Source organism: Pongo pygmaeus, chromosome 1 (assembly GCF_028885625.2).
Source record: "Pongo pygmaeus isolate AG05252 chromosome 1, NHGRI_mPonPyg2-v2.0_pri, whole genome shotgun sequence".
NCBI classification, from domain to species: domain Eukaryota; kingdom Metazoa; phylum Chordata; class Mammalia; order Primates; family Hominidae; genus Pongo; species Pongo pygmaeus.
The window spans coordinates 172106809-172178897 of NC_072373.2; positions in this window are offsets into that span (position 1 = coordinate 172106809).

Sequence of the window (72089 nt, forward strand, 5' to 3'; positions counted from 1 at the left end):
GAATGGCGATCATTAAAAAGTCAGGAAACAACAGATGCTGGAGAGGATGTGGAGAAATAGGAATGCTTTTACACTGTTGGTGGGAGTGTAAGTTAGTTCAACCATTGTGGAAGACAGTGTGGCGATCCCTCAAGGATCTAGAATGAAAAATACCATTTGACCCAACAATCCCAATACTGGATATATACCCAAAGGATTATAAATCATTCTACTATAAAGACACATGTGCACATATGTTTATTGCAGCGCTATTCACAATAACAAAGACTTGGAACCCACCCAAATGCCCATCAATGATAGACTAGATAAGGAAAATGTGGCACATATTCACCATGGAATACTATGCAGCCATAAAAAAGGATGAGTTCAAGTCCTTTGCAAGGACATGGATGAAGCTGGAAACCATCATTTTCAGCAAACTAACTCAAGAACAGAAAACCAAACACCACATGTTCTCACTCATAAGTGGGGGTTGAACAATGAGAACACATGAACACAGTGGGGGGAACATCACACACCAGGGCCTGTTGGGGGGTGGGGGCTAGGGAGGGATGGCATTAGGAGAAATACCTAATGTAGATGATGGGTTGATGGGTGCAGCAAACCGCCATGGAACGTGTATACCTATGTAACAAACCTGCAAGTTCTGCATATGTATCCCAGAACTTAAAGTATAATAAAAATAATAATAATAAAAAGAGTTGCAATCCATCCATCTGTTGATCCATCCATCCATCTATCCAATCATCCATCCATCCATCCATCCATCCATCCATCCATCCATGCATTCATTCAATTCAGAGGAACAGAAGCAGATTAGAGTTGCTGCAGTAAGGTCTGTAAGGTGTGATGGGTGCTGGGGTTAAATTCTAAAACTGCATTCTCAAGAGAAGTCTGCTGGTTGCACTAGAATCTCTAGCACAGTTCAGAGCCCCACTCCAGTGTACTGAAAAAGAATCTGTGGGTCTGAAACACATCTTAAACCAGTATCTCAGTGGCTCTTATGCAGCTTAAGTTTGAAAATCAGTCACTATATCATGCAGCATTTTCAATATCCTTCCAAAGAACTTGAACTTGAGGCTCCCCTCAAGGAGTAACTGAAAGGCCAGATAGAGATGGCAGAACTTGGCTTATGAGTGAATCACTTGAAAGCCTTTATTCATGCATTCATTTAATAGAGTGCAAAATCTGCACCAAGAACTGTTTCATTGCTGAAAATATATCAGTACAAGGGCTGATAGGATTCCTGCCTTTAGGAGGCTAACAATCTAATGAGGAGAGACAGACAGTGAACATCTAATACATATGTTACATATATCTTTTGGAAATATTAATATGGTAAAAAAAAAACACTATTATGGAGTGGACCAGAGGTTGCCCAGGATTGAGGGCTGCCTTTTCCATGGCCATGCCCTCAGGCATCTCTGAGGGAGGGAGGTCATTTGATTTGAGACCTGAATGACAAGAAGGAGCCGCCTTGCAAGGATCTTGGGGAAGAATTTTAGGTAAATGGAATGGCAAAGACAGAGGCCCAGAGGTGCAAAAGTATTTGAAGTGTGCAAGGGACACATAGAAGGTTGGGATGATTATAGCCTAGAGAACCAGTAAGAGGATCATAGAAGAGGGGGTCAAAGAAGCCAACCTTATAAAACATGCAGTTTTTATGCTAATGTTTTCAGTAAGGCCTATTTCTGCAGATGTATGGGAAAGGGGAGGACAGCATCTCTGCAAATGCCCTTTGATGCATTGACTTCTCTGATAGAGGCCCTCTGAAACCTGCCCATGCTGAAAATCCAACTGCTGGAAGGAAAACCCCATCTCTGACTTTTTACCTCATGCGATTAGATGTTCCAGGATTGCTCACTCACTCTAGGTAGAGGCCAAAGAGCACCATGAGGCCACAATGGCCTCCCCCAAGAGCAGTTACTTTAGATTTGCTTGTCTGGAAATGGTGATCTTAGTCAAAAGCTTGGCCTTGATCCAACATCAGACATAATCTCATTTGAAAAGAAATGTTGCAAAAATATTGTTTCTACAAGCCTACTGCTTCTGAAAGCTAGCAAGCTTGTAAACAAGAATTGAGAGGAGTAGAGAAACTAATCCATGTGTTTATTCATTATTCAATAAACCCTAAAAGCTGTTACTGAGGTCACCCAGGATTTCTATGTTGCTCAATCCAGTGGCCACTTTTCAGAACTCATTTCACCAGATGTCCAAGCACAATTTTATATAGGGGACCATTCCCTCTTTCTTACTTTCTTTTGGCTTTTCTCTGCCACACTCTCCTGGTATGTGCAGCCTCCCTGGTTTATCTTTCTGAATCTCCTTTGTCAGCTTTTAGCTCCAAGTGCAGCCCGTAAATACTGATATTCCTTCAGGTTTAAGCATAAGTCAGCCAGTGATAAGCAAAAGGTTTGAATAGGGTAATATGTGAGCACACAACAGGGGAACTTTGTTCAAATGGGGCTTCAGTGAGGCGCCTAGTTCAGAGGCTTCATGAAGAAGTTACCCAACTGAAGGAGGAGACAGAACAGTCCAAGCAAAGACTTGGAGGCTTTAATGGCAGATCATGGCATGTAGGATTTGGAGGTCACAGAGCCAGAAGTTTATGACAGGAGGCTGCAGAAAATAAGGGTGGAAAGGCAAGCAGGAGCAGGTGGATGAAGATCTTTTTCCCGTGTAACTATGTTGAGACATTGAAATGTTTTAACCTGGAGGGTGACATGTTTTGCATTTCAGAAGCAGTGTGAAAGATAGAGTTAAGTGGGCACAAGACTCAGGCAGGATTACGATTAAAAGCCCTTTGGAGTAATCCAGGTAAGAGATGATATGGCTTGGCCTAAGGTTATGGCAAAAAAAACAGAGAAGGGTGGATGAATTCCAGTGGGCAGGCATGGGAAACAAGTAGGAGGTGAATTCATCAGACATAAATATTGTTGAATGAGGAATAGTTACTAAAGTCCCAATTTAGGAAAGCACAAAGTGGTAGACTACAGATCCAGACACTTCTGTAATTCAAGAAAGGAACCTGGCTTTGTCCAAACTTGTATGAGTGATATGATTTGGCTATGTCCCTACCCAAATCTCATCTTGAATTGTAGTTCCCATAATCCCCAGGTGTTGTGGGAGGGACCCAGTGGGAGGTAATTAAATCATGGTGGCTGTTACCTCCATGCTGTTCTCATGGTAGTGAGTGAGTTCTCACATGATCTGATGGTTTTATAAGGGGCTCTTCCCGGCCTTTGCTCTGCACTTCTTGATGCCACCATGTGAAGACGGATGTGCCTGCCTTCCACCATGATTGTAGGTTTCCTGAGGTCCCTCCCCTCAGCCATGCTGAACTGTGACTCAATTAAACCTCTTTCCTTTATAAATTACCCAGTCTCGGGTGTGTCTTTATTAGCAGCATAAGAACAGACTAATACCATGACCCTGCCTTTAATCTTAAGACTTAAAATCTCTCTTTATGAAATGTCTGGTTTGGAAAAGACCTCAATGATTCTCAAAACCCCTCTTAGAGGTGTGGAAACTGAGGCCAACTAAAGAATCTGTTGCCTGAAGCCATATAACTCTTCACTTTCATTCCTTATACCAAATTTGACCTCTACAAATCAGATCACATTGACCTTTTTCGGATTACTGTAGATTCTTCCTTTCTAACATCAAGTCCTTACCTTAAAATACTGATCTGAAAAACACAGCTGCAGTGTTACATCTATTTTGTTTGTTTCTTTTTTGGAAGTTATTTTAGCTTTTTAAATGGGCTCTAAGAACCAGCATTCTGAGGCAACAAAATACCAAGTGAGGGTTGAGGTTTTCTTAACTGTGTTGGATCTGGAACACTGATAACTCCACCACCTCCCACCAGCTCTGTTTGTCTTATTTAACTAAAAGTTTTTAACAACCAGCTGATGTGTTCCCAAATGGAACTTGAATCAGAGGAAATTAGAAATCATTCCAATAAAGTGTACCCTGGTTCACTCCTTCTGTCTTCATGAAGTTTTTCTCCTAATTAGGGGAGGGGTGATGGGAAAAATAAAAAGTCTTGAAGTGCTGAATACTCCATTAAGTTAATATGAGATAAGATGGGTTTAAGTTTCCCCCACCAGCTGCATTTATCTTAATTTCAGAGAGCTTCAAGAGTGGGGGAGATGGTATTTCCATAACACTGAATATGCCTAAGAGGTGAAGGAATAATGGTAGGAAGATTTGTGCAGTCTTCCTGAAGTAAACCAACCAGATGGCCTGGATGTCAAGGCCTCAGACAGAATTACCTGAGGATGTGAATGCTGTAGCGATTAAGAATGTGAACCTTGCAGGTTACCTCTATGAATTTAATTCCTCACTCGACTCTAACTGTGTGGTCTTTGACATTTTACCTCACTTTTCTATGACTTGCTTTACTCATCTGTGAGATGGGTATAATCATGCCTACATCACAGGATCATTTTTGGATTAAATGAGCAATAAACAAGGCAATCCATATAAAGCACATGGTATAGTACTTGGCACCTAGTGGGTATTCAATCTGTTCTTTTCTGCTGCTGTAAGAGACTTCCACTTGAACCAAGGAAGGAGGAAGTGGTTCATTAACAACTGGCCCAGGGAGAATACACTCTGCAGGAAACTGCAGGGTCATTAAACACCAATGGAGGTAACAAGACCATTAATTTCCCAGGGTTTCCTTTATTGAGCCACACAGTGAGGTGATGCTTCACCCAGCAGGAGGAGAGGGGTTTGGAGTGGGATCTGGGGAGCAGGGGATCACAGCTATTTTGTAAGGTTGTGAAATGTGAAATGCCAGGATTGTGCACTCCTTGTGTTGGCCTTGTGGATCATCCCCAAGGAAAGAGCATCTGAAAACCATTTCTATGTGTTTGTTGCAGGCAGTGATGTGTAGAGTAAAGAGCATTGACTTTGGAATCAGAGCTGACTATGAATCCTGTTTCCACTATCACTAGCAATGAGACTACAGGAAAGTGATTTCATCTCTCGTTGCCTCAGTTTTTTTATCCAAAAAAGGAGAAAATAACGAGTTGTTTTAAGGGCAGAATTAGAGATACAGGAGAAAGCACTTTGAGAATATTTTCTTCTTGGAATGTTTTTTAAGCTTTAAAGTCATAGGCAATGGAAAACATTATCTTATTTTGGTTGTAGCAATTGAAACTTGTGTCTTTTCTCACTTCTTTGTATTAACCTTCTCTATCTCCTTCATTTGTTTGCTTGGAATAAGTAGGTGTGTGAGTTACTGCTAGCAATTGTCAACTAATCATGCTTTGGCTGAAAATCATTGCACAACTCACAAAGTGAAGAGCAGGTGCAGTGTGATCATCAGAAAAAGTTACTTTCTTAGAATGAATTTCTAAATGTGAAAAATCAATATCACTTCAGAGAAAATTTCTGGAAGAACTGAATAGACCGACATATCACCATATTGATTTGAATGGAATGCCTAAAATAATTTTAGCTGTGATTTTTTAAGCAACTAGAACAAAGGGAGATTCTGTAAGTTACACAGATGACTGTGTCAGACAGTGGAGATGTTTCTTTTTCAAGACAAATCTTGATGTAGAGATAGCACTTAAGACATTTTTACAAGGATCTAGGCAGCTGACCCATGTTCTTACCATGGTTCATGAGACTCTTCACCTGCCTTTCTGGCTCATCGCCTGTCCTCCTCACTTTGATCTCTCTGTTCCAGGTTTCTAGATGTTCCTCCATCAAGCCATGAAAACTACCTCAGGGCCACTGCAAGATCAGTTCTCGTTACCTAGAATGCTCTCTTCCCTCAACTTTGCCTTGTTAATTTCTACTTATTTTTCCGAACTCTCCTCAAATAACATGTTCTCAGAGAAAGTGTCTAAGCCCCCAGATTCCTTCTTATTAGCCCCTCATAGCACATTTCCCTCATAGAATTTATCTCAGTTTCTCATTAAGTACTTGGTCATGATTCATTTTCTACCTTGTCCTCATGTGAGCTCTCTTACAGGAAAGTAAGTTATGCTCATCAACGATTCCATATACTCAATACAAGATCTGGCACATGATAGGTGCTAAACAACAACTGGAATAAAAGCAATTATGGAATAAATGAATACATGAATTTTCTATAATAACACAGCCTTTCAAATAAAAGCCTTTTAGACCAGAGGGGCCTGATGTTGCTCATCTTCTTCCTGGCAGTAGGAATTATCTGGATATGAATTGCAATAGACATTTCTCAGCTCAGAAAGAAGACATTGATCAGAAAGAATGCTCTGCTATTATTATTTTCCTTTAATTCATTTATGTGTTGGGGGTAGGTAGGGAGAATAAAGTCCAAAATGTTTCTCATGACATACTGAGAGCTCCATGATCTTTAGGATCATCTTCCTCCAATTTGCATTCAGAGCATGTGCTCGTATCATGCAGATCTGCTGACAGTTTTATGAACACGCCATACCAATTCCAGCTTCTGTGCCTTTGCTTGTGCAGTTCCCCCCACCTAGAATGCCTCTCCCTAGTGGGAAAACATGTAAAATAAGGTCACAAACTTCAGCTATGGAGATCGAAATCTTGGTTCTGCTGCTTAGATCTTGGACATCTTGAGGGTATTTATATTTTAAAAATTCATGTAATAATATCAATCTCATATAGTTGTTATAAGTACTAAATTTGAAAATGTACATAGAAGGTTTATTTCTTTGAGTGGCAAATAAGTGCTCATTAAATTGTGGCACTATTATTATTGTTACATCTTACTGTAAAATTCTTTTCATTAGGAGAAGAGTTGGTAAAGGCTTCAAATGACTTTTTACTTGATAATTTCCCCTAGGCAAGATAAGGGAAACTTTCTCAGCACACCTTACATTCACCTGCATTATACTACATATTTTTATCATTTTCTAATTGTCTGCATATCAATTTTTTATCTAATTTTAATGTTCTTAAAGACATGATTCAAATAGTCCCTAAGTGTATTTTCAGCACGAAGGACAATACCAGATATACTAGAGGCTACATAACTATTTTTTCAATGTGTTTAATAAACTTGTTAGAAAAATACACTTAATATGCAAAAAAATTAGATCAGACATTTTCTTTGGCTCCTTAATTTGCTTACGTCTTGCATATATGTCAATCAAACATATTTAGCCTTTGTGCTGGAAGGTCTACACAGTGCTGACATTCCTGATCTTTAAGAAAACATTATGCAATGGCTAAATGGTGGCTTTTTTTTCATGCTCTTCACTATTTGCATTGGAAAATAGCTACTTAGCATATTTACCAACTACTTTTTATAAGGTAGTTTTCATTGTTGTTGTTCTTGTTGTTTTTGTTAGCCTCCAGTTCTCAGCATGTGATACCAAAATGTTTTTGCTTCAGATTTGCGAGTGCAGTGGTGTTAGTTCTCAACTCAGTTTGTCACATGAAAAATGTTCTACAACAAAGAGGATTAATTTGTTTCCTACGTGTGAATGCTTTGAAATGGAAGGAAGCTTATCTCTCATTGGATTCTAGTGGGTTATAACTACTAGGAGAACTCCAACCTATAACTGTCCCTGTAGCCTCATTTCCTAGCAAATCCCAGCCCACATTCTATAATGCATCAATGCTGGTCAGCCTTTAGATCCCCACGTTGTTTAATGTTCTTGCACTTTTGTCTAAGCTGTTAAGTCAAGATACTTGGAGTGTCTCACCTCACTTATCTCCTGAAAAACTCTTCCTTATCTCTCAAGACTCATTTTATGTGTCACTTTCTCTAGGAAGCCTTCCTTGAATGGACTAATCTGGTTCAGGTTTCTCTTAATTAACTCCAGTCCATTCCTGATTTTTGCTTTAATGAGTGGGTTTAGCGGGTGGAGGGAAGTTCAGCTTTAAATGTTTAAGAAAATAAGTTTTAAATCTGTGAAGATTCCTTTAAAAACTAAAGGTAGATCTACCATTTGATCCAGCAATCCCACTACTGGATCTACCAGAGGAAAAGACGTCATTATATGAGAAAGACGCCTGCACATGCACGTTTGTAGCAGCACCATTCACAATTGCAAAAGCATGGAACCAGCCCAAATGCCCATAATCAACACGTGGATAAAGAAAACATGGTATGTATGTACCATGGAATACTACTCAGCCATAAAAAGTAATGAAATAATGGCATTCACAGCAACCTGGATGGAGTTGCAGACCATTATTCTAAGTGAAGCAACTCAGGAATGGAAAACCAGACATTGTATGTTCTCACTTATAAGTGGGAGCTAAGCTACGAGGATACAAAGGCATAAAAATGATATAATGGACTTTGGAGACTTGGGGAGAAAGGTGTCAGGGGGTGAGGGATAAAAACAATATACATTGAGTACAGTGTACACTGCTCAGGTGATGGGTGCACCAAAATCTCAGAAATCTCCACTAAAGAACTTGTCCATGTAACCAGATACCACCTGTTCCCCCAAAATCTATTAAATTAATTTTTTAAATGCAAAAAAAAAGAAAAGAAGTTTTAACTCTAAAACTTAGTCTGAGATTGAATTCGAGTTCCACTACTGATATGGTTTGGCTGTATCCCTACCCAAATCTCATCTTGAACTGTAGTTCCCATAATCCCCATGTGTCATGAGAGGGACCCAGTGGAAGGTAATTGAATCATGGGGGCAATTACCTCTATGCTATTCATGTGATAGTGAGTTCTCATGAGATCTGATGGTTTTGTAAGGGACTTCCCCTCATCTTCGCTCTGCACTCCTCCTTGCTGCCACCATGTGAAGGAGGACATGTTTACTTCCCCTTCCACCATGATTGTAAGTTTCCTGAAGTTTCCCCAGCCCTGTGGAACTGTGAGTCAATTAAACCTCTTTCCTTTATAAATTACTCAGTCTCAGGTATGTCCTTCTAGCAGTGTGAGAACAACTAATACAACTACTTACTAACTTTGTGATCTTGGGCAAGTTACAGACTCTCTAAGATTGCATTTTTTTTCATGAAATATGTCTTTTCAGGACAGATATTAATATTAGTAAGGAACTCTGTGTTGACTACCTGTATCAAAACACTTACATACCACATTAAAAGTATCTATTTATTTCTCCTGCAAGACCTCAAGTAATCAACCATTTCAGGTTGCCCAGCACTGAGGGGATTTCTCGAATGTGGGGCTTCCAGTATTAAAACCAGGACAGTCACAGGTAAAACAGGATGGCTGATCACAGTTGCCCTCACTGGACCATAAATAACTTAAAAGCAGGGACTCTGACTTCTAGGCTTTATATTCCCAATGCTGAGCACATTGCTTTCTAAGCAGCAACTTACAGTAGGAGGAGTGGGATTAATGGGTGTGCATCACCTAGGGAACGTTCTCTTTTCCCAACCATGCATAAATGTTTTCCTACCCTGGAGATTCCTTCATACTTCCACTCTAACCTCCGTCCTCACTACATTTGAAAACCACTGTACCAGTTAGCTATTGCTGCATAACAAGCCACTCCAAAACTTAGTGTTTTATAGCAGCAGATATTTAACTTGCTAATTACAGTGTGAGTTAACTGGAGGGCTTGACTCATGTAGGATGGCTTTTCTTGAGTATCTGCAGGGTTAGTTGGCAAGTCAGCTGAGTTTTCTCCTCTTGACTGGGTGCTAGCAGATGTTTGGAGCCTCCGCTGAGATGAATTGGCTACCCAAGCTCTGCTTTACGTGGCCCCTTCATCTTCCACTAGGCTAGTCCAGGCTTGTTCTCATGTTGAGGCAGGGTGCTGAGATAGCAGAAGTGTGCAGGGCCTCTAGGCTAAAAACAGCCTCATCATCACTTCTGTTGCATATGGTTGGCCAATTAAAGGCACAAAGCCAGCCCAGATATAAGGAAAAGAGAAATAGGTGTCACTGTTAGAGCTGCAAAATCACATAGCAAAGAGCATAACTTCATGAACAACTGCAAGGATTGTGGCCATTTTTACAATCTTTCACAACTACTAACCAAATGCAAAGCAATGCTCAATAAAAGCTTAAACTCAGAGTAGTTGTTGTCAGTCAAATAATTATCAGGTACCTACTCTATATCTGGAAGTATGTTCTTCACTACTCTAAAACAGCAAGATCTGCAAAGGTATGTTGTCTAGAAATTGAGGGAAGCTTGTGCAGCAGGTAGATATATTATTTGTGGGAGGTTATAACATAGTGTTAGTACAATGGTAAAGTATTCTCACTGGGAAGTGTGAAAGGAAAATAAATCTCAGGACCTCCAAATCACTAAGCCAAAGGGAATAGTCAGGCTGGGAACTGCTTAGGGCAAACCTGCCTCCCATTCTATTTCTTAAAAAAATAGCAACTAGGATTGAAAATAGCTGCATACTTTCCTTCCAAGGAATTTTCCTGTGGACAAATGACAGAGAAAACTCATTCATCCCTCTGCTCACTGAGATAAATGCATATCTGATTGTCTAATCAGAAACTCAAAAAAAAATGCAACCTACCTATGACCTGGAAGCTTCCTCCCCACTTAGAGTTGTCCTGCCTTTCTGGACGGAACCAATGTACATCTTACATATATTGGTTGATGTCTCATGTCTCCTTAAAATGTATAAAACCAAGCTGTGCCTCGACCACCCTGGACACATGTCATCAGGACCTCCTGAGACTGTGTCATGGGCGCACGTCCTTAACTTTGGCAAAATAAACTTCCTAAATTGACTGAGACCTGTCTCAGATATTGGGGTTCACAGAAGTAATATATACAAATAAAACCATAATGATTAAAAAAAAACTCAGCTGGCCAATTTCAGAAAGTTTCACAAGTTGGCCTCAGAAACGGATATGAACTTGACATTGACTAGCTGGGTTCCCTCAGAGTCTGGGACAGATTGGTCTGCTCTGCCTTAGAAAAGGAGGAAGCATCAGACAGGGTTCCAGGGCCTTGAGGGTAGGACTGTTCCTTACACCTATGCACAATCTTGGTCTTTTAAGGCTACTTTCATGGACCAGTGTTCATCAGGTTTGCTGGTGCATTCATCATTCAATTAAAGAATGTTAATTACAACATTGGGGAAATCATATGGTTTGGCCCCAATTGCTGGCAAAGTGGAAAACAGTGAAAACAAAAGTACTCGGCTACGAAGGAGTCATTTAATTTGATATTTTTTAGTTCAATGAGCTAAAGAGTTGAATTAATTAAAACCTACTTTAGGTCCACTTTATATATTTAACTATCACAAACAGGTTCTCAGGGCCTTGAGGGGCCATGGGTGAGAAGACCTCGAACACTACCAGCAAGCTGCAGTTTCAGAGACGCATGTGGTTTGAAAATCACACATTCTTGCAGAGGAACACTGGAGTTTATTGCAGATGTGGGAATAAACCAGGTCATAGCTATGGAGTAAAAAGGCCTTAGGAGGGTGGTGATTTGGGGAAAGGGGAATGAATTAAAATAAGACAATCTTTGCAGAATAGAATAGTACTGTCATTAGACCAGAGCCTGTGAGAGAAAAAAAATGTCTTGCCTGAAAGAGTTGTCCAGAGTGAACCTCACTCAGATGGAAGTCTGTCCATGGGCTGTGAATTCAGAATTCTAGCCTGTGCTGCTTGGCTGTAGAGCTGTGAACCTGGGATTGGGGCCCAGCAGGCTCCTATGTAATCCTACTTGCTGTGTGACCTCAAGCAAGTGGCTTCAACCATTTTGACCTCCGTTACCTCATCAGTGAAATGGATACTATTATTATAATATTATAGCTCTTATATCTATTACAGAGCTGCTACCGGACTGATACTATCACATATGTAACACAAACTGATGTTAGTTATTAACATTATCATGGTAAACCTTAGATTTTCATGGTTCATAGGAACTCTTAGTTGGAATTACATCATGATGGCTTATGTTCAACTTCTCTGTTTTTATGGGCACATTTTGTAGACAGGTGTAGCAGATGCCATTGGTGCCTCATTCATATCCTGTAATGTTGGCTAAGGCTGCTTGATGCATTGGCCTGCACATACAGCAGGCTGGAAGTTTATGCGTGGGAATTAATGTCCCCCAGGAGCAGCCTTCAAACAACTACAAAAGTGAATCGATGAACAAATACCTCAGCTTCTTCATTGCCTGGGTGAGACAACTCTGAAGAACTTTATTGATTCTCTCCTGGGGTTTCTGATAGGATTGAGCTGCAGCTGCCCACAGAGCTAATCTGTGTATCATCACCCCTGGTATTGGGCTTCTGCCCTTCCACACCTCACTTCTCTACCCCCTACTGGTGCTTGTGGGGAACACCTCCCAAGTAAGCCACGTGGATTAAAATTTTTGTGCCATAACACAGTAGGGACTGTGTCTGATTCATTTCTGAATACTAGCATTTTGATGCAGGGGGCATAGATGCGTGTTTGCGAAAGGAAATTTGAATTTAAGTTCTACCCTCTGGGGCTCTGACAAATAAGTTGGTTCTATTATTTTCATGACAGTTCTTTGTGCTAACCTAGCTTGTATTTAACTCCCTCCCAACCAACCCAATCTCATTCTCCAAGAGCTGCATTTCCAATTCTTTCAAACTTTTCTCTCATGACTCGGTTTCAGGTTTTCTCTGTATCCTAGATTCTGTGTTCATATAGATGTGATCAAATGATGGAGGTTCAAAACTCAGCCACGTAATGAACTTGATGCTTGCTCTGTGGTCAGGTAGTGGGGTAATTATTACAGGTAATGTCTTAAGTCCTTAGTTCAGTTAGATACATGGCCATGTTCTAATGCCACTGGCTAAACTCTTGAGTTTTTCTCAAATGCCTTCTGTATGCGTGCTCTTTGACCTCAAGATGTAATATTCATTTAGCTATTTGTTCAAGAAACATTCACCAGTGAATGTTTACTATATGCCAGGCTTTGGGTTAGGTTCTGGGCTTATAAAACTGAAGACATATGCCTGCATTTAAAAAGCTCTACATAGTCAACTGGGAGCCACAATAAACACATAATACATCATTTTAGACTGAGGGAGACATGCAAAAAGATCATTGCAGTGCAGTGTGATCAATGTTCTATGACATAGCAGTAGTTCTCATAGTGCTGTCCTTGGGCCTGCAGCATCAGCACCACCAGAAAACTTGGAAATGCAGGCCCCACACATTCATATCTACTAAATCAGAAACTCTGAAGCTGGGGCCAGCAATCTGTGTTTTAACAAGTCTCCCAGTGATTCTCATGCTCCCTAAAGTTTGAGAACCACTATGACAGAAAGGAGTAGAGGATTTAGTGGCAGAAAAAAGAAGAGTTGGCATATGTTTCAGTGCGTGTTTATGTGTATGGAGACAGTTGGGTGAATACGGGAAGAGAAATCAAGGAAGGCTTCCCAGATTAGGGAACCCTGAAGTATGTCTTAAAGGAGAAATATGAGGGTATTGTCTATGTCTTGGTTTGGTGCAAACCCATCCTGAGATGACCTAAATAATTTAAAGCCTAGATATTCCTAATGGTGAATCCAAAACAGATAAAATGTTTGATCACAATTGTGTCTTGGTTGAAGACAAATCATTACTTAAGATTTTATAATCATAGAATGGGAAATTTAAGGAACACATGGCAGAAAAACCTTAGTTTTACCAAAGCATCCACTGGGGGTTCTGTTAAGTGATGCTGCCCTCTTCCCCTTACCCCTTTTTCTGCATCATGATTTTAAACTCTTAAGGGCAGCATCTTCTTGACCTGGTTTTCCCTTTTTAAATCTCCAAGACTCCAGCACAATGCTCAGTTAATAGTGCTCTGAAAGTATTTCTCCATTTGATTTCCCAGGAACAAATGGTGCAAAGCAGGTTGTATGTGTTCTTTTCTTTTGGCCCATGTGGCACTAAGCAATTGGTTTAAGTGATTCTAAATGAAAATGGCTGAGTTTAATCGAACAGATGTTTTGCTGTCACAGAAACATAACCTACCTGTGGAGAATGATTTGGAGGTGTGGGTACTACATGTTGTTTTTGGTGGTCCCTGGAGTCTCAATTACACATATCGACAAAGCAACCCCATAGTGCAGGTGATTTTTATTGTTATAGAATAATATAAAGTATAATTAGCTTGTACAAATGATAGTAATTCCTAATGCCTGTGTAGTGTTTTCTATTTTACAGAACACATTCACGTCCATTAACTCATGTGATTCTCACAACTTTGTGAAACAGAAATTGACAGGTATTATTAGAATTCTTATTTTTTAGGTGGGGAAGCCATGAACCAGTGTAGCATTGCTTCTGCTGTGCTCTGTTAGTCAAAGCAGTTACAGACCAGACCAGCTTCAAGAGGAGGAGAAAGAAATCCTACCTGTCAGGAGAATGTCAAAGAAGTTACACCGTCTTTAATTTGCTACATTGACCTCGGCACTTTATCTTGCTGAGCCTCAGTTTTGTCTATGAAGTGCAAATAATACCTACATCATAAGGGTTACTCAGTGGCAATTACTATCTTAAACCAATGGAGAAATAATTTGATTTATTTTAAGAAGGGACAACTGATCATAATATATGGCTATTTGGAAAGACATTCAATTAAAGTCAGAAGGCATTGATTAAGTAACAACTCTGGCTGTTGTGAAGTCTTAAATGCTATCATCTAATTTCCAGATTGTCTTTTTTTTGTCTTTAAAGCTAACACTTATAAAGTGTTTTCTCTGTGTCAAACAGTGTTTTAGGTTCTTATGTTTATTAACTTGTTTAATCTTCACAACCATTCTGTGAGGTGGGTGGGATTGTTGTCATCCCCATTTCACCGTTGCGTAAATTGGGACATGGAGGGGCTGAGGAGCTTGCTCAAGTGTATGATAGAAGCAGAATTGGGCAGGTTGGATGTTGGTATAGAGGCTGCACTCCTCACTGCCATACTCTGCTACCTATCAGGTTTGTTACCTGTACATGAAGTCACTCCTCCCATTTCAGAATGGGGGTATCTACCATGAAAACAAAGAATTAAAGCACAATTTGTCCCAGATTTTAAAATGGGGTAAATTTGGACTTCCCCATGAAATGTTGAGAACATGTTTAAAGAATGAGAAATTTGAGAAAGCAGGAGATCGGATATCAGCTCAAAGTCCACATGGAATTCTGCCAGGGGTCCCCCAGTGCTTGCTCAAAGGTAATTGCCTTTTTTTCTGCAAACTTCCTCTGGGACTAAAGCTAACAGTGGACACAGAATTTTGAACAGACTCTCTGTGAAACCCTGAGACTTGGGGTCCTTCATCTACTTTTAAGTATACATTTGTCAACTTCCAGAATTATAGACATACTTGACAGTGTTTCCTAATATTTTCTCCCCATGGGGTGAGGCAGTTGAGTTATTCATCATTTCTGTTTATGGACCTTTGGTATTCAGCAAAGCAGAGGCAAAAACTTACAAAGAGCACTATGTCTAGAGATCAGTATTCTGAAAGGGCACTTTCAAGTGGAATTTCTTATTTGCTGCCTGAATCTTCAGAGGAGACAACTGAATTAATTAATAAAACAAAATACCAGCACTTTGGGAGGCCAAGGTGGGCAGATCACGAGGTCAGGAGATTGAGACCATCCTGACTAACACGGTGAAACCCTATCTCTACTAAAAATACAAAAAAATAGCCAGGTGTGGTGGCAGGTGCCTGTAGTCCCAGTTACTCGGGAGGCTGAGGCAGGAGAATGGCGTGAACCCGGGAGGGGGAGCTTGCAGTGAGCCGAGATCACGCCACTGCACTCCAGCCTGGGCGACAGAGTGAGACTCCATCTCAAAAAAAACAAAACAAACAAAAATAGACTACATTATTCATATGTAGTGACTGGTGCTGAGGAAGTCCATACCTCTAGTAAAGATGAAACCAAGCTAATTGGAAAAGAAATTGGCAAAATTCTAAATTACAGCCTCTGTTGGTAGTTGTGGTAGTTGTCTGAGTTGAGCTAAATACTAGTTAATTTTAAATGACTCATGTTTTGGTTGCACATGTCAGTAGGTGAATATATTAGTGGAGCTTGGTTCTTTGGGTGAAATGCTTAATTTGCTGACTGACAACACATTTCATTTATTCATTGCCACTGAAGAACCTGCCACTTAAAGCAAAAACAATGTAAAAAAAAATCAATTGAATTACACCTTCCAGATATGCCAAGTGTTTTTAGTGCTACAGTCAGCATTTTACCTTACTTGAGTGATTTATATAATCATGATAATTTGGTAAGAGTAGAGGCACATACCATTCTGCCTTGTTGTCTCCTTACCTTCAAACCCACATTTTGTGAAAGGAGGCAGATGTCATAAGGTAATGAAGATTCTTGGATAAGTAATTTGTGTGAAATGAGTAATAAGTTATCTTCCAAAGGCAAAAAACTAGCTAAACCGGGGAGCAAAAAAGGCAATAATTTATTAGATTTGGAAAGGACAACTAAGAGAGGAGGTGAGTAGGTGGACAAAGGAATGGCATGGGAGTTAGAAGTAAGTTCTAGTTACAGCTCTGCCAACTTTTATCTGGGTGACCTTGGGCAAGTTCATGTAGGGAGCTGATTGGACTTGGTGTTCTTTAAGTGCTTTTTCATCTCTCATAATGCCATCATTTTGAGTCTCAGCAACAGTTCGAGTCCCTGAGAGATGATCATTTTGTCACTCCTTGAATACTTTTCAAATGTGTCAGGAGTTGCCAGTTATCACCAGTGTCTGTGGTCCCCACTGCATTCGGGCACAGCTAAACTTAATTTCTAAGTCTCTGTGTCTCTGTGCGTCTGAGTTCTGACCAATGGAATATGAGTGGAAGTGATGTCCAAATTCCAGGCCTGGCATATAGAACCTCCACTTCAGCTCCTGCTCTCTTTCCCCGTCATTTGGCTGAAAGAAAAACACTCCTAGGGCTTAGAGGAGGACAGTGCCATAACCTGGAAGAAACTTGGGTCCGTGCATGACTGAGTGGAGCAGAGTTTTCTTCATCCCACTGACTTGCATTCTATTGTGAGACATGAACAAGAAATAATATTTGGTGGTGTGAAGCCATTGAAAATTCAAGGTTGTGTGTTGTAGCAATCAATCTACCCTAATTAATGTAAGGTGATGAGAAACACATGACTTTAAGAGGCAATTCTAATTACAGTAAGTTCCTTCTTGATAACAATATTATTTTCTTTTAAATATAATTTAAAAATATACTATTAGTTGTAGTAGTAGTAGCATTATAGTAAATATTTAAATGACATGTCAGGTACTGTTCTAAGAAGTAGACGTTGTTAAACTAATTTAATCCTCAGAACAATCCTATAAGCTGGTTCTTTTATCCTCATTTTACAATAAATAAACTAAAAAAAAGAGAGATTAAGAAAATTGCCCATGGTTACAAAGCTAGTACAGATCATAAGTTTATCTTACCAGAATTTTATGAGATTAGAAAGGTCAGACATTGTTATTCCTGCCAATTTATGAATGAGGAATATATAAACTAGAGCTCTTCTTATTGGAAGTTTTAAGAAACCTGACTGAAATTGACTTAAGCCAAAATGGTAATGGAGAGTTCGCATAACTAAATAGCCAGCCAGGACCTTAAAAGACATCATCAGGTCCAGTCTTTTTCACATTCTTGGCTCACCTGTTTTTGAGGCTGCCTCTTTCCATAGCTTCTTATGGGATCAGTAGGACCGCAGGCAGTTCCAGTACATTTTTTTTGTTTTTTGTTTTTGAGACTGAGTCTTGGTCTGCCACCCAGGCTGGTGTACAGTGGTGCAATCTTGGTTCACTGCACCCTCTGCCTCCCAGGTTCAAGCGATTCTTCTGCGTCAGCCTCCGCAGTAGCTGCGACTACAGGCGTGTGCCACCGTGCCCAGCTAATTTTTTGTATTTTTAGTAGAGATGAAGTTTCACCATGTTGGCCAGGCTGGTCCCGAACTCTTGACCTCAGGTGATCCACCTGGGCCTCCCAAAGTGCTGGGATTACAGATGTGAGTCACTGTGCATGGCCATCCAGCGTGTATCCTTTAAATTCATCCAAGCTAGCAGAAATAAGAGAGCTTTTGATTTTCCTACAGTACAAACAAAAGTTTTGCCTCTCAATAGATTGAGTCTTGCCCTCAATCCTGAACCAATCACTATAGCCAAGGAACTGTAATCCCTAATTGGCCAGGCTGGGTCATATGTCTAATCTTGGAGTCAAAGATCTGAATCAATTCTATCAGAAATAGATGACTGAGAATATAGAAGAGGTTGGTTACGAGAGGAAAATGTACTGATGTACCAAAGGAAGACATGGACATTGGACAGCCAATATATAATGACCTTTTTTGTGAGCCCAAGTCTCAGAGAGGTTCAGGGACTTGCCTAAAGTCATACAACTAATGATCTTGATGACACAGCCTATCCACAATGAATCTGTCTTATTCACCTTTGCCTATCTGCTACCTGTCCCAGCCACTTTTTGAATGAAAAAAGGAATGAATATTACATGATTAAGACTTATACCCGTGTCTTCTGACTTTACACCTTAATACTCTTTCCATTGGCTATTTCCAGGGCTGCACAATACCGCTTACACTATGTGTGAAGATTAATCAACAATTGTTGTTTGCTATAAAAGGTAGCTTTGAGTTCCTCAAGGGATGTGCTGCTATGATGCTGGGACAGCTCCCTGTACTCTGACTTTCTCTCTCCTGGATGCAGCTGTCATGACTTCTTGATGAACTCTATCAGCAATGATAAGGGATTCAGTGAAATGGTGGCATTTCTGCTTAGTCCTGTCTACCATGATATGATGCTGACAGATCCTTCTTTGAAGGGTCACTTCATGGCTGGTACTATTGGAACTGTCAACTACTGTACTTGGGAATCTCAATCAAACTTGCGATGATGGGAATAGATTTGCATTTACAGCTTTCAAGTACAAAGCAATATTAATGCATTCATGTTGAACTAACATTATGCCTGGGGCTCAATTTCCAAGTGAGATTTTGCTTGTCAATTATTTTCTCAGAAGCTGGTAAGTAGAAATTAAGGAATAGGTACAGCTGAAATGTAGTTTTGAATTTTGCTAGGGTCTTGATCATGCTTTTATTGTATGTTCTATCTCTGTCCTCAAAAAAAGAAAACAAAAGTGTAACTCTCGCTGGGCATGGTGGCTCATGCCTGTAATTCCAGAACTTTGGGAGGCTGAGGCGGGCAGATCATGAGGTCAAGAGATCGAGACCATCCTGGCCAACATGGTGAAACCTCATCTCTACTAAAAAACACAAAAAAATTAGCTGAGTGTGGTGGCACACACCTGTAGCCCCAGCCACTCGGGAGGCTGAGGCAAGAGAATCGCTTGAGGTGGAGGTTGCAGTGAGCCAACATGGCGCCACTGGACTCCAGTCTGGTGACAGGGCGAGACTCTGTCTTTAAAAAAAAAAAAAAAAAAAAAAAAAAAAGTGTAACTCTCCTACTGAATGTTTGTTTCTTCTAATACCATAAAGAGAAAATGGATATCTCAGATCCAGTCTATGACCAGGTCTTGTCTATTTTACCTTCTGCATATCTGCTATATCCGTCTTCTATTCTATTTAATTCTCACTGTTCTGGTCCAGGTTTTCAAGAGATCTTGTCAGGGTTTATTGTGGTTTAATATAATAAAACCTCACTTTTCATTCATGTTGTAGGCCACTGAAGCTTGCAGGGGGTTTCTGCTCCACATTATAATTCAGGGACCCAGGTTCCTCCTGTTGTATGACTCCACCATCTAGCAGCATCTCCTCTGCATATAGCTAGAAGATAAGAAATGGAGACCGTAAGAATCTCAAGGGAGATTTTCAGAATATGAATCTAGAAGTAATTTGCATGATTCCCATCCTCATTTTATTAAGACTAAGTCACATGGGCTTCATCTAAAGGGAAGCTGAAACATGTAGTTTAGCTGTGTGCACAGGAGGAAAAGGAATCTTCTTTGCCATATCTGATGATATGGTTTGGCTCTTTGTCCCACCCAAATCTCATCTCAAACTGTAATCCCCATGTGTCAGGGAGGAATCTGGTGGGAGATGATTGGGTCATGGGGGTGGTTTCCCCATGCTGTTCTCATGGTAGTAAGGGAGTTCTCATGAGATCTGATGGTTTATAAGTGGCAGTTTTCCCTGTGCACTCTCCTCTCTCCTGCTGCCTAATGAATAAGGCACTTGCTTCTCCTTCACCTTCTGCTATGATTGTAAGTTTCCTGAGGCCTCCTATCCAGCCATGTGGGACTGTGAGTCAATTAAATCTCTTTCCTTTGTAAATTACCTGGTCTCTGGCAGTTCTTTATAGCAGTGTGAAAATGGATTAATAAACCTGGAATACTGTAGTAGTCTACAAGATAACTGGTCCCCTAGCTTACAGTCTTGCCATACTGTCACCAGAAGTATATGAAGTGTATTTGTCATCTTGCTGTTTTCCAGCTATTTCAGCAGCTGCTTAGCTTACAAGAAAAAACTCAAGTTATATAGTATGACATGCAGAAGCCTTCTTGATCTTGCCCTGCTTCTCCAGCCTGTTTCCTCCTGGGACCCTTCCTCATACTTGGTGCTCCAACTTTTCTAAATTTCTTATGGCTCCAGAACACACAAGGCTGCTTTTTTCACCTCCTGCATTTGCACATGCTACTTCCTATGCTTGTAATACATTTCTCAGCTTGCATTTCCATCTGCTGGTTGAATAGCTATCTATATCTTTTGAGATTCAACTCAGTTCCTCTGTGAAGACTTTTACAATACTCCCTGACCCTAGGTAGAAGTAACCACTCATGCCTTTGCTTTGTCTCTGAGCCCAGACCTCTGTGAAGAGCATACTACAGTTTAGGGGCTGGAGAGAATAATTCTTAAGGGTAAAGGAGTCAGATAGTTTCTGAGTTTGATTAAAATTTCAACTTCACTGCATGCTAGCTTTATGAGCTTGGGAAAGTCACTAAATACTTATAAGCTTTAGTGTGTTCATGTCAATACATATAGCAGTAATACTTCCTGTTAGGGCTATTGTTAAATTTGAATAAAATGATATGGTTTAGTGCTTGGCACATAACACATATTCAATAAATGTTAGCTCTTAATATCGCTGTTATTCCATATGTGTTGCACTTTATAGACTCTAAGTAACTTGAACACAGGCACTGTATCTTCTGACTCATATTTGCTATATTCCAGTTCTGAATCATATACTTAGAATATATTGTTGAATAGATGAGTAAGTTAATGAATGAGTTATGCTAGTGTCCCACAAATTACCTTTATTTTAGGGAAGATAAATCTCTCCAGAGAACTCTCAATGAATAACAGGTGTGTCCTTTGTCCTGCGTGTCTGTTCTTACATCTTTCCTTTTTTCTCTATCCCTTCTTCTTGCCATTTTTTTTGCCAGACCTCTATTCCTTCAAAACATTGTCCTCTCTGTGTCACTTTGCCTTCGTGCCTCTGTGTCTTTGCACTCATTGTGCCCATCTCTGCAATTCTGTCATCTACTTCTGGTATCAAATTCTTGCTCATCCTTAAGTCAGTTATCTTTCTTCTGGGGCTGTCTTGATTTCCACCCCTCTTCCTCAAAGTATCTCTTGTTGCATTCATTTTTGGGCTCAACAAATACAGCAGCCATCTTACTTGGAACACTTGCCATATGCTAGGCGGTGAGATAAGCAGTGCATGATCTCTCTCTGTCTCTCTGTCTCTGTCTCTCTCTCTCCTGGTGGCCCTTCTAAGTTTCCTCTTTATATTTTTGCCCTTTTCTTATCCCTAGGATCCTTGAAACAAGATTCAAGTGTGAATCAAAATTGTGTTCTTCCTGATGTCTTAGAGTTAGGCTATTCAATAGCTGAAGGAAAGACAAAGACATAGAAAGTACATCATTTCCTCTTGATCCTAGAAAAGGATCAAGAGACTAGTATGGCCACAGGTTGAACAGTATTCTAGGCTGTGCCTGGACAATAATCGGGATGTATTCCAATTTAATATTATCTTCTGATACTATTCAGTCCCAGATTCTTGGGGCTCTGTCTGCAACAACAGCATGGCTAGCTAGAATGACACCATGGAAAGTTGAGAAAGATGAATGGAGTTGGAATTATCCAATTTGAAGAATGAAAGCTTGCAGGAAGCTGATACACAGAACCTATAAAAGGGCCATTTAGCACAGAAAGGGTTAGTCAGGAGTCAGCAGTCAGCAGTAGAGTGGAGTTAGGTTATAAATAAGAGAGTTTCTTTCATATGACCACCTTTCGACTTATTGAGAAATATTTTACCATGTATGTCTTGAAAAGCAGTACAAATATTAATCTTGCCAGAAGTGTTAAAACATCCTCATACCCACAGGCTTAAGAATGTGCTAGATAAGTTTTAAAAATTGTAGACAAGATATTTTTATGCCTTAACTAGTTTTTATGAGAATGAGAACTAACATTTATTGAGCCAGGTATGAAACTATTGATTTTACAGATTATTACATTTAATGTTCATGATAACTATGTTCATCATAATGTAAATATTTCTATTTTATAGGCTCAGAGAGGCCAGCTGAAATATCAAATATCACATAGGTAAACAGTGCTGGAGTCAGAATTTGAACTCAGGTCCTATCTGAATATGAAGCTACTGTTCTCTGAGTATATGCACTTCCCTTTACTGGAATGCTGTCTTTTAGTCTGAGAAGTAAATTAAAATAAAAACATTTCTTCAGATGCCCCAGTTGAATGACTATGAGGCATTTAATACAGATACAGATTTGGACAGAGACATGTGCATATGACTAATCTCTAAGTTCTGCTCCAGCAGCAAATTCTTTACCCAATGTCTTCTTCTTCCCTTTGTTCATTTATTGTAGTGGCTGGAGCAGACCCTTTGAATTTGGTTCTTACGTTACTAGCTATGTGACTTTGGCTAAGTTACTTAGTTACTTTACCTCTTTGTAACTCTGTTTTTTTTTTTTTTTTTTTTTTTTTTAGACAGAGTTTCACTCTTGTTGCCCAGGCTGGAGTGCAATGGTGTGATCTTGGCTCACTGCAACCTCTGCCTCCCTGGTTCAAGTGATTCTCCTGCCTCAGCCTCCCGAGCAGCTGGCATTACACGTGTGTGCCACCACGCCTGGCTAATTTTTGTATTATTAGTAGAGACGGGGTTTCACCATGTTGCCCAGAATGGTCTCGAACTCCTGACCTCAGGTGATCCACCCACCTTGGCCTCCCAAAATGCTGGGATTATAGGCATGAGCCACTGCGCCTGGCTGTAACTTAGTTTTATCGTTTGTAAATAGAGATAATAATAGTACTTATTTCATAGAACTGTTGTGAGGATAAAAAAAGATAAAGTGTAGTGCTGCACATAGTAGACGAATAATGTCTTAGTCTGTTTTGTGTTGCTACAAAGGACTACCAGAGGCTAGGTAATTTATAAAGAAAAGAGGTTTGTTTGGCTCAGGGTGCTGCGGGCTGTACAATAAGCATGGCACTGGCATCTGCTTCAGGTGAGGGCCACAGGCTGCTTCCATTCATGGCAGAAGGCAAAGGGGAGCCAGAACGTGCTGAGATCACATGGTGAGAACAGAAGCAAAAGACAGTGAGAAAGGACCAGGTTCTTTTAAATAATCAGCTCTCAATGAAACAGTGAGACTTACTCACTTCCCTCTTCCCAGGGAGGTCACTAATCTACTCATGAGGGATCTTCCAGCACCACCCAAACACCCTCCCATTAAACCTCACCTCCAATATTAGTGACTAAATTTCAACATGAGATGTGGTGGGGGAAACAAGCCATATTCAAACTGTAGCAAATAATAAATATTAGATATTAATTTTTAAAAGAAATTTAATTGTGGTAAAATACAAATAACACAAAATTTACCATCCTAATCATTTCTGAGTGTACATTCACATTGTTTTGTTCATTACCACCCTCCATCCACAGAAATCTTTTCATCTTGCAAAACAGAAACTCTGTACTTATTTAAAAATACCATTTAATCTAGCAATCCTACTACTGGGTATATACCCAAAGGGAAGGAAAGCACTGTATCAAAGAGATACCTACACTCATATATTTATTGCAGCACTATTTACAATAGCAAAAATATGGAATCAAACCAAGTGTCCATCCATGAAATGTTGTATAAAGAAAATGTGAGACATACATATACACACACATATATACATATATAGACACACACACACATATATATATATACACATACATACACACACACGGAATACTCTTCAGCCACAAAACAAATGAAATCATATATTTTGCAGCAACATGGATGGAACTGGAGACCGTTATCCTAAGTGAAATAACTCAGGAACAGAAAATCAAATACTACATGTCTCACTTATAACTTGGAGATAACAATGATACACATGGGCACATCGAGTAGAATAATAGACATTGAAGACTATGAAAGATGGAAGGGTGGGGGAGAGGTGAGGGTTGAAAAATTAACTATTGTGTACAGTGTTCACTGTTCAAGTGATGGGTACATTAAAAGCCCAGACTTCACCACTAGGCAGTATATGCATGTAAGGAATATGCATTTGTACCCCCTAAATATATAAAATGAAAAATAATTTAAATCCATCTCCCCATTCCTAGCCCTGCCAGCCCCTGGCAACCACCATTCTATCTTCTTTCTGTTTCTATCTCTATGAGTTTGACTATTCTAGGTGCCTTCTGTAACTGGAATCATGCAGTATTTTTCCTTAGCTATTGATTCTTAGGAGTCAGAACATCTAAGTGCAGTCTTAGCTGCTTGGCTTCCTAGCTGTGTGCCTTTGAGAAAGAATCTTCCTTTTAAATGCCTGAGGTCCTTCAGCTGTAAAATGGGAATAATTATACTCCCTTTCAGCTGGTTTTGCAAAGCAAAGGTGGTGTTAGACATGAAAATACTTTGTGTTCTCCACAGTGGTATTTTTATTGCAGGTGGTCACATATTTTTATGCATTAATTAATTTGTTCCTCCACCCATCACAACATTCACTCCTTTAATAAACTTTAATGAGGTCCTTCTGTGTACCAGCCTCTGTGCTAGGCACCTGGGAAGACACAAAGATAGACTCTACTCTCAACACTTCACAGACAAGTTAGGAGGCAAAGGGGATACAGATCCACAGCAGCCAGTGGGTGTCGTAGTTGTTACATGCACAGAACTAAGGTCTCAGTCCAGTGGTGGTTCAAAGGGGAAACTTTTAAATGGAGTGGCCCCTCAATTGCAAAGCATCATTTTGGAAAGAGCCCTGGATGGGCTCCAGAAGACCTGTGTCCTCCAGCTTCATGGTTAGCCAGTCCAGTGACCTGGGACAGTCCTGTTCCCCTCTCTGGGCCTCAGCTTGCACTCAGGGAATAGTTTTCCAGTTGAGTTCTCTGGTGTGCTGGAATTCAGTGGTCTGGGATTCTTTCCTTCACTACTCTGTTTATATTATTGGGATTCCGACTGAAAAAAAGGAAAAATGTTCTACTGCTTTAAAAAGTTTGCAACTAGAGATGTACCTTTGGGCAAGGTATCTAATTTTTCTAAACCTCCATTTCCTCATCTGTAAAATGGGGATAATAACAGTACTTACCTTAAGAAAGTTATTGTAAGAACTAAATGTGTTTATAGTCATACTAAGTGCTCAGTAAATATTAGTTAATATTATTGTCATTATTATTTGGAAAACTCTGGCTAAGAGGATCTCTCAGTCCTTTCCTGTGATGACCTGAGTCTTACACCATCCTCCATGTATCTTATATTTCTGTTTGCTTTCCAACCTCAAGCTCCTTGATTTCCCTCTCACATTTCACATATACTCAGGCCTTGGACCCTTGGCTTCCCACGTTCTTCTGTGGGCTATTGTTGATAAGCTGGGCTGGGGACTGTGAGAGCCCATTGGGGCCTCGGTGTCACAGCATGTGTCCCCTTTCCTCCACCCGTGCAGGAAGTCGAGTTTTCCTCCCTCCCCAGTGCCACAGTCTCATCAGCTAGAACACGGTTCTCCGCCTTGGAATAGTCAACTTGCTCAGTAAGTGAACTAATTACACTGGCTGCGCTTCTCTTTTGTTCCCCAATCTTGCCGATTTGCTATTTATAGCATTTCCAAAGATGTTTCCTGGCAGTGTCCCTTTTCATTCTGCCTCAAAGACATGACACGGAGTGTAAAAACAGCTATAACAAAGCCCCAGAGGCCCTGCCCCCTGAGAACTTTTGGGTAGAGAGTGCTAGATCTTATTTATTTATTTTTTTAACCTGATGTTTTCCAAGCAAAGAGACAATGGATAGTAATCAGGCTCTTTCTAGTTGGAGTGGTTTGTTTAAAAAAAGTAGAATTCAGAAAAGGAGACAGAAAGAGAGAACCTGTGGCCAACATCCACACAGTGTGCCTGACTGACTGCGAGCATGAAACTAGTCAGAGTGTAACCTATTTGACATCAAGAATTAGAGAAGTGGGGATAGGCTGGACTGCTGCCTGGATGGGAAGGTGAGCTGGTTCACCACGTGGGACAGGTGTTGTCAGTGTCAGGAACCCCACAGTAGCCCCTTGAAGCTCAGAGTGGTGTAGTACAGTCAGTCAGGGGTTTCTTTCTCCATCTTTGACCCAATGTGATAACAGCAGGATTCTTTCTTATATCTGGCATATATTAGTCTGGAAAGAGTACTGAATTTAGAGTCTTTTACACTGGGTTCAGATTCTAGATCCAGTGGTCATCAGACTGTAAGGTACCTGGAAATCATCAGGGAATCTTGTAAAAATGCCCCACTCCCAGATGTTCTAATCCAGTATTAGCTGACCTGGGTCTCAGAAAGCAGAAGCCGAGGCAAAAGCTTACAAATACTACTACCTTACTGTGGACTAAAGTCCCAAGAAGTATCAGGAGGGGAAGAGGGAGTGAGGAAAGGAAAAAGGAGGACAAAGACAAGGGTGTGCCATTGAGCTGGCTACCACTTCATGTCAGGTGAAGCCAATTTCTCACAAGACTGTCTTCCAATAGCCCATGGGACCACTGTGCCTCAGGATGGTCAGAGCAGGGGAGGAAGGGAGAAGAATTGATCCATTTCCCATTCCCGTGGGTTAAAGGCTTGCCCCATGGAGCATTTACTTGTTTGTACTTCCAGATTGAAAATGCATGTTGCCAAGTCTGTGACTTCTTGTGCCTCAGCCAGCGTAGTAAGGACAAGAGATAAGGGCACAGGCCATTGGTGTGACCAAAGTGCTGTCAGGTTGCATGCTTTGGAAGTCAGTGGGGACCTGCAACCAGTGGGCAGGGCTGGTTGTTAGCAGGATGCTGGGGTGGAACAGAGGGCCAGGAAAAGCTAAGTGCATCTTGAGTGGCACATCGGAGGTGTCTGGTTAAACCCTAAATGATAGAAATGAGGGTGGTCTGGGGAATGTACTTTGAGAAACTTGTCCTAGACAGAATGACCTTCCACAAACCACTTAACTTCTCTGCATGCCAGTTTCATCATTTGTAAAATTAATAGAATGACATTTAAACTCACTTTCCTGAATATAAAATTAAATAAACCTTATGGAAAAGCTACTTAAATGACACCCAGACTGTACAAATCTGGACTGCTATTTTGCATTGGAACAGCTGAAGGATGGCTAGGAATAAAAACATCCTTTCCTGCTTTCAGTAACATTCACAGAGTTGAAGAAGCTTGTGGTTGATAAGTTTGGACATTGTAATGAACCAAATATGACAAAGCTGAATTTTGTGGAAAGCAAGCAAGCAATCCATGCAATAGTTAACACATTTTAAAGGTTAATTTTGTGCTAAAATGCTGGGTGGGGGTGCAAAGGCAAATAAAATAGTGCTCTATGGACATGTAAAAAAACAACGAGCAATTTGGGAATTGTACTTCTGTTTACCCTTCTAATTATAAGGCTAATTAAACCCTGATTAGTGGCTGTGGTGTATAAATACTTTTGCTGTGCTTGGTTCCCTTGTGGAACATTCAAGACCCATGAAATTCAGGTACACAAGCAAACTTCCCTTTACTGGAGGCTCAGCTACCTTCAGCTTTGGTCATACAAGTGTAAACAGAGAAAAACAAAGCATAATCAGTGAGTTACCTCCTTTCCTAGTCTTTGATGGTGACAGGTATACATAACTACCACCATCAATTTCTAGCAAGTTCTGATATTATTGAATGAATTACAAGTTGTTAAAACATCATGGCTTGATTGTTTTTGAACCATAGCATTTCCACTAAAGAGGCTCTTTTATATTTGGACAACTGAATCTTCCAGTGATCACCTGTAATGCATCAAATCCTAGCTCCATGATTATAAACATGGGATCTTAGTATTAGACAGGCCTTAGGGGTTATGTGGTTTAGCTTCCACTCAGAGTAGGAACATGCTATTTTAGATGAATGTTTACAGTGTTGGGAAACTCAGTACCTGAATACCCAGTCACTTCTCTTAGGGGAGAATGCTCATTAATAGAATATGTTGTGAATTCTAAACAATGGTCCAAAGTGGAGATTTTAGACAAGTCATATATTAAATCGATTCTCTATCAAACATTTTCTGTAAAGAACCAAATAGCAAATATTTTAGGCTTTGAATACTAGCTGCATATGATCTCTGTCACATATTCTTTGTTTTTTGTTTTATTTTACACACTATAAAAATGCAAAAACTGGCTGGGTATGGTGACTTATGCCTGTAATCCCAGCACTTTGGGAGGCTAAGGCAGGTGGATCACCTGAGGCCAGGAGTTAGAGACCAGTCTGGCCAACATGGTGAAACCCCGTCTCTACTAAAAATACAAAAATTAACTGGGCATGGTGGCAGGCTTCTGTAATCCCAGCTACTCAGGAGGCTGAGGCAGGAGAATCGCTTGAATATGGGAGGCGGAGGGAGGTTGCAGTGAGCTGAGACCACAGGACTGCACTCCAGCCTGGGTGTAAGAGCAAGACTCTGTCTCAAGAAAAAAAAAAAAATTCTTATCTCACAGGTCAAAGAAAAACAAACAGTTCAGGTGGCTCACGCCTGTAATCCCAGCACTTTGGGAGGCCAAGGCAGGTGGATCACTTGAGGTCAAGAGTTCAAGACCAACCTAGCCAATATGGTGAAACCCTATTTCTACTAAAAATACAAAAATTAGCTGGTGTGGTGGTGCACACCTGTAATCACAACTACTCTGGAGGCTAAGGCATGAGAATTGCTTGAATCTGGGAGGTGGAGGTTGCAGTGAGCTAAGATCATGCCATCGCACTCCAGCTTGGGTGACAGAGTGTGACTCTTTCTCAAAATAATAATAATAATAATAATAATAATAAAAATAAAAATACATAAATCTTAAATATACCCACACACAGGTATTTAGCAGAATTTTCCTGGGTGCTTTGTAGTCAGGCTTTTTTTTTTTTTTTTTTTTTAGACAGGGTCTTACTCTGTGGTCCCAGGCTGGAGTGCAGTAGCATGATCTAGCTCACTACAACCTAAACTCCGAGGCTCAAGTAATCCCCCCACTTCAACTTCCTGAGTAACTGGTACTACAAGTGCACTCCTATGAGCCTGACTAGTTTATTTTTTATTTTTACTTTTTTTTTTTTTTGTAGAGTTAAGGCTTTCCTTTGGTGTCCAGGCTGATCTTGAATTCCTGGCTTCGAGCGATCCTCCTGCCTCAGCCTCCCAAAGTGCCAGGATTACAGGCATGAGCCACTGTGCCTGGCTGGAGTCAGATTAAAGTGGATTAATCTTTCATCGCCATCACTGACTATGTTTGGGATGCAGGACAGCTTATTTAATTTCTTTGAGCTTCTCTAATAATCCATGAAGTTGGGTTATATGTGTAGTGGCAGATTGCAGTAATAGTCCTAATGCTTCTCCCTTCCTTTCTGGGTTCACACTTTTTGCCATGTAAATTAGTAGTGTTATCTCACTCTGACACTATATGACATGCTCTAGCCAACAGGATATTAGCAAATGTGATACAAGCAGAGGCTTAAGTAATGCTAGTATGTTTCCAGTTGTACTCTTGGTCCTCTGCCATGATCATGAAAGCAAACTTGGTCCAGCATGTTGGAAGATGAGAAAGACATAGAGAGGAGGAAACTTGGCCCAGTTGCCTCAACCAAAGCCAGCCTAGATTATCCAATATCCAGTTAATGCTCAGACATATGAGGAAGTCCAGGTTAAGCCAGAAGAACCATGTAGATGACTCTCACACTAAATAATTTACTGAGTTTTAGGGTTGTTTGTTATTTAGCATTATTGCAGAAAAATAAAACTAATACAGATGCCTGCCCACAGAGTTGTTTTGAGAATTAAATAACAACTCCCTTTCCTAGAGTTTCTGCAATATATTAATCTTTAAAAAGCAAAAAAAGTTATTGAACATAATTTTCTACCATTTGTCTAACATTTGGAGTTTATTAGTTACCTTCACTTTTATTTACTTCCTTTAATAAAATAACTGCTATTCCCAGGCTTCTTGGTTGCAGATGACAATGCAATAATTTAAGCAAAAAGTAATCAATTAATATGTATACATATGTAACTAACCTGCATATTGCGCACATGTAACATAAAACCTAAAGTATAATAAAAAAAAAAAAGAGTATGAATTGGCTCACAAAATCTAGAAAGAGGCAGAGAACCAGGCTTGGATGCTATACTATTTACAACACTATGGGCAGGAAAATCCTCCATTCATTCTGTAGCCCCATGCTAGTGAAAAATCTCTTGCCCTTGATGCTTGCTGTTTGATCTCTGCTGCACTCAGGCTTGAAGCCATGAACTCTACCCCACTGCTCTAGAAGAACCAGAAGTCTTACTAGTGATCCTGCCAGATTATTTGCTCTCCCTGGGTGGCCACTGCCTCATGATAGTTTCTGTTTAGAAGTCTTGTGTGGCTGTGTATAAATGGAGAGAATTATGTCACATGACTGTACCCTTTCTGTAAGAAAGTTCAGGAAATGTAGTTTTGCTGTTAGAACAGAAGGCAAGTTAGAAGGAGATTAAAATGGGTACTGGATGAGGCAAACCACAGTATCCACCACACAAACTCTAGGGCCAGTGGCCCTATCCACATGCCACAGATGAGCAATTGGAGGTTCAGAGAAACTCAATGACTTGCCCAAGGTCATATAGATTGTAGAGGGCAGTACCACCTGAACACATGTTTTTAGATATTAAGAGCTTCATTACTTCTATAACACAACAACTTCCCCCATCTCTTTGAGGGTGGCCTATCTAGGCATAGGTGACATTGCTGGCTGGGGAAGTGAGGGGAACAGCTGACTTGGTCTGAGTTTCCAGGAGGCTACTGAAGTTCCAGCATGAAGCCACTTTGCCAGAAGTAGTGGCAGAGGGATATCATATATCAAAGATTCAAAGGCTTTAAAAACAAAACAAAACAAAACCTATGGTAGGCTTCAGGAATCAGCATGAAACAAGACCTTATAGCCAGCCCAGATGTCCAATCAGAAAAGCCTTCCAGGTTCCTGAACTGTCTATAGGGCTTCAGGCTAGGATTCCGTCTGGGTGACCACAACTTGACATGGCAGTATGATGCTTGCCCAGCATGTATTTGCTGCAGGCCCTAGAGATATGTCAGGAAAATACTGCTGGGGGTCCCATTTGTGTGTGTTTCCTCAGCACACAGCTGAAAACTTCAGATGCCTGCAGATAATGAGACCATAAACCCATGACATCTTATCCATCCTTCTCCTGCTTCCCTCTCATTTTTTAGACCATAGGAAGGGTTACCTTTGAGACAGATTGATGAGTAGGACCCAGACTGGAATATGCTGATTGAGTAGAAATCCTTATCAAACTAGTAGTGGTTTCACGTATATTATTCTAATGAATAGAAAAGATAACTGAGTTTTTGTTCTGTTTTGTTTTGCAGAATGTAGGATAAGGGTATTTATCCATCTGAGAAAGCAATATGGAGCCTTTCACACTCTTTAGTGTAACAGGTTGATTTGAGTGCAGTCTGCTCTTCCTCACGCTAGACATGGCTGCTCTCTTTGACTGTTCCCTTAGACACATATTCAGCCATATCAGTCTCTTGTTCCCATGCCTGAGCTTTTAAGAGCTCAACCAGTGTATCCTTCAGAGTGGCAAAATGCATTCTGAATTAGAGTAAAAGGCTTTTCATTTATTCTTTGAGACCCATTATACATAACAAATAACAACTTTGACTTATTTCTAAATGTCATCTAGTAAAACATCTGCTACCCAAGGAAAATGTGGACCTCCCTAGAACATGAGCTTACCTTTGCACCTGCTGTGAACATCTAGTGATTTCTTAGAATTCACGTTCCAGCCAATTGACAGGAGAAGCATCAGGTTGGATTAAAGAACAGAACATTATTTTAGCTGATTCTACTGCATTTCAAGTGGTTTGTACTAAGTAGCTTTTCCATGTATTTGGATAGTGTACCTGAAGAGCAGGGATGTTTACTTTTGTGTTTTATTGGTTATCATTATCATTCAAAACAAGAAAATTGAATAGGAGGCAGAATGGTCCAGCTGAAAGAGGTTTGATTTAAAATACAGGGAGTGGGAGTTATTGTCCTAGGTATTAGGACTGCTTATTTTCGTAAAATCTAATCAAATCAATTAAGAGATCAGAGGTAGTAAAGAGCATTATATATATATTATTAATATATATTATTATGTTATATATAATATATATTTTTAAAATCTTTATTTTTATTAATAATAAAACTGATGTTGAAGAATGTGATTTATATCTGTAGGCAAGTAGGTGTTTTTAAATACTGAATTACAGAATAAGAAAGACTTTCCATCTAAATGCCAGGCAGTTCTGAACAAGTACAGGACTTCTCTACTCCCTTAAAAGCAAATCTTGACCCTATAAAACATATAGGGTTCTTCTATAATGGCTGGGCAAGCTAAAAGTTGGATACCCTATAGCTAGAGAAACAGGATTGATTTGGAGTGTGTGCATGTCCAGGGCGTTGTTAAAAGCAATAGCAATCTTTAAGGCAAATGATTGAAAAGCCAACTTGAAATAATGGTTGCAAGTCACAAGTCAACAGACTAGCCAAAAATTTAATAGGGGTATCTAACAGGCTTAAAAATGAAAAGAGGAATAAAAGAAAAACTGATTGCAAACATTAGTGGCTGTACAATCTGGGGGAGACAAATTCTACAGAATTAGTCAAATAAAGTCACTAAACAAATAACAACAACAATAAAAACCCTAGAAATAACAACAACTTCTGGGAAGAATCAGAATCCAGAATTCCTATAAAACGTCATCTAAAATATCACTTGTAAAACAATAACAACAAACAAGATGTGCAAAGAAGCAGAAACCCTATAGCTAGAGAAACAGGATTGATTTTAGGTGTGTGCATGTCCAGGGGCATTGTTAAAAAACAGTAGCAATCTGTAAGGCAAATAAATGAAAATCCAACTTGCAATACTGGTTGCAAGTCACAAGTCAACAGACTAGCCAAAAATTTAACAGGGAGATCTAGAATGAGATAGCCATTGTGTACCTTGATAAGCTGCCACTATCCCTGTTGATCTTTGTTGTTCTGGAAGGCTACACACATAGGTGCAGCTGTGTGCATAATCTGGAGACACCAGAGAAGGCTTTAACTAACTATTCATCCATGGCTGAATATGAGACCTCATAAACTTACAGAGGAGATGCAAGAAGGCACATCAGAAAGTAAACTGTATCAGATTTGTAAACTGCCTGAAGGTTGAAAGTGTTCTCCAACCCACATACAGATCCATTGTCAAAGGGTAGAAATGTTACTGAATCAAGATGTTTAAGTACTGCCTCTGACCACTCAACATGATCACTACACTATGCTTACCAGGGATAATCTCTAGAACCCAGGCTTAAAATGAAAAGAGGAGTAAAAGAAAAACTGATTGGAAACATTAGTGGCTCTGCAATCTGGGGGAGACAAATTCTACAGAAATAGTCAAACAAAGGCACTGAACAAATAACAACAACAATAAAAATCCTAGAAATAATGACAACTTCTGGGAAGAATCAGAATCCAGAATTCCTATAATATGTTATCTAAAATATCACTTGTAAAACAACAACAACAAAAAAAACAAGATGTGCAAAGAAGCAGGAAAATATGACCCATACTCAGAAAAAAAGTAGTCAAAACATACTGTATTTGACGGGTGCAGATTTGGACTTAGCAGAAAAAGACTTCAAAGCAGCTATTATAAATCTGTTCAAAGGTGAAAGAAAACCATGTTTAAAAAGTCAACGGAAAGTATTATTATAATAATTCACTAGAGAATATCAATAAAGAGATATAAATTACCAAAAAAAAGAACCAAATGGAAGTTCTGGAGTTGAAAACTACAGTAATTGGAACAAAAAATTTACTCAAGGGGCTCAACAGCAGATTCAAGATGTCAGGAGAAAGATTTAGTAAACTTGAAGATAGATAAATAGGACTTATCCAATTGGAAGAACAGAAAACAAACAGAGAAAGATGAACAGGGCCTTAGAGACCCATAGGACACCATTAAGCACAGCAACATATGTTTCACGGGAGTCTCATAAGGAATTGAAAGAAAGAAAGAGGGGAAAGAATATTTGAGGAAATAATGCCCCAAAACCCACCAAATTTAATTTAAAAAATAATCCTCACGTCCAAGAACCTCAGTGAACTCCAAATAGGATAAACACACACACACACAAATCACATTTATATATATCATAGTCAAACGATTGAAAACCAAATATAAAGAAATAATTCTAAGATCAGCAAGAAGTAAAAAAACACTCACTGTATACAGAGGAATAATGAAAATAAGATTGACAACTGACTTCCTACTAGAAATAGAAGCCAGAAGGCAGAATTATGACATATTCAAAGTGCTGAAAGACAAAAACCTATCAACCAAGAATTCTATATCCAGCAAAACTATTCTTCACAAAGATATTCTCAGATAAACAGAGACTAAATCAATTTGTGGCTAGCAGACCCGACTTATGAGAAAGAGTAAAGAAAGTTTTCTGGACTGAAAGAAAATGACACTAGGTGATAACTTGAATTCATGGAGAAATAAAGAGCACTTGTAAGTTAATTATGAAGATAAATATAAAAGACAATAAATATATGTTTCTTTTCTCATAACTGATTTAAAAGACAATTGCATGAAATAATAAAAATCTATTTTTGGGCTTATAACATATAATGATATATATGACTATAACAACACAAAGGAGAAAGAAAATGGAGATATATTTTAACAAAATTTCCATATTTTATTAGAAGTAAGTTAGTATTAATCCAAAGTATATAATGAAAAGTTAAGGTGCATGTTGAAATCTCTGGAAAATTTATTAAGAAAACAACTCAAAATGTATAAATAAATCCAACAAGGAGTTAAAATGGTACAGTAGGAAATATCTATCTTACACAGGAGAAGGCAATTAAGGAGGAGCACAAAAATCATGAGACATACAAAAAAGTTTCAAAATGCAGATGTAAATCCATCCATATCGATAGTTACATTAGATGTAAATGAATTAACTGCTTCTATCAAAAAGCAGATTGTCAGACTGGATAATAAAAGAAGATCCTACTATATGCTGTATCCAAGACACATATTTTAGATTGAGTCAAATACATTGAAAAGTAAAATAATGGAAAAAGATATACCAGATATACCATGCAAACAACCAAAATAGAGCTGGAGTCATCATACTAATATCAAAGAAATAAGACTTTAAGACAAAAAGTCTTATTAGAAACAAGATGTACAGGATATCCGAAAAATGGAACAATTAATATATATATGCACCTAACAACAGAGTCCCAAAACACATGAACTAAAAACAGAAAGAACTGAAGGGAGAAATAGGCAATTCTGTAATAATAGTTGGAGATCTCAATATCATACTCTTAATAATTGATAGGCCAACTAGAAAGAAAATCATCAGTTATATGGAGAATTTTAACAACACTATCAATTATTTTGACCTAACTAGTATCTTAGAGCACTCCATCCAACAGCAGCAGAATACATATTCTTTTCAAGCACACATAAAACAATTATTTAGAAGAGATATGTGACAGAGCATAAAACAGTTCTCAATAAATTGAAAATAATTGAAGTTATGAAAAGTATGTTGTCCAACAAAACCAGTATCACATTAAAAATCAACAACTGAAAGAAATTTGGGAAATCCACAAATATTTGGAGATTAGACAATACAATTCTAAATAAACTGTGAGTTAATAAATCACAGAGGAAATTAGGAAATATACTGAACAAGAATGAAACCAAGCATCAAAATTTGTGGGGTCCAGCTAAGGCAGTGCGTAGAGGAAAATTATAACTTTTAATGCCTATATTAGAATAAAGGAGGCCAGGCACAGTGGCTCATCCCTGTAATCCCAGCACTTCGGGAAGCCAAGGTGAGAGGATTGCTTGAGCTCAGAAGTTTGAGACCAGCCCGGGCAACATAGTGAGAGCTCGCCTCTACGAAAAATTTTAAAAATTATCCTGGGGTGGTGGCATGCACCTGTAGTCCTAGTTACTCTGGTGGCTAATATTAGAGGATCACTTAAGCCCAGGAGGTCGAGGCTGCAGTGAGCTGTTATTACACCACTGCACTCCAGTCTGGGCAACAAAGTGAGATCCTATCTCAAAAAAAAAAAAAAAAAAAAGAAAAAGAAAAAAGGAAAGATCTCAGACCATTGACCTGTGTTTCCACTTAAAAAAACTAGAAAAATAAGAGCAATTCAAACCCAAAGCAAGTAGAAGTAAGAAAATACAGTTGTTTTTTGTTATCTGTGGGGGATTTTTTTCCAGGATCCCTTACAGGTAGCAAAATCTGTGGATACCCAAGTCCCTTATATAAAATGGCATAGCATTTGCATATAACCTCCTATATACTTTAACCTATCTCTAGATTACTTATAGCACCTAATGTAAATGCTATGTAAATACTTGTTACACTGTAATTTTTAAAATTTGTATTATTTTTGTAATTGTATTGTTGTTTTTTATTGTTTTTTTCCAAATATTTTCAATCCACAGTTGGCTGAATTCAATGATGTAGGAACTATGGATATGAAGGGCCAACTGTAATATAAATTAGAGTGGAAAACAGTGAAACAGGAAACAGAAAAACAAAAAAGTAGAGAAATCCAACAAAACTAAAAATTTAATGAAAATATTAATAAAATTTATGAAACTTTTACCATACTGATCCAGAATAGAAGAGACAAAAGGCAAATGAAAAAAATTGGAATGAAAGAGATGACATGACTAACCACCTTACAGAAATTAAAAGGCTTAAGGGAATTCTATGAACAACTTTGTGCCAAAAATTTAGATAACTTACATGAAATGAAGAAATTCCTAGAAAGATGCAAATTTAACACAATTGACTCAAAGATTAAAAATGTGAGTAGATTATAACAAGCAAAGAAAATGAATTAGTAATTAAAGATTATCTGACAAAGAAAAGCCCCAGCCTAGATGGCTTTACTGACGAATTCTAACAAATATTTAAAAAAGAATTAATGCCAATCTGTTGCAAACTCTTCCAAAATATAGAAAAGGAGGAAACACTTCACAACTCTTTTTATGAGGCCAGTGTTAACTTGATACCAAAGTCAGAAAAAGATATTACAGGAAAGTTAAACAATAGATCCATATTCCTCATAAATACAGATGCAAAACTCCTCAAGATAATAGTAAGAAACTGAATTCAGAAACACATAGAAAAAAAGATTCTACTTCACGATCAAGTGAAATTTATCTCAGGAATACAAGATTGGTTTAACATCCATAAATCATTTAACATAATATACCATATTAATACATTAAAGGACAAAAACCTTATAATCATCTCAATACATGCCAAAAAAGTATTTGACAAAATTCAACACCCATTTACTACAAAAACTTTCAGTAAATTAGGAGCAGAAGGAACTTCTTCTAGTTGATAAACCATATCTAAGAAAACCTAACCTTCTATCTTAAAAGCTATAGCTAATGTCGTACTTAATGGTGAAAGACTGAATGCCTTTCATTTCAGATCAGGAACAAAATAGGAAGTCTGGTCTCGCCATCTCTGTTTAACACTATACTGAAGATTCTAGCCAGGAATTAGCAAGGGTTAAATTTGGCCTGCATTCAGTTTGTGTACAGCCCACAAACAAGAATGGATTTTACATTTTTGAATAGTTGTAAACAAAAAAACAGACAAACAGAAAACAAAGGAGAAAATGTGTCAGACTTTGTCTTGAAAAAGAGATATTTTCTATCTGTCCCTTTTTAGAAAAGTTTGCTCATCTCTGACTATAAAACATCAGGAAGCTTCTACTACTACTATTAATAGCTACCATTTACCGTGCTTACTATAAACTAGTCCCCATCCTTTGTTGAACACTGGAGATATATTATCTCAGTTCTTCTTTATATCAATTTTTCTATTTAAAAGGCCCTTCTGCATCCACTGAAGCAAACTCAGTTTAACTTGATTATTTCCGGAAAGATCCTATTTCCAAACAAGGTCACGTTCAGAGGTATTAGAGATTAGGACTTCAGCATTTGAATTTGTGGAGGGCATACTTCACCCCATAACAGCGTATATGTGCATGTGTGCATGCATGCGTGTGTGCATGTGCGTATGTGTGTTTTCTGTGCTTGGGAGACAGATACACAGAGATGAGATGGAGAGGGTTGGTTTCAGAACGGAGGTGAGGAGCAGATACAGGCAAATATGTCCAAATGGTTTCAGATTGAGTGTGATTGGAAAAGATTGAGAGAAGGTTACTACTTTAATTAGTAAGAGGTTACTGGTGATTTTGGAAATAACAGTTTTGAAAATGCTGAGAGAACAGAATCCATATTGCAAGGGCTTAAGGTCCACTAACCTTATACTTTCTATTTCAAAGGCCCTTCCACATCCACTGAAGCAACTGAGCTTTACAACCCCACTGGGAGGAGGGCATATTTATGACCCATTTCATGGATGAAAAAATAGAGGCTCAGAGAATCACTCTTCTTTTATGTCAGAGCACATCTGAAGTGAATTTTGGACTGACTTATAACAGTTCTGATGTTGTTTTTCTCTGTTTTTATTTAATTCTTGGGTCACCAATGTAAATTTTCAAATCTTTTGTGATATAGTGCAAACAAATGGGTTTGGAGTCAGCTTCATCAAGTATGGGTAACCCTGAGCAGGCCATTTTTTTTTTTTTCATTCTCGGGAATGAGATGAGAATGTTTATATATACTTTGCAGAGTTGTTGTGGGGCTTAAAGGAAACAGAGTAAGTAGGGTGGCTAGGTACTTAATATCAGTTTGCTTCCTCATGATCTCCCTAAATCTAAAGTACAACAGGCACTGTGTATTATAGTCCCTCAACTCTCTCCTAACAGCAAGCACAATTCCCTGTACATAAAACAATGCTGAGTTAATTATGATTCTTTTCCCCTCAATAACACTTGAATGTTTAGCTACATTAAGACAGTTATATGGAACTAATTTTTTTCTTTCATCTGAGCCTTAATTTTGGCAACCAAATTAAGATGTAACATTTTTATCACAAATATTTGTGGAGCATTTTAATTCATTTAACAAATATAGAGAGAGTTTCTTCTATATGTCAGGTATTGTGCCTGGCACTGGACACACAAAAGTTATAAGGTGGCTTTTGCTCTAAGTAAGAAGAATAGCCCACAGTGGGCAGCTCTGGTGCAGGTAGAGTGCTGACCTCGGTTCCCAAGGACTTTAGGTTGAGTTCTAGCTTATCATTTTCCTGCCAGCTGTGTGATTCTGGGCTAGTTACTGAACTTATCTGAGCTCCAGTTTCTTCTTCTGTAAAATACAATTAATAATATGACTCTAACTTCTATAGTTTTAATGTCTGTATCCCAAAAAACTCGTATTGAAATTTAATTTACCGTTGTAACAGTGTTGAGAGGTGGGACTTTTTTTTTTTTTTTTCCTGAGACAGTCTTTCTCTGTCACCCAGGCTGGAGTGCAGTGGCACAATCTCAGCTCACTGCAAGCCCCGCCTCCCAGGTTCATGCCATTCTCCTGCCTCAGCCTCCCAAGTAGCTGGGACTAGAGGCGCCCATCACCACGCCTGGCTAATTTTTTGTGTTTTTAGTAGAGACGGTGTTTCACCGTGTTAGCCAGGATGGTCTCGATCTCCTGACCTCGTGATCTGCCTGCCTTGGCCTCCCAAAGTGCTGGAATTACAGGTGTGAGCCACCGCGCCTGGCCGGAGGTGGGATTTTTAAGAAGTGATTAGCCCATGAGAGTTCTGCCCTCATTGGTGGAATTAATGCTGTTATAAAAGGCTGAGTTTGGCCCCCACTTGCTCTCTTGCCCTCTTGCCCTCTTGCCCTCTTGCCTTCTGTCTTGTGATGGTAAAGGCCCTCACTAGAGGCCAGCACCTTGATACTGGTTTTCCCAGCCTGCAGACTGTGAGCCAATGAATTTCTGTTCATTACACATTACTCAGTCCCAGGTATTCTGTTATAGTCACACAAAATGGAATAAGAGACCAATTCCATCTTTTTTTCAGTCAGAGAAACCCCAGTTTTTAATAACATTTTACATACTGGATTTGAAGAGAAAGGATTAAACCTTTTTTTTTTTTTACGTGACTGCTCCCAGGGAAGCTTTATCTATAGTGAATATTGTCTTAAATTATAGACTTTTTGCCACAGTCTGTACTTTATCTGTTTTTTACATGCATATAGTCTAAGTGAGCTAGGTTTTCTTCACCTATGTAAAGAAGAGCTTTCTAAGATGGCACAGAGCATACCCACCTTGTCAATATGGCTCCCTCGAATGCCTACAGGGTTAAGAACATCAGTGAATGACATGGAGGTCAGATTATATGTGGCTCTCTGTACAGGGTCTGTCTGGAGAGGGTGATGGCTACCCAGCTCTTATAGAATGCTTTTGGAATTCTGTTAAGAATGTGGAATGTGAGCCCAGTGCTATTAGATCTTCCATCATTTCACAAGAAGCCAGAAACCTGGATTTCTATGTGAATGCTTCCTTTTTAAAGCCTTGGTTATATATTTTTTATGGTGTGACACATATAGACACATCTGTGAGCTGTGATCAAGCCTCTGATCACCAGATTGCAACTTCAGTAGAGATAATAACCCAAGACTTTGGTGCCAGAAGAACTACTGCCATTATTAGCTGGAAGGATGACCTTGAGAAAGTTATTTAACTTTCTGACTCAGTTTATCCATCCACAAAATTGAAGATTATATTGACTCCAGTGCAGTAGCAAAAAATTTATGTGTAAAACCTAGCACAAGACAAACAATTTAAAAATGGGCAAAAGTTTTGAATAGATATTTTACCAAAGAAAATATGGTTAATAAGCATGCAAAAAGAGTATGAACATCACTAGTTATTAGGGAAATGCAAGTTAAAAACCACTGAATGAAATACTGAACAGAATGGCTATTATCAAAAAGTCAAATAATAACAAGTGTTAGTATGTCCAGAATTGGTTCCTTCCAGTGAGTTCTTAGTCTTGCCGACTTCAAGAATGAAGCCGTGGACCCTCACGGTGAGTGTTACAGTTCTTAAAGGTGGTGTGTCCAGAGTTTGTTCCTTCAGATGTTCAGATGTGTCCGGAGTTTCTTCCTTCCAGTGGGTTCGTGGTCTTGCTGACTCCAGGAGTGAAGCCACCGACCTTTGCAGTGAGTGTTGCAGCTCTTAAAGGTGGTGCATCCGGAGTTGTTTATTCCTCTTGGTGGGTTCGTGGTCTCACTGACTTCAGGAATGAAGCCGCAGACCCTCGTGGTGAGTGTTACAGCTCATAAAGGTAATGCAGACCCAAAGGGTGAGCAGCAGCAAGATTTATTGTGAAGAGTGAAAGAACAAAGCTTCCACAGAATGGAAGGGGACCCGAGCGGGTTGCTGCTGCTGGCTTGGGTGGTCAGCTTTTATTCCCCTATTTGGCCCAGCCCACATCCTGCTGATTGGTCCATTTTACAGAGTGCTGATTGGTGCATTTACAGTCCTTTAGCTAGACACAGAGTGCTGATTGGTGCATTTGCACAGAGTGCTGATTGGTGCATTTACAATCCTTTAGCTAGACACAGAGTGCTGATTGGTGCGTTTTTACAGAGTGCTGATTGGTGCATTTACAATTCTTTAGATACAGAGTGCTGACTGGTACATTTACAATCCTTTAGCTAGACACAGAGCACTGATTGGTGCATTTTTACAGAGTGCTGATTGGTGCATTTACAATCCTTTAGCTAGACACAGAGTGCTGACAGGTGCATTTTTGCAGAGTGCTGATTGGTGCATTTACAATCCTTTAGCTAGACACAAAAGTTCTCCAAGTCCCCACCCGACCCAGAAGCCCAGCTGGCTTCACCTCTCAATCCCCCCTCTAAACAGGACACCTCAACTGCTGTTGGAATTGGGTGATGACCACTCTAGCTACTTCCTGCTGATGGGGTGAAGAAGGGGCCCTGCAGTTGTAGTGCCCTCCAGAGGGGAACTCTTTAGGTCAGTCAGAGGGCCAGCAGGTTGGTCCAGGGGTCCTCGGTAGAAGTTGTTAGTTGAGCTCATTTGGGGTTCCATTTGTAAGACCATTGTAGCTTGATGGCCTTGATCCTAGAAGAAACAAATTTGACAAGGAAGTTAAAAATACAGGGCCCAAAGGTGAGTAATAGCAAGATGGCTGTCATAGGACCTAGAAAGGGGAGAAGCCATGTTGCCCAACTCCAGAGGTTGGTATAAGAGTTTGAAAGGTGTTGTCTGATTTCAGAAGCCTTTTCCTGTAAGTGCCAGGTGACAATTCATACTATCCCTGACTGGTTAGTGTAAAAACAACACTCTTCCCCTAAGAAGGTGCAGAGTCCTCCTTTCTCAGCAGTGAGGAGGTCTAGGCCTTGGCAGTTTTGGAGAGTCACTGCTGCCAAAGAGTCTATTTGGGACTGTAGAGTAAGGATAGATTTTGTTATTTCTTGCAAACTGTCTGAGAAATCCCTTAAGAGTGTGTGGTAGTAGGATAATGAAGTAGATAAACTGGCTATTCTGGTTCCTGTAGCAGTAGCCATTCCTAACCCTATAAGTAGGGGTATTCGTTGTATGGCTCTGCACTGACGGACTTGAGCTTTGAGGTGTACTGATAGGGTCTGATTTCCTGGGGCAATGTTAATGTTGGGACTTAGAAAGACTAAGGTGCAGGTGCCTTTCCAGGTAGTGGGGAGGCAGATACAGGTTGACGTTCCACATAAGAAGAATATACCTCGACTGGGTAGACAGAGCTGGTTGTGTATGTTAAAAAGGTGTGTGAGTTTGTTGTTTTCACTTTCCCATACTCCTAGAGTACTTGCCAAGGTAGCTCTGGTGAGTGGATGGAAAGGGGTTTTGGGAGCAAACTGAGTGGCTCCCTGTGTTCTATTTTCCCATTGGAGAAAAAACCATTTTGTATCTACTAGGAACCATTCGAGAGAGTGATTAAAAGAGGGGATGAGAAGGCATTCACTAGTGGTGGGGGCACTGCTGCAGGGGGTTCAGGGGTGAATGGTCATGCAGGCAGTGTGTTTGCCATTACAAAACCTGGACTGTTTGTTAAGCAGGGAAGAGGTGATGATTTTTGGAGGCCCTGAGAAGTCGACAAGCCATCCGAATGGAGCTGTTTGGGTAACTCAGCAGTTACTATGATCAGTTGGGGTTTAAAGTGGTAGAGTGTAATTTCACTGGCTGGCTTTGGGTATAAGTACCTTTCCTTCTTCTGTCATGAACCACCCCACGGGGAGAAAACTATACCCCTGTGAAAGTCCCCATTCTGTTTCAATTGGGGAATACTGGGGCTTAATATCTTGGAGAGGGTTGTTCCATACCAAGCGTCCTTCCGTAGGTATTTCTAATGGGAGGTTCTGCCTGGCAGCAATTTTGGCCTCAGCATCTGCCCGATGATTTCCTTCTGCCTTTTCTCCTTCAGCTTTCTGATGGCTTTGGCAGTGTAAGACTGCCACCTCCTTGGGTTTTTGCACTGAATGCAATAACTCCATAATTTCCTTGTGGTATTTAATGGGGGTTCCCCCAAAGGTTAGGAACTCCTTTTCTTTCCGTATTGCAGCATGGGCATGTAGCGTTAGATAAGCATACTTGCTATCTGTATATACATTTATTCTTCTTCCTTTTCCCAGTTCTAAGGCTCAGGTAAGTGCCACTAGTTCTGCTAACTGGGCACTGGTCCCTGGGGGAAGAGGCTTACTTTCAACTACGGTTACATCACTAACTACGGCATAGCCTGCCCTTCATATCCCATTCTCCACAAATGAACTTCCATAGGTATATAGGTTAAGGTCAGGATTAGCTAAGGGGACTTCTAAGAGATCATCTCGGGCGGCATAAATCGGTACTATAATTTGTTGGCAGTCATGCTCAATTGGTTCCCCATCCTCTGGGAGAAAAGTGGCAGAGTTGAGGGCTACACATATACGTATTTGAAGCACTGGTCCCTCAAGGAGTAGCACCTGGTATCTAAGTAGGCAGTTGTCTGATAGCCATAAACTTCCTTTGACACCTAGTATGCCATTTACATCCTGAGTAGTTCGGTGAGATCCTTTCCTTGTATTATTTTGATAGCCTCTGACACTAAGACGGCCACCGCCGCAACTACCCGTAAACAGTAAGGCCAGCATTTTGCTACTACATCAATTTCCTCACTTAGGTATGTCACTGGTTGTGGGGTTGTCCCACGAGTCTGAGTAAGGACTCCAAGAGCTATCCCTGCTCTCTCTGACATATAAAGAGAAGTTTTGTGCCTTTGGGACGGCTTAAAGCTGGAGCTTGTACTAGGGCCTGCTTCAAGGTTTTGAAGGCTGTTTCTGCCTCTGGTTCCCATTCTACTAGATGAGTATTTGCCCTCTGGTTCTCCTTGATTAGAGTATAGAGGGGCCTGGCTATCTCGCTGTATCCAGGGATCCATAGTTGGCAAAAGCCAGTGATTCGAAGGAACCCCTGCAGCTGTTTTAATGTCTTAGGGTGAGGATAAGCCAGTACAGGCTGTATTCGTTCCTTGCTGAGGGCCCTGGTCTCTCTGGCTAAGATTAGGCCTAGATATTTGACCTGCTGTAGGCAAAGTTGGGCCTTCGACCTAGATGCCTTGTACCCTTGATTAGCTAGAAAGTTCAAGAGATCTAGAGTAGCATGCTGGCATGAGGCTTCTGAATTGGCAGCCAAAAGTAAATCATCCACATACTGAAGGACCAGAGTGTCTGGACTTGAGAAGTGGCCTAGATCTTGGGCCAATGCCTGGCCAAACAGATGAGGGCTATCCCTAAACCCTTGGGGCAAGACCGTCCATGTAAGTTGGGATGTGTGGTCTGTGGGATCTTCAAAGGCAAAGAGAAACTGGGAGTCAGAGTGCAGGGGAATACAGAAGAAGGCATCCTTGAGGTCCAGAACAGTGAACCATTCTGCTTCTGCTAGTATTTGAGAGAGCAGGGTATAGGGGTTGAGTACAACTGGATATGGAGGAATTACTGCCTCATTGATGAGTCTAAGATCTTGCACTAGCCTCCACTGACCATTCAGGTTTTGTACTCCTAGAATTGGAGTGTTGCAGGGACTGCTGCATTTCCTTACTAAGCCTTGAGCTTTTAAATGTTTAACAATATCCTGTAATCCTTTATGAGATTCAGGCCTTAAGGGATATTGCCTTTGATAAAGAAAAGTGGTGAGGTCTTTTAGCCTGATTTGGACTGGGCAGGAATTTTTTGCCCTTCCAAATTGTCCTTCCAATGCCCAGACTTCAGGGTTGATTTCCTCCTCAAGTAGGGGACAACAAATGGGTAACTTGTTCTCCATATTCATGTAGATAATAGCTCCAGCTTTGGCTAATATATCCCTCCCTAATAAGGGTGTGGGACTTTCAGGCATAACAAGAAAGGCATGTGAAAAGAGCAAAGTCTCCCAATTACAACCAAGGAGGTGGGAGAAATACCAGTTAGAGGCTGTCCCAGGATTCCTTGGATGGTAACAGACCTTGAGGACAGTCGTCTGGGGCAGGAGATTAACACTGAGAAGGCTGCACCAGTGTCCAGGAGGAAGTCAATTTCCTGGCCCTCAATGGTTAAACGTACCTGGGGCTCAGAGAGGGTGATGACATGAGCTGGTGCTTGCCCTGGGCATCCTCAGTCCTGTTGTTGGATCATCTGGTTGGGGGCTTCTGGCCCAGAGACACTTTGCTCTCTGGGGCAGTGTGCCTTCCAGTGATTGCCTTGGCATAGCGGACATGGACGAGGAGCAGCTTGTTTCTCGTTGGACAATCTTTTTTAAGGTGTCCTTGAAAACCACACTGTTAACAAGCCCCACCTTGTGATTGGCCTGCTCCATTTTCTGTCCTCTCTGAACCACCAAGGTTTGTTTGTCTGAGGGCCATGACAAAGGCTGGGGTCTTTCTCTGATCTCGCTTTTCCTTTTGGGCCTGTTCCTCTTGGTCCCTATTATAAAACCAAGGTTGCCAGGTTTAATAATGCCTCCAGATTTTGTTCAGGGCCCAGGGCTCGCTTTTGGAGCTTTCTTCTGATATCTGTGGCTGATTGGGTAATAAAATTATCTTTTAGGATCAATTGACCCTCTAGTGAGTCGGGTGACAGGGGAGTCTATTTTCTTAAGGCCTCCCGTAGCTGCTTGAGGAAGGCAGAAGGATTTTCTTCCTTTCCCTGAGTTATGGTGGACATCATTGAATAATTGATGGGCTTTTTCCTAATTCTCCTTAGTCCTTCTAGAACACAGGTCCACAGATGTTTACAACTCCAGTCCCCATGATCTGAGTTGAGGTCCCAGTGGGGATCCATATTGGGGGTGGCTTGCTGACTGGTAGGGAATTTGTCCCTTTCTTTGGCTGTGATTCTATCATTTACTTGACTAAGATACCAGGTATCTCCAAATTCTTGGGCTGCAGCTAAAGCTGCATTCTTTTCATTAAATGCCAGGGTTTGATCTAATAATAGCATGACATCTCTCCAAGTGAGATGGAAGATTTGCCCTAGACCCTGTAGGACATCTGTGTACCTATCAGGATCATCTGAAAACTTCCCCAAGTCTGCCTTGATCTGCTTCAAATCAGAGAGGGAGAAGGGGACATGTACCTGGGTCAGGCCAAATTCCCTTCCCCCTACAGCTTGAAGGGGACATAACCAATAGCCCGGGGGTTTTTGTGTTCCTTTGGAGATTTATTTGCTTGTTTCCTTCCGGGTGGTGAAGATTAGAAGAGGCTTATCATTAATAGAAACGGGAGTTATAGGGAGGCTAGGATATGGGGGTAAGCTGAGAGGTCCTCCTGTGGGATGTAAATTGCAAGCTTTGCATAGTTGTGTATTCTCCTTCAATGAAAAGAAAGCTTGGACATAAGGTATTTCATTGCATTTGCCTTCCCTCTTACAGAAAAGGTCAAGCTGCAGGATAATATTGTAATTTATACTTCCCTCAGGTGGCTTTTTTCCCCATCAGAGAGAGAATAATGGGGTGCCTCTTTTTCAGAGTTTGCAGGTCTAATTGTTCCCAATGGCTTAGGATGCATTTTAAGGGTGAGCCTGTTGATGCCTGAATGTTTCCCATCTGAAAGACAAAACCGCACGTGGTTTTGGTTTGTTTGTTTCTCCCCCTGCCCAAGAACCCACAATGGTCCCTGGACCCTGCAGATCGGAATAGTTGTGCTCAGCAACACAGCAGCAGAAACACCTCTTGCCCAAGAACCCAGAACGGTCCCTGGACCCTGCTGATCAGAATAGTTGCGCTCACTGATGCAGCAGCAGAAACACCTCTTGCCCAAGAACCTGCAACGGTCCCTGGACCCTGCTGATTGGAATAGTTGTGCTCACTGACACAGCAGCAGAAACACCTCTGGCCCCAGAACCTGCAGCTGTCGCTGGACCCTGCTGATCAGAATAGTTGCACTCATCTGCGTAGCAGCAGAAACACTAGTTTTCCTCCTAGACCACAAGGAGGACCAAGGAATGTCAGATTTAGTGGCCCTTACCAACGCATTCTCAAAAACCTGCAACCTTGCCTGTCCTCCTAGACCACAAAGAGGACCAAGAAAAATCGGATTTAGTGGCCCTTATTGATGCATTCTTGAAAACCTGTTAGAGTCCTAAGCATTCTCATGTTAGTATTGGGACTTTACCCATGTCCTATAAAGATGTTATGCCCCAAAAATGAAGTGGAGGTCCATACCCTGAGGGAGGGAAGGGATCTCCAGGGTTGGAAGAGTGACACCTTTTGTCCTCACTTGAATAGGAGGGATGTCATTTCTGGAGCTCCCCATATCCTAGCTTCAGGAATAGCTTTTGTTAGGCCTACTTCTCTGAGGAGGGATCCTAAAATTCCAGGTAGTATCCCCTATGATGGGGCTTTGGGCAAAAATTATGTCTTTCTGCTTGGTGAGCCCATGTACCTAAAGAAGGGAATAGGGTTCTGGAGTTTATACTAGAAATCATAGGAGAAACTAGAAAAGCACCAGAGACAGGCAGTGGTTTTTAGAAGTGGGACTAGCCTCAGAGAAGAGAGGCGAGAGGAAGTTTGTCTGACAGGCATTAGGACCCAGGAGGCAAGGGTCAGGATAGATAAGATAGACGGGCAAGTTTCACTTGGGTGACATGACTTTGAGAGTTCTGCTTATGGCCACAGGGTCAACCAGCTTGTTGTTGGGACCCCGGAGCTGAATGGCTTTCCTCTCCGTCGACCCTTGGCTCAGCCCAGAAGTACAGGAAAAGCAGAAGCTGGTTCCAGGCAAACCAACGCTCCCAACTCTGAAGAGCTGGGGATTGTTAGAGAGCCCTTTCCCAGAAAACCTGATACCCATGTCTTTAATCTGGCGGCTGCACTAGTCTCTTTTAACTGGCTGACAGGTGCCTGGTATTTAGCCCCTGAATTCCAAGGAAAAATAGGACAGAATAGCAAGTGAAAGGGGTCCAGTGGTTCTCACCACTTGGCGACAGTCGATAGTCCCATCTGGGTCACCAAAATGTGTCCAGAATTGGTTCCTTCCAGTGGGTTCTTTGTCTCACTGACTTCAAGAATGAAGCCACAGACCCTCTCAGTGAGTGTTACAGTTCTTAAAGATGGTGTGTCCAGAGTTTGTTCCTTCAGATGTTCAGATGCGTCCAGAGTTTCTTCCTTCCGGTCTCGTTGACTTCAGGAGTAAAGCCACAGACCTTCGCAGTGAGTGTTACAACTCTTAAAGGTGGTGCGTCCGGAGTTGTTTATTCCTCCTGGTGGGTTCGTGGTCTCACTGACTTAAGGAATAAAGCCGCAGACCCTCGTGGTGAGTGTTACAGCTCATAAAGGTAATGCGGACCCAAAGAGTGAGCAGCAGCAAGATTTGTTGTGAAGAGTGAAAGAACAAAGCTTCCATAGCATGGAAGGGGACCCAAGCCGGTTGCCACTGCTGGCTTGGGTGGCCAGCTTTTATTCCCTTATTTGGCTCTGCCCACATCCTGCTGATTGGTCCATTTTACAGAGTGCTGATTGGTGCATTTACAGTCCTTTAGCTAGACACAGAGCACTGATTGGTGCATTTGTACAGAGTGCTGATTGGTGCATTTGTAATACTTTAGCTAGACACAGAGTGCTGGTTGGTGCGTTTTTACAGAGTGCTGATTGGTGCATTTACAATCCTTTAGCTAGACACAAAAGTTTTCCAAGTCCCCACCTGACCCGGAAGCCCAGCTGGCTTCACCTCTTATTAGGATATACAGAAACTGAAATACACATTGTTTCCTATAATGCTAGTGAAAATGTAAAATGATACAGCCATTATGGAATCAATTTGGCAGCTTTTTTTTTTTAATAGTTGGCTGAGCACAATGGCTCATACCTATATTCCTAGCACTTTTAGGAGGCCAAGGTGTGTGGATTTCTTGAGGCCAGAAGTTCAAGACCAGCCTGATCAACATGGTGAAACCCTATCTCTACAAAAAGCACAAAAATTAGCCAGCCCATGATGGTGCACAACTGTAATTCCAGCTACACTCGAGGCTGAGGCATGAGAATCACTTGAACCTGGGGGGCGGAGGTAGCAGTGATCATGTCACTACACTCCAGCCTGGGTGACAGCAAGACTCTGTCTCAAATAAAAAAAAAAAAAAAAACGAACAAAGAAAAACCACAACAAAGAATGTTAAACATGAGTTTACCATATAACCCAGCAACTCTACTCACAGGTATTATGAAAACATGATTTGCCTATATGAAAACATATAGGAAAACATGTGTCCCCAAAAGACTTGTTTGGGAATGCACGTAGCAGCATTATTGATAGAATCCAAGGAAGTGGAAACACTTCAAATGTTCACATAGTGGTGAAAGGATATACAAATATAGTATACCCAGGCAGTGGAATAAAGTGTAATGAAATACTAATAATACTGAAACATTGATGAACCTCAAAAATATTACGCTAAATAAGTAAGCCAGATGCAAAACATCACATATAATTCTATTTGTAAGAAATATCCGGGAAAACAAGTCTATAGAGACAGAAGGTAGATTAGTGGTTGCCTGGAGCTTAGCGTGGGAACAGGGATTGACTACAAACAGACACAGGGATCTTTTTGGGGTGGTGATAATGTTCTAAAACTAGATTGCAGTGATAGTTGCACGGTTATGTAAATTTACTAAAAATCTTGGAATTGTACACTTAAAACCAGTAAATTTTACAGTGTGTAGATTATATCTCAATAGAGCTTTAAAAATACAAAACCATATCTAGCCTGATATATAGTCATTGATTAATAAATGTGACTTATTCTCTTCTTCTTTAAGTATAGAGAGGCAAAATTGCATAGCAATTAAGAATCCAGGCCCTGAAGCTGAACCCTGGTCTTTCCACTTACTTACTAACCATGTGTCCTTAAAAACATTACTTAGTCTCTCTAAGGCTCAGGCTCTTCATGGTGAACTGAACACAACAACAGCTATCTCATGGAGTTTTACAAAGAATTAAATGAGGCCACACACATAAGATGTGTAGCATACAATAAGCCCACAATCAATGACAGCAACATAGTCTTCCAGATCCAGGACCTCCTGTCTGCTCATTTCTTATCTTTACAACAGTGGTTAAAACAGAGTTCTCTTTCCTCTTATTCTTCACTGATCCCCAAAACCTCTGCCCACTCTGGGATTTTCTCTACAAAATTTTAGTTGGTTTATAGGTCTATCTTGTGGTCTAGGCTTGGAATACTGCCTAGCATTATCTGAACATGAGTTGCTAGCCACTTATATGAGACTGTCACTTGGAGGTAGATAAGCAACTTTAATAACACTCAACATGGTAACATGCATGCTCTGTTGTATCTACTTACATATGGGAAGCTCGCCGCCCTTTTGCAGATGTTATCAAGTGGCTTCTAAGGCATTCCTGTCAGGTAGAGGGAGCGAGGACCGAGAAGAGAGCCTCCTTTTGCAGACTGATAAAAGGATGTACAGAGAATCAGGGAGGTTTGCAGGAATTATATGGCAAACAGATGGGGAGAGGTGACTAATGGGAAGGAGGTCCTTGAGGTTTCCTCACACAGTGGGATCACACTCTCACATCCCTCTGGGCCAGGCACTTGGCGAGTAATCTTGATGTAGAAAACCAGAGCGGGTTCAGTCTGCCTTTCACTTCCCCTCAGTGGAGAGAGTTCTGGGACACATCTGTCTGTCTTTACTTTAAGAAAAAACAACAGTGTGAATGTGGTGATTAATGTGGTCCTATGGGCATTAGGCAGTGGTCAGGAACTTGGCGAGCTAGGGGGTCCAGGCCCCTTTCAAAAGGAGCATTTGTTAATCAGCCTCATTTTGTTTCCATGTGGAAATGGGGCCTAGAGTGGCCAGATCTATGTTTCCTTTAAAAGTTAGAAAATCAAGTTTTTGTGTGACATTTCCTAATTTTGAAATATTGCTAACATTTTTTTAAATGTTAGCCAAATGAAATACATCTACCAAATAGATATAACCCCAGACCTAACCCCTATTCTAAAGTAATCTTCTGTATTCATTATATATGTTAAGCAGATGCTGAAAGGAGCTCATGAGGATGTAGTGGAGGGGATTCTTGCATTTAATAAAGGGTGGGATAGCTTATTATTGAGGACTCTTCCTTTTTGTTTTATTCTATTGTGTTAGAGAACTGGAGGTAGTGTCCAGGCCTAAGGCTGCAGCCACATCCTGGTTGTCCCAACACTCATCTCACTGGTAGCATTTCGTAATGTGTTATAATGTGTGCATGAGAATCACATCAATTTTCCCTTCATTGGCATGCTACCTTTTAATAATTGTTCAGATTTCATTTTTTAAAAAAAGGAGGCTATTATAAGCTATAAAACTCAGAAGGGCTTTGAAAAATCAGAGCTGATTGGAAAAGCCTTTGCATTAAATGCCTGTTCTGAATGGATGTGCTTACCTATACTTCAGATCAGAGAGATGTTTTTGAAGAAATAGCATCAGCTATTTTGATATGTTCTTTGCTGACACATACTCACCGCTGATTTCAGTATCTCCCAAGCCAACTTTGCAAAATAGAGAACTTAAGTGGAAATAAAGTTATCTCTACCCACTATTGCCTGGAGATGTGCTGTAAAGCCTTAAAAGTGAATATGAGATTTGGAATTTAGAAAAGGAGCTCTTCTCACCTTTGATCACTCATTTTTTTTTTGTTTTAAGCTGAGCTCTCTTGAGTTGTTTAGTAGCTTTCATGGGCTAAATCTGTGAAGTTCATTGCCCTCCCCACACAGTGCATGGCTGATGATGTCTCCACTTAGTTTTGCTTTTTGCACTCATGTTTTTATTTTTAAGCCTAAGGGTTGCCGCGTGTTTGTATAGCTCAGCAGTCAGAGTGGACAGAGGTTGTGTTCAAATACTTCAAGCTAGTAAGACTTTCTTGGAACTGTGTGTGGGTGGAAAAGCATATTAAAAGTTTGGGTATTTTTCAAAGCTGTTCTGACTTTGAATTTACACTGTGCTTTTTCTTGTGAGCTATGTGCATGTTCTAAGCCTCAAGATCAGCCAGGAGTGTGTGAACAGCTTATGCCAGGTGAGCAGCCTCAGGCAGGAATACATCTCTGTCAGACCAGTGGAGTTATTGACCCTCACTGCTGGCTGCCTTGAGTCATCACTTCTGCTGAAAATACCCTTGAGCATGGGCATCTCCCACCTTTTTGAGCCCGGTGAGTCCACATTTACCTGGCAGAAAAGTTGTGGTCTTTAGGCTCATCCTGCCCTCTTCGAGCTTCCATGTGGATTGAGCCTGAGTGGTGTTGGGAAGGAGTGCAGTCCCAGGCAAGCAGGCACCAGATCCCCCCTGTTCTGACCCAAAGTTCAGCAGATTTTCAAACATAAATGTTTCTCAGGTCATTATATGCTGTTGTTCAACTTCCAACTCTGGGATGGTTGATTTTGCTAATTTTGTCCGGCTTTATAGATGTTGTGGAGAGAGAGGATTTGTCCATCTCTTCACTTGGCTATTCCTGGAACTTGTAATAGATTTTGCTTTGCTTCACGCACTCCTGGCTACTGAGTCTTTCTCTCAAATGTCATTCTCATATCTACAGTCATGTCATTGCTTGCTCTGAAAACCAGACCTGCAATGTTTGTGCCAGTTACTAAGTTATTGGCACTTAACTACAACCCTATCCTTTTGTTCTTAACTTTGTGATGAAATTTTTATTTCTGCTTTGTCCACTGGCTCCCTTTTAGGCTCTGCCAATAGGGGGTGCTAGAGGGAGACTCCATGGCTGGATGGGGCCAGGCAGGACTTGCTCCTGGTTTGCTTCCCGTTTTTCACAGTGTTAACTTAGAATAGGTTTCTCAACTTTGGCATTTTGGACTGAGTCATTCTTTCTTGGGGGATGGTGTCTCATGCGTTGTACGATGTTTAGCAGCACCCTGTCCTCTACCTACTAAATTGTGGTACCAATCCCTCAGTTGTGACAATTAACACTGTCTTCAGACATTGCCAACTGTTCCCTGGAGGGCAAAATCACCCTGGGTTTAGAACCACTGACCTACAGTCTAGGTATAGACATACTTCTTCACTTTGGCAGCTACAATTCCTTCCCTTGGCAGCAGCTGAATCCATTTTTGTAATAGACTATAATGTATACAGGCAATGTATACTATAATGTATACATTGGATTGCAGTTCCTTCTTATCTGTTGACTTGAATGAGTCTTTAGAGGGAGCCAGACACTGTCCTACATGCTGTACATGTATTATCTCACTTAATTCTTAACACTAAGGTAGGAACGTTTCCTTTCATAAATAAGGCTCAGAGAAGTTAAGTAATTTGCCTCAAGTCACAGAGCTATTAAATGTTGAAGACAGAATTCTTGTTCAGTTTGGGTTCCAGAGCTTGAGCTCACTAGCAAGGGCAAGAGCTTGACATGCTTTCAGAATTAGATGAAATCAGATTTGTCTCCAGTTCTATTTTGAAGGTCATGTGATTATTGTGTGGTTATTCACAAAGGATTCTCTATGGGAACTCGCCTTTCATTTGAATATTCTATCAGAATATTTCCTCTCCCCTGCTTAATCATTAGGGTTTCTCACCCGTGCGTGCTTGTGTGCACATGTATGTGTGTAGATTCGACTCTCCTTGCCTTGCCTGTGTCCGCATTTGCTTTGGGATCCAGACCTGCTTCTTTCTGGCCTCTGCAGGAGGCTGCTTTCTCCAGGCCTTGCCTGAAAGATTAAGCTGCTTAACGGTGTCTTCCTCCTCCTTCCGGGGTGTGATCTTTGATGAAGGAATCTGACAGACCTCTGTTTGACTGTGTGGCTACTTTCCCATTTTCAGCTTGTGGGGGTTTCTAAGGAAACGCGAGCTGCAGTAGATTTTTCTCTCCAGTGTGTGTAGTCTGACTTGTGGTCCTCCCACCTTCGAGTCTCACCTTCATCCCCTGGTGTTGGATGACCCCTTGTCTGGGGTGTGAGATTGGGGATAGAGCAGCCTTTGGTAGAGTGTAGGGGACCATCCTGGATGTGGACCAAGAGTTTTAGCTTTGAACGAGCCAGGACTGATACCTAGGCTCACAGGGGTTTTCCCAAAAACTCACCCTGACTTTTCTCTTCTGTAAAATCATCCTTTGAATTTATCTCTGCTCTGTATAGCTTTCCTTCTAAACACAGTATTCATGCCTTTCCCCCCTGGGCTCTGAACTAATCCATTACATTTGGATAAGACATAGACAATGGGTAAATGCCCCCTTGCAGGCTGGAGAATTAAATACATAATCTGAGCTCTGTTTGAGTCTGTGGCTCAGTGCATAAGGTAATTTGTAAGAGGCTTTGGTCTTCCTTTCTCCATGCAAATGAAGAGAATAAGTAAAGGAAAAAAGGGAAGGTGGGTGAACCTTTTTGAATACTGGCATTAGAGTCACTAGGACAGGCAGAATATAGCTTTTCATTTAACCCCTTGTGGGCTGTTTTCCCTAAGTAACTTTCCTTAATCGGGAAAGATCAGCATTTGCAGTAATTGTGCAACTGATTCCTACCCAGTGCATTAAGTCCCATGTACTATAAATTTGTTCCTTGTTCATCACTGTATTCCCAGTGCCCATAAGTGTTAGCTCATAATAGGCATTTAATAAATATTCTCAAATGTTTGTAGAGTTGTTCATTAGCAGTATAAAAGTTATTTGGGTAGAGAATTGTTGCAGCGAAGTAGAAAGATCATGGACTAAAAAGATGATACAGACTATCTCCCCTGGTGATTTCTAAGGCCCTGTCAGATTTGGTTCTGGATTCCAGCAACTCAGTGTTTACCTGGTCCAGATAATTAAGCTCTGAGTCGATCACTGCCCTCCACCACAAGTCATTCTCTATGCCTAGAACACCCTCATTTTCAAGCTGTCTCCTTTTCTACAAAGCACTTAAACAAGGCATCATGGTACCTGTTCCCATGCCTCTTGGGGCCAGCCACCCAAATCCAGTGACTGGAACTCAGTAAACTCACAGACGAGGAAGCCACAGATCTTCACAAAGAAGCCTGGGCCTGCTGTCAATTACCATTTCCTCACGCTGGCCTCAGCATGGCCTCTGAGAGCACAATGTACACAAAATTATAATGTTATCACACAGGCTGGTGCCCACAATGAGGGCAGCCGCTTAGGAAGGCGCACACCAGGGGCAGGAAGGCACAAAGGCCATTCTGAGGCTAGTCACATGTATTCATATTTTCAGCAGAGGGGGGCTGAAATACAATTTCAGTGAAGATTGCATTATGGATTATTGCTTGAAAAAGCTTTGGCAAAGGACTAAGGAGAGTCTTTCTTTTCCAGAGGGGGCTTTTTCCTCCACAGGGGTTGAGGGAAATGGGAGGAAAGGGAAGGCTTTTGCTTCTATTTTCTGCAAGTGACGTGGGATGCCTTAGTGATAATGTGTGACAGCTTCCTAAGCAAATCACCATGTGACTCTGTGTATGTGTGTTTTGTTTGAATAACTCAGACCCTGTTCGGTAGGCAGAGCAGATGCTGTTACTACCATTTTACACATGTGGAGACTGAAACTCAAAGAAGATAAATGGCTGTGCTCTTGTAATTAGCTAGTACCATTATGAAGTTGAAATTCCTTCTCTTAGCTTGCAACCCCTTGTTGTTCTGATTCCTACTTATCACTTCAGTCTCCTTGTGCAGCATGATTTTCCTCTCAGTCTAAACTCCTTCCACAATCAACCTGTGGACCTTTGATACATCGTGTTCTTCCTTTCCTCCGTACTTTGCACATGCTGTTCCCTTCTGCGCAGCCTGCCTTCTCCTTCACCTACTTCTTCCCTGTCTTTCAGATCTTGCCTTACACAAAAAGGCTTCCTTGACATCTCAGGACTAGGTACCCTGCTCTGTCTGTATGATACCATGCACCCAGAGTCCACTCTGTTCTTAGCACTTTGTACTGAAATTGTGCATTAACTCTTCTGTCTTTCTCACTGGACTATGGTTCCTTGTGGAACAAAAAACACCCTGAATTGCTCCATTGATTCCACAAGTGAGTGGGAATAGAGGGTGTGGGAGGAAAAAGTTAAGGGCTTAGCATGCCGTAAGAAACTAGCTACACTTGAAACATGCCCAGGTTGGGAAGGGCTAAGATACACAGCAATGTCAGCCACCTCAAGGCAACTGAGAAGCTACTTTTTTTGCTACCTCTGAGGCATCTAGTTTCACTTCCCCACTTAAGGCGCTGCTTAGGACCCAATCACTTCATCTCATTTGAGCCTCAATTTTCTCATTCAAAAATGGAGAAGCAAGTGCTAGATAAAGTGAGATAAGAGTGGGAAAGCATATTGTAAGGCATAAATAGCACTAAATAAATCTTTGTTAGTATTCTGCAAAAATCTCCAAAACACTGTTGATGAGTGAAATAGTGTTGTGATCTCATTTGTGTAAAAAATAATTATGAAACAAAAAGACTTCCACTTTTGACAAAGTCGGAAAACTGGACTTCAGAAAGTACTCTCTTCCTCATAAGACAACAGACAGGCAGAAAGCAAAATGCCACATTCATGAACAGAAGAGATTTCACTATTGGGAAGCATTGTATTCATTCTCGAATTGAAGAATTTTAAATACCACCAGGAGTGTTAGTTTGGAAGCAGTATTGCTCGGAAATCTTTCATCATGAAGTCATTTATTGAATACGTGCCTGCCAAATTTCACTCTGCTCATCACCTGCAACGTGCCAGGCATTGCTTCACGCACTCCTGGCTACTGAGTCTTTCTCTCAAATGCCATTCCTATATCTACGGTCATGTCATTGCTTGCTCTGATAACTGGACCTGCAATGTTTGTGCCAGTTACTAAGTTATTGGCACTTAGCTACAACCCTATCCTTTTGTTCTTAACTTTGTGATGAAATTTTTATTTCTGCTTTGTCCACTGGCTCCCTTAGGCTCTGCCAATAGGGGGTGCTAGAGGGAGACTCCATGGCTGGATGGGGCCAGGCAGGACTTGCTCCTGGTTTGCTTCCCGTTTTTCACAGTGTTAACTTAGAATAGGTTTCTCAACTTTGGCATTTTGGACTGAGTCATTCTTTGTTGGGGGATGGTGTCTCGTGTGTTATAGGATGTTCAGCAGCACCCTGTCCTCTACTTACTAAATTGTAGTACCAATCCCCTAGTTGTGACAATTAACACTGTCTTCAGACATTGCCAAATGTTCCCTGGAGTGCAAAATCACCCCTGGTTTAGAACCACTGACCTAGAGTCTAGGTATAGACATACTTCTTCACTTTGGCAGCTACAATTCCTTCCCTTGGCAGCAGCTGAATCCAGGCAGCAGCTGAATTCCAACACCTGCAGACAGCTTTGTCACACCTTAATTAGGTAACATTAGTACCAACTGACCTCCTCAGAGGTCTGGGCTGGCCCTGAGGCCCTCTTCTGAGCTGAGACACCAGCCCTGGCTGAGTAGTGTCCTTTTTTTGGAGATCTGATTTTAACACCACCACCTGCCAATGGGTTTTCTCCTCTAAGTCTCTGGGTTTTTTCCTTTGTCCTTTCCTTATGGGGGTAGTAGCTGCTTCTTGTAATTGCTACTTTCATGATGCCTTAGAGTTCCTTTTAATCTCTCAGTTACTTAGCTAATAATTTTATACCTTCTTAACACTTTTGTCCATTAAAGTCTCTATTCCAAAATAACTGGGATATTTTCTCTGGCATCTGACTGATACAGTGTTCTTTCTCCCCACCAACCCTTTCCTTCTCTCTCTTCTCCTTCCATTCCCTTTTCTTCTTCTCTACCTGGTAAACTCCTCTGTTTTAGAGCTCTGACAATTATCCCCCTTTTCTGGAGCATTCTGGACTCTACTAGGCAGAGCCAGTCACCCTCCTTTAGTCTTCTGGTACTTGGTACAGGGGCTTCTTACCTGTGACAGAGCCCTGTATATATATCTCTGTTTTTCCTGCCAGGTTGTAAAGTCTTGAGAGCAGGAACCACATCACATTCCTTTCTGTATTCCTAGCACATTGCTAATGAATGAATGAATGAATGAATGAATGAAGAACTGCATGACACAGGACTCCTGTCTGTTTCAAGCCTGGTGATATGGTGGTGCATTTTTCTGCTCCTCACCTTCTGCCTAGATTGTAGTCTCAGTGAGGGTCAGGATGGACTCTACTGTACTCCCTTCAGTGGCTGACCCAACACCATGGCAGCCATTGTGTGGGGTTTTTCTAACTGAATCTCTTTTGCTCAATAGGTATTAAGCTCTTCCAGATAGAGGTTTTTGGGTACAAAGGAGTTTCTTACTGAATATTTGTTGAATGACTTGCTAAAGGTAACCAAAGGAGGTTTCAAGGGAAAGCCCTTGAAGGATGGGGAGGGTTTTTTAAAATGAAGGCTTCATCCTTGGTGATGGATCAGGGATAACATGAGGAAACAACAAATAGGTTGTTTAGGGAATCACTGACTATTTGAGTCTGGTAGAAGGCAGGGCACATAGAAAATTTGAAAGATGAGGCTGCCAAGGTAGATAGGATATAGATTTTGGACACCCTGAATAAGAAGGATAAACACAAGGTACAGTAGTTTTGGGGGGAGTCCTGGTGTAAGGGAGTGTTATTACCAGGCTTCACTTTTTGGGATAGGCCCTCAGCGCGCTAGGTGAGAAACTGGGTGGAGGCCATTCAGGAGTAGCTGTGTGCTGTCAAACACGGCAGGATGGGTTAACAGAGAGAACAAGGCTCCCACCATCCTGGCAGCTCTATTCTGTAAGATGCAGATTCTTTTTGTGGCGGAAGATGAATACTCCATCCTATAGACAATGGAGACCAAAAGGAGGTGAGAAAAGGAAAGAATAGGAATGTAACAATCACCCCACATTACAGTTCCAAGTTGAATGGTTCAGCTTCAGCTTTTTTTGGTCTAATTATCACAGAGTTTTTTTATTTCATAAGATAAGATAGACAATAATAAAACAGTGTCTCTATTGGCTTTCAAGCAGACTTGTGTGGCAGGGCCACCAGCAGTGTGTAGAGTTCAGCTGGGATCTATTTCAGGAGGGAGTAAGAATCCATTATAATTCTTAAAAGAAGGAAAACAACAGCAGCCTGGGTATGACCTGCTCATCATGATCTGTGCAATGTGGATAATGATATCAGCTTTCCTTTGTGTTCCAGGGCTTTTTGGAAAATCAAGTAAGATGAAAGATGTGGAAGTACTTTGTAAATCAGTAAGTGCCTATAAAATCCATCCACTCATTCAGCAAACATGCTAAAATTGTCCTGTATGACAGAAATATTATCAGGCACTCAGGGGTAAAGGCATGAGTGAGACATGGTCTCTGTCTTTCGAATCTCTAGGTGGACAGATAGGCTTTGACAAAGATACTTGCCATGCCATAAAAGAAGTTTCACACGTTTTATAAGAAATTGTCACTAATATTGCACTTAGTAAGATGAGCTTGGTTGCCAGTGGCTGCCAATTTTTTTGTTTTCTTTCTAGAAGAGTACTCAGAAGCAATGTCATGTGGTCCAGATTTGGAGCTTTGAAGACAAAGGATAAAGTTTCAAGTTCATTCTCTGTCATTTAATGACTGTGTGAATTTTGACAGGCCACTTGTTTCCTCACCTGTACATAACTCTTTCTATCTAATTCAGAAGGTTACTGAGATAACTATATTGGCTAGTAGATGTTGAAGTGCTTTTAAAACTGGAACTTGCTACTCATATGTTGTGAATGATTTGTTGAGAATAATAGAAAAAACTGGCAATATTGTATTTCATGGTCATTGCCATGAATGGCTCTTTAATTAAGGATAAGAAAACTGGCACTAAATGTGTAGTAAGGAAATAGTATAAGTCTGATGTTGCAATAGGGATTAACATGGTAGAGCTCGTGTAATCCTAATGATAACCTTGTGTGACAGGCATCATTCTCCCCATTTTGCAGAGAAGTCTGAGAGGCAGAGATTTGCATGCATGTTCCTAAGGTGCACAGGTAGTACTATGAAGGGCGAGGAGCTGCCCAGGAGGAAGGCTTGTGCCTGAAGTGCCAATGGGCAATGTCATTCTTCAAATTTCCCTTTACCCCTTCCTTTACTGCTTCTGATGGCTTTGTTTTGGGATACAGATTCACTGTGGCATTTCTCTTTACCTTCTCTCTGATGAGGCAGTGGTGGAGTGGAGTAGGGATCTTATTAGGTAAATACTTTCCCAAGAATCAGCCCTTCATATGCATGGACAAGCATCCAGGGATAATGAAATTCCACCTTGTAGAATGGGGGGTATACTATGTCCCTGTGTGAACTTATGAGAATTTCCCTTTCCATGTGTATCCTCTCCAGGACATCACTGAGTAACATGGAAATGAGTCGAAAAAATACTGATTTTACCATATATTTGCCTGATATATCTGATCTTCTTTCTCCACCCCACCTCAAGACCCTTTAATATTTTTACTCATTTTCACCCTGGAAGCAACCTTATTCCTGATTTCTGTGCTTTTTCATATCTTGTTCTCTCTGCCTGGGATATTCTTCTGTTACTTAAATCTCTGGTAAAGACCTACTGGTTCTTAAGAACCTGGCTCAAGAAGTTCCTTCCCCACAGAGTTTGTTGTTTCCTTCTTTGCTTCAACTGTTCTTCCAATGGATATACTTTTACCATTTATCCAGCTATATTGAAATGTGTATTTACTTGTCTTTTTTCCTTACTGGAATTAACTCTCCAGGGAAAGGGGCTGCAAATTATTTCCTTCTTTATCTTCAGTATCTAGCAGGTACTTTGCACATAGTATGCATTCAGGAACCATTTGCTGAATGAATGCACAAAAGAATGAATGAGCCTGTAAGGCAGCATTCTGGCCAGGGTATGCAGACACAGGGCAGCCACTGTTAAGATAACCTTCTATGCAATTTCATTTTCTTGTTTACAAATTTTCAAGATATTTGGTACTTTTTGGTTGACTTAGAGAAGAATACTTAACAAAAACTATAGGTCTTATTCACTTCTCAAAAGAAGATATTTGTGCAGCCAACAGACACATGAAGAAATGCTCATCATCACTGGCCATCAGAGAAATGCAAATCAAAACCACAATGAGATACCATCTCACACCAGTTAGAATGGCGATCATTAAAAAGTCAGGAAACAACAGGTGCTGGAGAGGATGTGGAGAAATAGGAACACTTTGACACTGTTGGTGGGACTGTAAACTAGTTCAACCATTGTGGAAGACAGTGTGGCGATTCCTCAGGGATCTAGAACTAGAAATACCATTTGACCCAGCCATCCCATTACTGGGCATATACCCAAAGTTTTATAAATCATGCTGCTATAAAGACACATGCACACGTATGTTTATTGTGGCACTATTCACAATAGCAAAGACTTGGAACCAACCCAAATGTCCAACAATGATAGACTGGATTAAGAAAATGTGATACATATACACCATGGAATACTATGCAGCCATAAAAAATAATGAGTTCATGTCCTTTGCAGGGACATGGATGAAGCTGGAAACCATCATTCTCAGCAAACTGTCACAAGGACAAAAAACCAAACACTGCATATTCTCACTCACAGGTGGGACTTGAACAATGAGAACACTTGGACACAGGAAGGGGAACATCACACACCAGGGCGTGTCGTGGGGTGGGAGGATGGTGGGGGAGGGAAAGCATTAGGAAATATACCTAATGTAAATGATGAGTTAATGGGTGCAGCACACCAACATGGCACATGTATACATATGTAACAAACCTGCACATTGTGCACATGTACCCTAGAACTTAAAGTATTAAAAAAACAAACAAACTATGGTCTTGTTAAAACTTAGTGGAACTTACCTTGAGTATGTTTGGTACAGCAAAGTGGGCCTCTCAACCTGCTCCCACTTTTTTTTTTTTTAAACTTCCCAGTCTTCGTAGTTTATCTAAACGCAAGTTCACTGCCTTGGAGAGTGTGAGTCCAAGAAGAAATCCTTTGGGGCAAGTTGCCACATTCTATCTATGCTCCTTTTTTCATTTTAGCCTGTCTTCCAGTTATTTTTAGTAAAGTACTTATCAGGTGAGGAGAAGCTTGACTGTGAATAGGGAATGGAAAAGGGCTATGAAATGCCTTGCTCAGACAAAGGAGATGCTTATTTAAACTGCTGCATTATTTAATTTGTCTGCTGCTTCTGGGTTTTGTAGGCACATAGAACCTGTGAGTCTAAGACCTTGACCCTTAGAGATTTTGGAGTAGAGACATAGTAGAGAATATGTGGGTGCCTTGGGGCCAGGCATACCTGCATTCAAATCTTGGCTCTGCAACTTCCTGGCTATTAAGTATAAGTAAGTTTATTAGCCTCTCTGAGATTTTCTTCCTTTATCTGTACAATGAGAAAACTAACACTTATTTTGCAGTGATTTGTACGTCTTAGAGATGATACATTTAAAACACTTGGTACATAGAAGGCTTTCAATGAATGGAAGCTAATGTAATCATTGGCTCTCTCCCTCTTACTTTTTGAGTAACAATAGAAATTTACCCTGAAGAGTATTGAAACCTTTCTTTGTGGTTGAAAGCATCACCAGTAAGCAACTGACTTAGCATCATTATAAAAGAAGTTTTTTTTCTATTTGTTATTCTTTATGTTAGCTACCTTGATTTCAAGATGAAAATGTGGTGTTTTAAGGTTGAACTCATATTTATCAGTAAAAGGCTGCAAAAATAATAGTGTGAGTGGAGTGAGTAGGGGAGCAGAGAAGAAGGCTTTGTGCAAACTCCCCCTTTGGTAAAAATCACCTCCTACCTTGTAGCAAGGTGTGTGTGCACATGTGCAGCTGTTGGTTTCAACACTCGGTTGTCGATTTAAGGTTCCAAAGGTGCTGTTTTACCCTGGGGAACTGTTTGAGTTGTGTCAGGTTGATGGTTCAGGGCCCGAGTATGACTCTTGTCAAATTTGGGATCCGAAGCCCTGTATGAACCCGGTTTAGTATTCAGGAAATGTATCCATAGCAGCCGCTGTCAGGGTAACTATCACTAAGGGCAGACAGTTGATGGCTTCCTTCCTGCTATATGCCTGCCCTAAAGTCTTAAAAATAGTGCCCTCCATCACCACCCACTTGCAAGTTAGAATAAAGTCTTTCCTTCTTTCCATAGATAGTAGCCCTCCTGCCTCCCTTAGTTATAATTATGTGATAATAATCAACACTTAACGTTCTTCCTCCTTCTTGGAGGCCATCCCTATTAGAATCTCTCGTTCACTAGAACAAGAGAATCTTTTGTTCATGTCTATTCATAAAACTTGTACCTCTTTGTTCTTACTATCTGCTGATCAGAGAGAGACAGAAAATTAATAAGTAGACAAGAAACTTTTAGTAAGAAGTACTATGAGGAAAATAAAAGAGATAGTGGAATGGAGAGAAAGGGGTAGAAATTACTACTGTTGTAGGGTGACCAGGGGAGAACTGTTTGTGGACGTGATATTTAAGCTGAGGCCTTAATACTAAGAAGAATCACATGAATTCACATGAAGAACTTGGAGTAAAGACCATTCCAGGCAGTGGAACACCTCACACCACAGCCCTGAGACAGGGGAGATCACAGTCTATTTGATGATTGATGTGGTTTGCCTGTGTCCCCACCCAAATATCATCTTGAATTGTAGTTCCCATAATCCTCATGTGTTGTTCGAGGGATCTGGTGGGAAGTAATTGAATCATGAGGTTGGGGGGGCCAGTTTCTGTGCTGCTCTCATGATAGTGAAAAAGTCTCGAGAGATCTGATGGTTTTATAAAGGGCAGTTCCCCTGCACAAGCTCGCTTTCTTGCCACCAGGTAAAACATCCTTTTGCTTCTCTTTTGCCTTCTGCCATGATTGTGAGGCCTCCCCAGCCATTTGGAACTGTGAGTCCATTAAACCTTTTTTCTTTGTAAATTACTCAGTCTCAGGTATGTCTTTATTAGCAGCATGAGAATGGACTAATACAGTGATGTAAAGGAAGCTTAGTGATCAAAATGTAGTTTGAAAGGGAGAAAGAGGTAGTTCACAAAGTCAAGAGGCAGACAGAGGCCAAGCCATGTAGCATCTTTCAGGTCACGATAGAGTTCAGAATATATTCTAAGACAGTGGGTAGCTGTTGGCAGTTTCAAGCTGAGGAAATAGTATGATGTGGTGTGTGTTTTGAAAATGTCAGTGTGGCTGCCATGTAGAAAATACCCTGTAGGGGTGAAAGAGTGGAAGACAGGCCAGTTAAGAGATAAGCGCAATAGTCCTGGTGGTAGGGAATTACCAGTTGGACTGTGGCATGTGTGGCTAGTGATGGTGAGGGGGTTGCAGATGGTAGGTCTGGCTACAGAGAAAGCTTGGCCTTAAAATCAGAAGTCTTACCATGTTGGCGAGAACATGATGACTCCTCAGTACTTTCCCTGGTTTCATGGATTTTGAATTCCATTTGTCACTGAGAACACAAGGGGCTTTCTTTGGCACTTTAGACTGCTTTTTTTTTTTGTCTCCAGCTGTAGGATGTCTTGGTAAAATATCATGAACTTCAGAGTAATACAGTTATGGATTGAAATCCCTGCTCCAATGCTAATTGGATGGTTGACAGGATAGCTTTTTAATTTAATATCTCCAATCTTCAGTTTCATCTACTGCAAAATGGACTTAATAATAATGCCTGCTTCTTGCAGGTTTATACCGACAGGTCAGATGAGATTGCATTTGTGGGAATGTCTAGCACATAGTAAGCTCTCAATGAAAGTTATTTGATTTGGGTATGTACTCTGCAGAGGGGTCACTGGGCCATATGGTAGTTCTATTTTTACTTTTTTGAGAAGCCTCTATATTATTTTACATAATGGCTATACTATTTTTTTTGTTTGTTTGTTTTTTTGAGACGGAGTCTCGCTCTGTCACCCAGGCTGGAGTGCAGTGGCGCGATCTCGGCTCACTGCAAGCTCCACCTCCCGGGTTCATGCCATTCTCCTGCCTCAGCCTCCCTAGTAGCTGGGACTACAGGCGCCTGCCACCACCCCCGGCTAATTTTTTGTATTTTTAGTAGAGACAGGGTTTCACCGTGTTAGCCAAGATGGTCTCGATCTCCTGACCTCGTGATCTGCCTGCCTCGGCTTCCCAAAGTGCTGGAATTACAGGCGTGAGCCACCGCGCCTGGCCTGGCTGTACTTTTTTTTTTTTGAGATAGAGTCTTGCTCTGTTGCCCAGGCCAGAGTGCAGTGGCATGATCTCAGCTCACTGCAACCTCCGCCTCCCAGGCTCAAGTGACTCTCCTGCCTCAGCCTCCTGAGTAGCTGAGATTACAGGTGCCTGCTACCATGCCTGGCTAATTTTTGTATTTTTAGTAGAGACAGGGTTTCACCATATTGGCCAGGTTGGTCTCAAACTCCTGCCCTCCAGTGATCTGCCCACCTCAGCCTCCCAAAGTGCTGGGATTACAGGCATGAGCCACTGCACCCAGCCAATGGCTATGCTATTTACATTCCCACCAACAGCATACAAGGGTTCCCTTCTCTCCACATCCTCGCCAACACTTACTATTTCTCGCCTTTTTAATAATAGCTATCCTAACAGGTATGAGGTAATGTCATGTTCATTGCAGCATTACACAATAGCCAAGATATGGAAAAAACCTAAGTGTCCATTGATGGATGGATGGATGGATAAAGGAATTATGGCGTTATGTTATATATTTCACATATATATGTAATATATAACATTTAATATATGTTATAGATTATATTTATAATAGAATATTCTGGTATATATTATAAATGGAATACTATTCAGCCTTAAAAAAGGATATACTGCCATTTGTGCCAACATAGATGAACTTGGAGGACATTATGCTAAGTGAAATAGAGCCAGTCAGAGACAGACAAATATCACATGATCTCAATTGTATGTGGAATGTAAACAACATGGATTACATAGAAACAGAGAATAGAATCATGGTTACTAGGAGTGGGAAGGGGAGAAAATGGAGAGATGTAGATCAAAGGGTACAAACTTGCAGTAATGCAGGATGAATAACTCTAGAAATCTGATGTACAGCTTGAGGACTAGTTAATTATATTGTATTATATATAAGAAATTTACTATGAGTAGATTTTGGGTGTTCCTCACACACATACATGCACGCACACATGGTAACTATTTGAGGTGATAAATATATGGATATGTTAATTTGCCACTTCACTATGTATATGTACAGTTGACCCTTGAACAACATGAGGGTTAGAAGAGCCAACCCCCCATGAAGTCAAAATCTGAGTTTAATTTTCACTCCCCAAAAACATGATTACTAATAACCTACTGTTGACCAGAAGACTTACCAATAACCTAAACAGTCAATTAACACATATTTAGTATGTTATATGGATTATGTACTGTATTTTTACAATAAAATAAGCTAGATAAAAGATAATGTTATTAAGAAAATTACAAGGAAGAGAAAATATGTTTACTGTTCATTAGGTAGAAGTGGACCATCATAAAGGTCTTCATGCTGTTTTCATGTTAAGTAGGCTGAGGCTGAGGAAAAGGAGGTTAGTCTTGCTATCTCATGGGTGGCAGAGGTAGAAGAAAATCTATGTGTAAGTGGACCCATGCAGTTCAAACCCATATTGTGTGTCCTTTCTAGACTGGGAGCAGCAGTCAGATATTCCTGCTTAAATCCTTCCTTTTATGTCACTGAAGCATGCGTCCGTGGAAACAATCATTGGACCAGCAGATGTAGTAGGTACAGTTGACTTCCTAGTTTTCTGCTTGATAAAAGTTGAGTGACTACTGTTTTAATCTCCCTGATAAAAGCTAAGTGACTGCTGAGATAAGCTCTTTCCCTCTGTGGGCCTCAACTTCCCCATCTGTAAAATGAGGAATTTGGACTGGATGGTTTCAATAATTGTAGTATTTAGCAATATGCCTTCATGTGATGCCAGTATTAACTTAACAACCACCACTACCATCAGTTATTGAACACCCACTGTGGGCCAGACCATGTGCTATATGCCTTATTTTCATCATTATATTTAATCTTTAGGACATCCATGTCAGGGGAGTACTAATATTGTTCCCATTTTACAGAAAAGAAACCGAGCCAGAGATGCATCATGTGTTGCAGATAATGGCCACCAGTTCAATTCGACAAAACTTTCTGGGAGTTCCAAATGTGCCAGGCACGTTGCAGGGCACTGCACCCGCAGGTATAGGCATTGCCCCCAAAAAGTCCCATCAGGGATCTGTGCTACCATCTCATCATTCCTGCATCCTCCAGCAGGATGGCACCTCACTGTGAAAGGAATGTCTGCAGTGGATATTCCTTGGCATGTGAAGCTGATTTGGGCTGGTTCTTTCACGCAGTACAATGTAGCCTTTCTGAATATTTAGCAAGTACAAAAGGTTTCCATCTCTTGTTTGTATTCTCACACAGCCCCATCTGCAGCCCCATCCCCTGACTGCCTATGTTTTGCCTTTTCTGATGTTCTTTTTCAGTAGCACTTATTTGTTATTCTTCTTTCTCTTTTCTGTTTTACTGTGTTTGTTAGCTATAGAAGGAAGATTAAACTAGGTACAAGGAGTCTGTCTGCCTAGGAGACAGACTGGAATAGCGGCAAGGGCCTTTTTCTCTTGTGGGCCTGTGTGTGGACATGGTATGCCCAGACTGCATGGCACAACTCTGATCTGGGCAATCAGGACATTTGTGTTCTCATTCAGGCTCTGCCGCTTGCTGCTGGGTGACCCCGGGTGTATCACCAAACCTGGCTGAGCCTGAAATTCCTATAAAATGCTTCTACTCATTCTGATAGAGTCAGAGCTTGGGTTAACATGTTAGATTGATGGCTTACCAACTTTGCAACCTAGTGCAAGTCACTTAACTTCAGCTTTCATTTATGTAAAATGAGGACATACCCCAGGGTTGTTATGAAGATTAAGTTACATAATCTATGTAAGGTGCTTGGCACAATGCCTGGCAAATTGTAAGCTCTATGTAAATCTTAGCTATTAGTAATGACCATACTGATTAATGGACTTGATGGATGTAAAAAGCATTTTCTAAACTGTAAAGCACTGTACAAATGTTAGTCATTATTTTGGTGATAATTGTTATTTTGAAGTAAGAAAGAAAGGACTGTTGATAATCTTTACTTGCCAAGTCAGTTTTTAAAATAAAATTGGGTTTTATATTTATCTCCCGTAATAACATGCTTTTAATATTATATGAACTCCTCCTAGGGCATTATTGTTTCAGAATCTGGGCCATCAAAGGCCATCCCATGCCTTTATATACACAGAAATGGGAAATCAGCCAAAAAGCTGTGTAATTTCATTTTACCCTTTGCTTTTCTCATTGAACTTGGTAGTTCCCATCTAAATGAACTGAGTGTTGAGCTTTGAATTCTTCCATCAATAGTTCTAGCAAGCCAGTGTACACTGTGATTAAAATGTACTGACCCTCCTTAAAGAAATAAAATGCAACTAAATGGAAGGAAGGAATTAAATGAAGGAAAAAGACAGTAAGGATAAAATAAATGCTCTGACAAGACGTCATCCTGTTTGTGCAGTTAAAATCTGGTTGTGTGAAAAAATACATACTCAGATATGTGGTACTGTCAGGGTGAGAAAAATGTAGTAGAAAGGATCTGGGTGAGGGAACTGTAATCTTTTGTTTTGAAACTAAGAGTCTTTCTTGAGTAAGGTAAGTAAAGTGAAACCCTTTGCCATGCTGTTATTGGAGGAAAATAATAACAGCTTAGAAGACAGCTGTGTTATTTCAGGCTTTTATTCTAGGTAGTTTTTGTGTTCCAGGGAACAGGATTTTGACCTGCTTAATACTGAATCCATACAATAATAAGTGCTGTTATTGCCTGCCTCTGCTGCCAGGGCTGCCAAACGTGGTAGCCTCCATCCTCAAAGTCTGTGAAACAGCTTTGGATGCAAACAGAGATCTCAGAACTGTCCAACCACACCACTCTTAATGAAGAACTTCTGGTGGTAAATATTTCAGGAGTGTCTCAGAAACATAGCAGTTATCAGCTGATTTGGAATGAATACCTACTGTTATGTAGCATAATCTTTTGCAACTTTTTATATTGGTTTAAGATGCACTAGTGGGGTGGCTAGCTGGCCGGTTGTGTATATATCCCTCATCTCCGTTATCGAGTGGGTGCTTCTTTAGGCATCTTCTTTTCCACTATAGATTATTATTACCAGCATGTTAGGGGCTGTGTCATGTAAACACTTCCATTCAATAAAGCATTTATTGAGGACTTACTGTGTGTGTACATTTGGTGAGGGGTACTTTCTCAGACTAATGGTTCCCTGTTCCTACCCTTAAAATAATGGCCCTCAAACTTCAGTGTGCTTTAGAATCTTCTGGAGGGCCTACTGAAACTCAGATTGCTGGGTTTCACCCCCGGAGTTTCTAATCAGTAGGTCTGGTTGAAGAGTGGCACTCCAGAAGGAACACTGAGAATTTCCATTTCCAGTTAGTGCCCAGGTGAAGCTGATGCTACAGGTCTAGGGACAACTTTGAGAGCCATTGCCTTAGAGAACTTATGGCACAAATGGTGAGAAGTGCAGGCAACTGATTCTTATAAAAATCAGACTGAGAGGCATTAAGATGGAGGCATAAAGAAAAGGCTCTGGTTGCAGAGAGAAGGGAGCAATTAATGCACAGTGTCGTGACCAGGAATGATGGAGAGAGGTAGGGGCATCTGAGCAAGGCCTTGAAGCATGAGAACGCATTAGGCAGGTGATAAAAGCTGCAAAAAGAAGTTTCTGTGAAATATAGAAGGTTAGGGGAACAGAAAAAGATATTCAAAGGTTACCTTCTATTCCTTTTCTTCCCTGGCCCAGGGCAGTGAAAGGGAGCAAAGGCTTAGATCCAAGGAAATCTTCTTTCTCTTTGTATTTAAAAGCTCTGATTTAGGCTTTTGTGGGGGCCAGGAATGAGACTGCAATTTTAATGGCAGTGCCCATCTCCCCTAGATCAAGGATGAAGAGACTCCATTTCCTGCAGAAACAAAAACGCCACCGCTCAGTCCCCCCAGGGAACCTAAAAGAAATTAAAAATGGAATTAACAGTTCATCTGGAAACCCTCTTTTTAAAAATCATATGCTTAGTTCACTGTTCCATGAAAACCGTTTCTGAAACACCAGCTTAATGCTGCTGGCATCATATTCCTGTTCCATCCTTGTCTGACTGAGACCAAGGCAGCCGAGTGGCAGGGGATAAATGAGGTGTGGCAGGAACTTGGCAGGAGAGACTGAGACAGGGAGAGCATGCCCTGCCCTCTGTGGAGGAGCCAGTAGTGTGAAGGAGTGTCCATGCCTCTTATTCAGGGATGGAGCCCACAGAGAAGGGCCCTGAAACAAGGGAAGCAGCATTGGCTCATGAAGGTTGGTTAAAATTTAGGCAGGCAGAGAGGGGCAGGAGAACCAACATGCACAAAGACATGGTGACTGACCAGGGCCTGCTGTGTTTTGGGAACTGAGTAAAGTTGTGTCTAACTGGAATTGTGTGGAATCAAACAAGAAAGTTGGTCAGGGAAAGGCAGTGGAAGGTACTTTGTCTAGGTCAAAATAATTACTTGTAATTCTCTGAATGTGCCATGTTGTATCACACCTCTGCCCTTTGTCCAAGCTGTTCCCTCTACCCAGAATGCCCTTCCATTACCAACTCCATAAAACCAACTCCTGTTTGTACTTCAAAACTCAAAGCAGCTGTCACTTCCTTTGGGAAGTGACATAGTTTGGATATTTGTCCCCATGCAAATCTCGTGTTGAAATGTAATCCCCAGTGTTGGAGGTAGGGCCTGGTGGGAGGTGATTGGATCATGAGTGCAGATCCCTCATGAATGGCTTGGGACATTCCCTTGGAGAGAGTGAGCTCTGGCTCTAAGTTCACATGAGATCTGGCCGTTTAAAAGTATGTGGCACCTCTGATGTGGTTTGGCTGTGTCCCTACCCAAATCTAATCTTAAATTGTAGCCTCTATAATCTTCACATATCATGGGAGGGACCTGGTGGGAGGTAATTGAATCATGGGGGCAGGTTTTTCCCATGCTGTTCTCGTGATAGTGAATAAGTCTCACGAGATCTGATGGTTTTATAAAGGGCAGTTCCCCGACACACGCTCTCTTGCCTGTCACCATGTAAGAGGTGACTTCATGCCTCTTTGCTTTCCGCCATGATTGTGAGGCCTCCCCAGCCACGTGGAACTGTGAGTCAATAAAACCTCTTTCCTTTACAAATTACCCAGTCTCGGGTATGTCTTTATTAG